At 51.9% G+C, this 69,909-nt stretch overlaps 3 protein-coding genes across 3 annotated transcripts; 2 read left to right on the top strand and 1 right to left on the bottom strand.

Moving 5' to 3' along the window:
- Window positions 1–919: 919 nt before the first annotated feature.
- On the bottom strand, window positions 920–19,694 carry LOC105806311 (chromosome unknown open reading frame, human C1orf177). The gene is made up of 10 exons (XM_012639415.1): window positions 19,645–19,694; window positions 18,822–18,909; window positions 18,208–18,372; window positions 17,896–18,018; window positions 13,845–13,982; window positions 13,555–13,698; window positions 11,747–11,908; window positions 10,640–10,765; window positions 8,433–8,566; window positions 920–1,383 (listed from the first exon to the last, which is right to left on the bottom strand). The coding sequence occupies exons 1-10, from the start codon at window positions 19,692–19,694 to the stop codon at window positions 1,311–1,313; spliced, it is 1,203 nt and encodes a 400-aa protein (XP_012494869.1). The 3' UTR covers window positions 920–1,310.
- Window positions 19,695–23,078: 3,384 nt separating this feature from the next.
- On the top strand, window positions 23,079–42,794 carry TTC22 (tetratricopeptide repeat domain 22). Its single transcript, XM_012639505.1, has 7 exons — window positions 23,079–23,975; window positions 36,904–36,959; window positions 37,169–37,284; window positions 38,020–38,138; window positions 38,937–39,098; window positions 40,059–40,211; window positions 41,009–42,794. The coding sequence occupies exons 1-7, from the start codon at window positions 23,409–23,411 to the stop codon at window positions 41,561–41,563; spliced, it is 1,728 nt and encodes a 575-aa protein (XP_012494959.1). The 5' UTR covers window positions 23,079–23,408; the 3' UTR covers window positions 41,564–42,794.
- Window positions 42,795–59,280: 16,486 nt separating this feature from the next.
- PARS2 (prolyl-tRNA synthetase 2, mitochondrial (putative)) lies at window positions 59,281–61,430 on the top strand. Its single transcript, XM_012639406.1, has 2 exons — window positions 59,281–59,309; window positions 59,533–61,430. Exon 2 carries the CDS (start codon window positions 59,562–59,564, stop codon window positions 60,987–60,989), a length of 1,428 nt encoding a protein of 475 aa, XP_012494860.1. The 5' UTR covers window positions 59,281–59,309; window positions 59,533–59,561; the 3' UTR covers window positions 60,990–61,430.
- The last annotated feature ends 8,479 nt before the right edge of the window (window positions 61,431–69,909 follow it).

Below are 69,909 nucleotides of genomic sequence, written 5' to 3' on the forward strand. Positions count from 1 at the left end.
TGAATCCTCTGAACCATAAACATGGTATATCTCCCCCTGATTTATGTCTTCTTTAATGTCTCAGCAGTATTTTATTGCTTTCAATGTACAGATCTTGTACATCTTGAACTCCTGGGCTCAAGTGATCCTCCTGCCTTGGCCTCCCAAAGTGCTAGGATTACAGGCGTGAGCCACCACACCCAGCCAGATATTGTGCATCTTTAGTCAAATTTATACCCAAGTATTTCATATTTTTTTTTATTTCAGCATATTATGGGGGTACAGATGTTTAGGTTATGTATGTTGCCCATGCCCTCCCAGTATTTCATATTTTTGATGCTATTATAGATGGTATTTTAAATTTTCAATTTTTGATGATGTGTTGCTAGTATATGGAAATAGTTGGCTTTGCTTTTTTTAGCCTATTTCTTGAAACCTTGCTAAACTGACTTCTTAGAGCTAGTAGCTTTTTTGAAAATCCAGTAGGACTTTTTACATAGATGTCCATGTTGCCTGTGAATAAAGATGGTTTTACTTCTTCCAAAACAGTTGTTCTGACACGAGTGAGGAAGTAACTGCTTTCTGTAAGACACTCACACTCTAAAGAAAGTGAAGTATTTTTTATCATTATGTGAGTTTTGTGGTTGAGGCTGTGGTGTCCAGGTCTCCTCTTCTCTAGGGACAACCCACCCAATCTCTCACTGACATGAACAGTGAGGGAAGCAGCCCAGGATGTTGTGACCAGCCTCCACAGACCCACCTGCGGGCTGGATGAGGTAACCACAGGGCTGACTCCACGGGTGAAGCCAATGTTCCCAATGGCTGGACACGGCCTGGAGGTCAGCAGTCTCCTCAAAGCATGAGGTTCTGCTGAGCTTCCAGAAGTGTCCTGGAATGGAGACGGGATGTTCCTGAAAAGTCCTAGAATTGCCAAATACGCTACACTCTGCCACCCCTCTTTGGACTTTAATGCACAAGGAGCCAAGCACTCGCTTTAGAATAGAAAGGCTTCCAAGAGTGTCAACCACATTCCACCCCTTTAGTCCATCTCCTGTCTGACCTCCATGTTCGTGTCATTGGCTAATTCCAGTTCTCATGATATTTGATCTCTTGTAACAAAAGATATCTGGCCCCAGGTGTCCCAGCAGGCATTGTCACCTCCAGGTATACAGCTCCAGCGAAGGTGGTCCCAGCACATCTCTCTCTTCTCCCAGCCATTCCCACGTGTCCTTTCTCTAAGACGCCCCCGTTCCCACACCCATCCTCCCATCCCCAGATTGTCTTCAGGCCTTGGGCCTCCAGTCACTGCAGGCTGTCCTTCACGTGCGGCTTTAAGGAGTAGGATCTGAATTGTAATCCACAGTCGGACGGCATTTCCCCTTAGTAAAAGGTGTGATCCTTTCCCTTTAAAAAGGCAGAAAGAAAGAAAAAATGGAAGTAATCCCTCGGAAGGGAGCAGGCTCCCTGTCCCTGAGGGACACCCACGGGGATGAACAGGCACCTGCTGATTGTGCTTCACAGGGGATCCTACCTCGGGAGAGAGACCAAAATCAATGACCTCTAGACGTCTTCCAACAAAACAGCCTGGTTCTAAGGGGGAGAGCCCGCCAATCTGCACCTAGTTCAGCTCATTAGAGAACCCAAGTTGGTTTGCAAGAAATTCAAGTAAAAAAAATCATAGCGCCCGAAGAATTTTCTACCCCAACCCTGAGAAGGAGACAGAGGACCAGAGAGAGAGGTGGGAACTTACCTGAGGTCACCTGAAGGCCAGAATCGCACCCAGAGCTCCTGACCTCAGCCCTGCATCCCCTCATGCTCTGATTCTTTCCGAGGAGTGGAACCCGGAGGACCCTGGTTCCCATCCCAGAAACCACCGGAAGATGGCACTTCATTAGAGCCCCTTGCTGTGTGTGTCCAACAGCAGCCGCCAGCCCGTATGTTACACATTTTACATACTTGTGTATTGCCTGTCTTCCCCACCAGGTGTGCACTCCACGAAGGCAGGACCTGGATTTCTTTACTGGTACTTCCCCCATGTCTAGACCATTACCTGTGCTTAACAAATACCTGTCAAAGGAAGGAAGGTGAGAGGGAGGGCTGGCTCAGCAGGCAAAGGGGCCTCTACTGCCATGCAGTGGGTCTCAGTGTCTCTGTCTCCTCACTCATCCCGTGCGCTGCCCCTGGCCCGGCCCAGAGCGCATCTGTCATCAGGACTGTCAGGACAGCCTCCTTTCCTCTGCCCCCAGCCCACTCCCCCACCCCGCAATGCCACAGAGTAACTTCTTACAACACAAGAGTTACTTCCCATTAAAATCCTGCTGAGTAGGAGAAAATACTTGGAAGAGACATATCTGATAAAGGACTTATGCCTAGGATATCTAAAGAATTCTCGGAACTTAATATAAGAAAAAAAGCAGTTTTCAAAACGTGCAAAAGACTTGAAAACACGAACTTGCTGGAGCCTCAGACAGGCCTCGACAGGACTTTTCAAACGGGTTGAAGATTGCTGGAGCCCAGGAGTTCAAGACCAGCCTGAGCAACATAGCAACACAGCAAGGCCTCATCTCTACAAAAAGGTTTTTAAAAATTAGCCGGCTGTGGTAGCATGCACTTGTAGTCCCAGCTACTTGGGAGGCTGAGGCTGGGGGATCGCTTGAGCCCAGAAGTTTGAGGTTGCTGTGAGCTATGATGATGCCACTGCACTCTAGCCTGGGCAACACAGTGAGACCGTGTCTAAATAAATAAATAAATAAATACTCAGAAATCATAAAGGAGACATTACAATTGATGCCACAGAAATACAAAGGATCATTAGCGACTATTATGAACAAGTATATGCTAATAAATTGGAAAACCTAGAGGAAACGGACAAATTCCTGGATAAATAAAACCTGCCAAAATTGAACTATGAAGAAACAAAAAACCTGAACAGACCAATAATGAGTAATGAAATTGAATCAATAGTAAAAGTATCCCGACAAAGAAAAGCCCAGGACCGGATGGATTCACTGCCAAATCCTATCAAACTCATAAAGAAGAACACTCAAACTATTCTTCTCAAACTAATCCAAAAAATTGAACTAGAGGGAATTCTTCCTAACCCATTCTACGATTCCAGCATTACCCTGATATCAAAACAAGACAAGCACACAACAAAAAAGGAAACAGGCCAGTATCCCTGATGAACGCCGATGCAAAAATTCTCAACAAAATACTAGCAAGTGAATCTAACAACAGATCAAAAAGATAATATGACATGATTAAGTGGGATTTATCCCAGGGATTCAAGGATGGTTCAACACAAGGAAATCAGTAAATGTGATACATCACAGCAACAGAATGAAGGACAAAAATCATATGATCATTTCAATAAATGCAGAAAAAGCATTTGATAAAATACAACATTCCTTCATAATATAAGCCCTCAACAAATTAGGCATAGAAGGAGCATACCTCAACATAATAAAGGCTGTATAGGATAAAACCAAATCTAGCATCATACTGAATAGGAGAAAGCTGAAATCCTTTCCTCTAAGAATTAACACAAGACCAGGATATGCCCACTTCCACCACTCTTATTCAACATAGCACTGGAGGTCCTAGCCAGAGAAATCAGGCAAGAGAAAGAAACAAAAAGCAATTACATTGGAAAAAAGGAAATCAAATTGTCCCTCTTTGCAGATGACATGATCTTATATATAGAAAAACCTAAAGACTCCGAAAAACTCTTAGAACTGATAAACAAATTCAGTAAAGTTGCAGAATACAAAATCGACATACAAAAATCAATAGTGTTTTTATACACCAATAACTAGCTGGAAAAGAAATCAAGAAATCAATCCCATTTACAATAGCTGCCAAAAAATAATAATAAAATACCTGGGAATAAAGTTAACCAAGGAGGGGAAAGGCCTCTACAAGGAAAACTACAAAACACTGATGAAAGTAATTGAAGAGGACACAAACAAATGGAAAGACATCCCATGCTTCTGGACTGGAAGAATTAATATTGTTAAAATGACCATACTACCCAAAGCAAGCTATAGATTCAATGCAATCCCTATCAAAATGCCAATGACATTCTTCACAGAAACAGAAAAAACAACCCTAAAATTTGTATGGAATCACAAGAGACCTTTAATAGCCAAAGCAATGCTAAGAAGAAAAGCTGGAGGCATCATACTACATAACTTCAAAACATACTACAAAGCTGTAGTAACCAAAACAGCATGGTATTGGTAAAAAATAGACACACAGACCAATGGAACAGAATAGAGAGCCCAGAAATAAATCCACATATTTACAGCCAACCAATTTTTGACCAAAGTGCCAAGAACATACACTGGGGAAAAGACACCCTCTAATAAACGGTGCTGGACAAACTGGATATCCACATGCAGAAGAATGAAACTATACTATCTCTCACCATATACAAAAATCGATTCAAGATAGATTAAAGACTTAAATATTAAGACCTGAAACCTTAAAACTACTAGAAGAAAACATAAGGGAAATGCTTTAGAACATTGGTCTAGGCAAAGATTTTATGGCTATGACTTCAAACGCACAGGCAACAAAAACAAAAAATAGACAAATGGGACTAAATATCAGACTAAAGCTTCTGTTCAACAAAAGAAACAAGCAACAGAACAAAGAGACAACCTGTAGAATGGGAGAAAATATTTGTAAACTATTCATAAGATAAGGGACTAATATTCAGAATATTCAAGGTACTCAACAGTAAAAAAATCACAACCCCATGAAAAAGTAGGCAAAGAACATAAACAGACATTTCTTAGAAGACATACAAATGGTCAACAGGTATATGAAAAAATGCTCAACATCACTAATTATCAAGGAAACGTAAATCAAAACCACAATGAGATATCATCTCTCCCCAGTTAGAATGGCTATTATCAAAAAAACAAAAAAATAATGTCGGCAAGGATGCAGAGAAAAGGGAACTCTTACACACTGTTGGTGACAATGTAAATTAGTGCAGCCATTATGGAAGACAGTATGGAGGTTTCTTTAAAAACTAAAAATAGAACTACCATATGATTCAGCAATCTCACTTCTGGGTATATATATCCAAAGGAAATGAAATCAGTATGTCAAAGAGATGTCTGCCGTCTCAGGTTTATTACAGCACTATTCACAATAGCCAAGCTAGGAATCAACCTAAGTGTCCAGCAATGGATGAATGGATAGAGAAAATATGGTATATAAACACAATGGAATATTATTTGGCCATAAAGAGAATGAAATCCTGTCATTTGCAGCAACAGGGATAGAAACGGAGGTCATTATTTTAAGTGAAATAAGCCAGACCAAGAAAGACAAATACTGCATGTTCTTACTCACCTGTGGAAGCTAAGAAAGTTGATCTCCTGGAGGTAGAATAGAGCGATGGTTACCAGAGGCTGGGAAGGGTGAGGAGGATGAGGAGAGCTTGGTTAGGCGGTACAAACATACAGTTAGAAGGAAAAAGTTCTAGTGCTCAGTAGCACAGTAGGGAGACTACAGTTAACAATAATTTATCGTATATTTCGAAATAGGTAGAAGGGAAGATTTGAAATGTTACCAACACAAAGAAATGATAAATGGTGATGGCTGATTTGATCATTACACACTGTGTGTGTCAAAATATCACATGTACCCCATGTGACGTACAGTTATTATGTGTCAACAGAAAAATAGACAAAGAAAGGGAGAGGAAGTATCGGGACAAGGGATGTTACATGTTTTGGGGAAACGGACAGTGCAGGGAGGCATTAGCAGGCTGAAGAGCAGGCTGCGTGCAGTAGGGGAAGCCATGAGAACCTCCTGTCACCAAACCTCAGAAAGGCCCAGGAAGTGGAGGCACCAAGAAACAAGGCGCAAGACCAAGCTGCAAACAAGAGGGAAAGCTAGACACAGCCCCACCGACTGCTCGCCCCCCCAGCAGGAGACTGGAGGTTTAGTTTGTGAAGAAGTCCCAGATGGGAGGGGGTAAGTTGGGGAGGAGGCCGGCACAGTGGATGGAGGCAGACGGGCCCCACGGTGAGAAGGGAAAGAGTAGGAGGAAGTCCACACACCTAAGGAGAAGAACAGAGACCACCAGCCTCCTTTCCTAAACACCAGCAGCCACACCTACTCCCAGCCAGGATGGAGGATTCTCTTCTAGAAAAGCTGAATGATCCCTGAGAAAACACCCAGAAACACCGGCATTTGAGGCTCTGCCAACAGGAAGACCAGATCCCCAGCCAATGGCTCCCAGTGAAGCCACTGATTGACAGTCCCACACAGACTCACGGCATTTTTTAGTGCTTTCCTCTTAAATATGAACAAACCAGTGAAAGAAAAAAAGGAAATTGGAAGAATTGGAGACAATGCAGGGGACAAAAGAACTTAAGGGAGACTGTAACTCATATCCTTAGATAAAAGAACATACTGTGTACATGACACAGAACTGGGTGCTATTAAAAGGGAAAAAAGAGAAGCTATCCACAATAAAAAACAGCTCTTGGAAATTAAAAAATATGATAGCCAAAATTTTAAAAGGCAATAGCAGGGTAGATAAGGACAAGGAAATTTTACCAGAAAATACAAGAGGAAAGGCAGAGATGGAAAATAAGAAAAAGGGGGGAAAAAAAAAGTAAGCAAACTAGAGTACCAAACAAGGACATCGAACATTCACCTAAAAGATTCCTGAAAGGGAGAAGAGAGAACACAGAGAGGAATCACCAAAGACAAAAACTCACACAAAATTTTCCCAGAATAGAAGGAACCCAGTGAGTACTCAACACAATGAATGAAAATGGACTCACACTAAGACCCATCAGAATATGAGGGACAAAGAGAAAATCCTAAAAGCTTCCAGAAAGGAAAATACAGGTCACATACAAAGGACAGAAAACCAGAATGGCACCAGACTTCTCAACAACCACACTTGAAGCTAGGAGGCTATGGAGCTAAGTCTTCAAAATTCCAAGGGAAAATTATTTCCAATCTAGAATTTTATTTCCAGCCAAACTATTGATCATATATGCAGGGGAACAATAAGAAACATTTTCAGGCAGGGCGTGGTGGCTCACGTCTGTAATCCCAGCACCTTGGGAGGCCGAGGCAGGAGGATCACATGAGCCCAGGAGTTCAAGACCAGCCTGAGCAACACAGTGAGACCCCCCATCTCTACAGAAAATAGAAAAATTAGCCAGGTGTGGTGGCATGTGCCTGTAGTCCCTGACACTCAGGAGGCTCAGGCAGGAGGATTGCATGAGCTCAGGAGTTTAAGGTTGCAGTGAGCTATGCTGATGCCACTGCACTGTAGCCCAGGCAAAAGAGCAAGATCCCATCCAAAAAAAAACAAAGAAACATTTTCAGGCATGCAGTCTATCAAATATATTACCTCCCATCACCTTTTCTCAGGAATCCCCCAAAACAAGGGAGTAAATCCAGGAGGAAGAAAATACAGGACTACTTTGATAAAAAATAAAACATTTGGGGCCAGGCCAGGTGGTTCACACCTGTAATCCCAGCACTTTAGGAGGCTGAGGCAGGAGGATTGCTTGAGGCCAGGAGTTCAAGATTAGCCTGGGCAACACAGCAAGACCTCATCTCTACAAAAAATTTAAAAATTAGCCAGGCATGGTGGCACGTGCCTGTAGTCTCTCTTGAGCCCAGGAATTTGAGGCTTCAGTGAGCTATGATCGCACCACTGCGATCCAGCCTGAGCACAGAGCAAGACGCTGTCTCAAAAAAAAAATTTTTTTTTAATTACATTTAAAAGCTGGTTTTTCCTGAGCAATCTGGTCCCCAGAAGCTGGTCCTCATGTCCTCACCACAATTTCCAAAAACCAAAATGTTCAATTCTAAAGGGCATGTTTATTCACATTTTAACATTCTGAAATCGAGATTATATTGCAACTGATGGTCTCCTAGATAAATAAAATATGGCGGCAGCTAGCACTTGCAAGCTGTTTTACAGTTTGCCACAGTATTTCATGCACCTTTCCTTTCTTGGGCTTCATGACAACATCCTGAAATGAGTTCACCAACCCCAATATGAACACCAAGAAATGAGTAGCTTCCATGTGGTGAAGCCACTCGGGGCAGAGCCCAGACCATGTGTGCTGTGGATGGAGGCTTTAGCATTGATTGAGTACCTTTTCCTTACCGAGAGTTTTCAACAGATCATTTCATTTGCATCTTCTCAGACATCTGCTCTTTTGACAGCTGAAGGAAATGAGGCTCAGAGAGGTTAAGCAACACACCCCACCTCACACAGCCAGCAGGTGCCAGAGCCAGGATCTGAACTTGGGCATCTCTCCACTGCCTCCACTGTTTGGCTGGCATTAGGGGCAGCAGCTGTGTTCCCATGGGAACCAAGCACGGGGGGGAACCCCCAGCCCACCCCAGAGTAAGCCCTTCCCTGCCCTCGCCCCCTCTCCTGGAGCGTCAGTTGCACTCACTGCATGATCATGTCCCGAGCCAGGTCTGAGAGGTAGCGTTTGGATCCATCCAGGGACAGGGACCGGTAGCGCTGCCGTCTGTCCTTTGTCTCCATCAGCCAGGTGTTCAGGTAGCGGCCCACACCTACCGGGTTCTGTACCAGGGAGAGGACGGCAGGACATCAGCAAACCTGGCCTGGGGATTTGACTTTGGCCTTCTCCCCTCCCCCTAGACTCTTCTCCATCTGTTATGAATTGAACTGTATCCCCCAAAAAGATATATTGAAGTCCTAACCCCATTACCTAGGAATGTGATCTTATTTGGAAATAGGGTTGTTGCAAATGTAATTAGTTAAGATGAGGTCATACTGGAGTAAGATGAGTCCTTAATCCAATATGACTGGTGTCCTTCGAAGAGACGCACAGAAGGAACATGGCCATCTGAGGGAGGCAGAGGCCGCAGCGATGCATCTACAGGCCAAGGGATGCCAAGGATGCCGCCACCACCAGAAGCTACAAAGAGGCAAGGAAGGATCCTTCCCCACAGGTTTCGGAGTGAGCATGGACCTGTGGACACCTAGATTTGGGACTTCTAGCCTCCAGAACTGTAAAAGAATACATTTCTGTTGTTTTAAGCCACCTAGTTTGTGGTCCTCTGTTATGGCCGCCCTACGAAAGGAATACACCCTCCCACCCAGATATCTGGGCTGTAGATGATACAAGAGGCACCAACAGAGAGGTTCAGAAAGAAGATGTCACTAGCTCAAGGTGACACAGCAAGGGCAGAAGAAAGGCAGGACACGAACCCAGCTATCTGCGGAAATAGTGCCAAGCGGTGGGCTGGGAGACGTCAGGACTCAGAGACTAGTCCCAGGTAAGGCAGAATGTGCCTCCCACATGGGAGAGGCCTGGTCCACGAGGGAGCAGACTCCAGGCTGGAGCGTGTACGCAGAGGGGCTTCCTGCCCGCTGGGAACCCTGGCTGCACATCAGCCCTTCCCACTTCAGAGCGGCCGGGGCTGTGGTATGGTCACTGGCTCTAGTCTAAACATTTTACTTGGGGTCCCCGAGTGAAGACAATCTGCCCTGCAGGAGGTGCAGGCTGGAATGAAGAAAGGAAGGATTGGTCCTCACCAGGATGGGCCAGTCGGGGCTGGGCACGCTGAGGACCCTGCCATCACTTGGGGAGCTAAGGAGGTGGGGTGGCTGGCATCCTCCCCTGAGAGGAGGAAGAGCTCAGAGGTGGGGCTGCGGGGTGGGCAGTGGGAAGGAGCAGGACAGGAAGACAGGGGCATTACAAGCAAGCCATTCCCAGGGAAAGCACGAGAGACTTTGAAAGCAGAAAGCTGTTCAAAACCAGGCAAAACTAACCTGTGCTACCAGGAGTCAGGCCAGGGGCTACCTGGTAGGGGATGGGGCCGTGCAGGGGCTCCTGAGTGCTGGAAACAAGAGCTCTTGAATGCACGAGGAGGTGGTTACACAGGTGAGGTCATTTTATGACAATTTATGGAGGTGTGCGCTTAGAATTCACGTACCTTTCTATATGATTATTGGACCCTAATAAAAGGTGTGCTTATAAACTGAAGGGTGGAGTAAGAGAAATAGAGTGAAGTCAATGCCCAAGGCCACTGTCAATTCAGGAGGCAAGCACGCACCCCCAGGAGCTTAGCTGCTTTACAAAACACTAACACACAGAACGGTGTCAGGGGATGGCTGCTTCTGGGGAAGGGGACAAGAGCAGGAGAGGGAGGGGCCAGAGGGGGCCTTGCTCAGTGGGGATGAGCTATGGGCCAACTTCACCAGCTGTGAGGCCCCAACACAAACACAAAGAGAGAATGGGCTCTCTGGGAAGATAAGAGAATGGGATGGCTGCAGAGCGGTGTATCTTAGCTCACTGGTTCTCAAAGTGTGGTCCTGGGAACTTATTAGAAATGTGAATTCCCAGGTCCCACCCCAGGACTGCTATATCAGAAGCTCTGGCACCAGCCCAGCGACCTGTGCTTTAACAAGCCCCGCAGGTGATGCTAATACCTGCTCACCCAAGTTTGAGAACCAATGCCTTTGAAAAATAAGACAGTAGGAGTGGCTGTCAGGTCTTTTGGGGAAAAAGAGGGGTAGCATCGGCTTGGTCAGAGCATCAGCTCCCAGGGGACAAGGAGGGTTCGGGGCTGCCTGTAGAGGCAGGAGAGTGTTCCCTGCCCATGTATCCCCCACTCCAGACCCACTCACCCAGCTCCCCAGAACATTCTGGCTGGCCTTTGTGCCGAACCGCTTGGAGGCCAGCAGGAACGGCGGCTGGTTGGCGTGTTTGGGTTCCTCCTCTGGTGGAAGCCAGAAGCCAGGGCCAGATGTGGCCTAGGGGTGAGGAATGAAGGCTGGAAGCTGGAGAGGCCCTGGCACTGGTTAGCCTGGGGCCAGGGCAGGGGAGGGCTCCTGGCAGCTGACCGCACCTGCCCAGCAGCCCTGGGCCTTGAGCCAAGGACGGTGGGAGGTGCCCAGCTGCCTCCCAGCAAAGGGGCCATGCCTTGCCCTTGTGGCCCACGGCCCCTGCCCCACTCCAACCGCCACCCAGAAGCCTGACACCTTGTTCCAGGTTCCCAAGGGCCCTCAGTCTGGTAGGGTCCAAAGAGATGTGCCAGATCCCAGTCTGGGGAGTGGAAGCCGCACAGGCCTTGCAGCCAGAGGAGCTGGGTTTAGATCCCAGCCCCTTCTCCCCCTTTCTAGGGGCGCCGGGGCAAATCCCTCCCAGATCTGGACTTCGGTTTCCTTTTGTGAAATGCAGATGATAATCTCTGGGTGGGGAGGGGAGCAGGAGAGCACCTAGCAGGCACTCAGGAACCGCTGGTACCGTTTTTCCTTTCTGGACTCTGCTCCTTCCCATGCGCTTAGGGGCAGACCCTGCTCGGAGGCCTGACTGAAGCCCAGGGCCTTCTCGGACCACTGGCTGTTCCCCCCCACACCCTCCTCTCCCACTTGCCCTGACACCAAGGCAGAGCCCACTGCTCCCTTGGATGGTGCATCCTCTGCCCTGCTCCAGTGTCCCCTCGTCCTTTCCCCGGCGCCCTGAGGGCCAGGGTGGAGACGGACACTGGCCGGGCCCTCCCTGGGGGAGGCTCTAAGTACACAACCTCATCTAATTCTCACACCCACCTCACTGCTCTCACAGCACATGGTGCACACCGAGGCCCAGGGGGTGACAGGGTCTCACCCAAGTGACTGGTATGTGCAAGGCCAGGACTGGAAACCAGGTTGGTCTGATCCCCCTCAGAACAGCCACCCCACCCACCCCAGTCCCCGAGGGCCAGAGCGGAAGGGCGGCCACGGGGGCACACTGACCAGTGTTCGGGGGCACTGGCTAAGGGTGGCCCAGTAAATCCTCTCCGAAGGGGTTTTCAGGTTGCGGGGAGCTTTGGAAAAAAACCCACGCTTCTTATTGTGACGTGAGTTAAGCTCGTCTATGAAGCTCTTGAAATTCATCAGCTCCCTGGGCTTTTTTTTCTAAGAGTCAGAGAGAAAGAGATCTGTTATGCCAGCAGAATCATGAGCCCCCTGTCAACCCTCACCCACAACCAGCGAGGAGCAAGTGCCACCAGCAGCGAGGTATCACTCGCCACCCCGCCGTGCGCGCATCCCAGCCAGGCCGCACCGGGGCGAGGCCAGCCGCAAGGCCCACCTGACCCGCGGCCGGGAGCAGACAGCGCCCCAGCGGCAGGTGGAGACGGCGTCAGGCTCTCGCACCCGCCACATGCCACACCCGACACCCGGGTCATCCTCGTCCATTCCCTCTTTCTTCCAGTGACTTGTGACATTTATCGAGTCAGGCACTGTTCCAAGCAGGAACGATACTTCAAATATTTAAAAAGCAGCAAGCGTGACTGGAGGAGCAGAGAGGATTTGGGCGGCAGGGAAACGACTCTGTGTGTGTGCATGTCACGCGCTCGTCCAAACCCACAGAATGCACGCCACCCGGTGACCCTAAGGTAAACTGTGGACTCTGAGTGATCCTGGCGTGTAGGTTCATCGACCGGAACGAATGTGCCCGTCTGGCGGGGGACGTCGAGAGAGGGCAGGCTGTGTGTCATGGGGGGAGGTCAGGGGTGTACGCGAACTCTCTGTATTTTCCACTCAGTTTTGCTGTGAACCTGAAACTGCTCTTTGAAAAGCCTATGAAAACAAACAGACAAAACCAGCGTGGCCTGGGCCCTGGCCGCAGTGCCTGTGGAGGGTCCGAGGCCCTGCCGTGCTGGGCAGGACACGGGAGGTCTGGGAGGTCCTGGGTAGCAACGGGGCAGGGGGTGGGCGGGGAGGGCTCAGTTCAGTGGCTGATCTGCCGACTGGTCCCAAAGTCCTCCCACATTAACCACCAGCCCTCCTATCCCTCCCGAGGCCCTCGCCACAGCGCTCATCACCTGCTAACACTCGCCTGGAACTTTTTTTACTCACTGGTGATTGTGTTTCTTTTCCCACTAGAATGTAAGTTCCACAGGGCTGATTGCCCTGCACCTAGACTCCTACCTGGCCTAACTGTACACGCCGAGTGAACGCACAGCGGAGACAAAATAAACAGGTAATTAGACTAATACTCACTCAATCCCAGTGGCTATAATCACGAAACAAAGCACAGCGTGCTGTGAAAGCACATAACAGAAACTTGAGGTGGGCAGGAAAGGAGGCGTCAAGCTAAAATTCTACCTCGGTTTCCCCTCCTGGCCCTCATTAGCGGAGCGCTGGCACTAAGCCAGCCAGCTGAGACGGGCCTGTGATGCCTGTGCAATGTTTCCCAAACGGCAGGGCACCCAGCCCTGTGCCGTTGCGTCCCCGCAGGCCTCGTGGCCAGTCTCGCACCCAGCCCTGGCACCGTGGGCCACCCGCACCTGCTGCGCAGTTCATGCCCCTGCAGAGCAGAGGGACTGTGAAGCCAGACAGACGTGCTGGGGGTCAAAGCCTGGCTCTGGCCCCTACCAACTGTGTGGCCAGCCTCAGCTTCCTCACAGGCCCCACCTGCCCTGGCAGCAAGGGTGAAGTGAGTGGGCTGTGGGAAGGGCCCCGTGCAGCACCTGGCACGTGGGGTGGTGTCCCTGGTGTTAACTAGCGAGGCCTGTCATCCCGCTGGGGAACGGCCCCCACGCCTCCCAGGTACGCACCTGCACAGAGTAATGTCCGTAAGGCAGGGGCTTGCTTCGGTCACCAGAGAAAGTGTCATAGGGGCCGCGGGTGCCCACGGATCGCTCCAGGTATGTCTCGATGCCACTTTTTAAGAAGTAGGTGCCGGGTCCCAGACCACTCCCCTAGAGCACAGCAGAGGCGATGAGCCCTGCAGGAGAGCTGCCGAGGCAGGCCCATCGCCCTGTCGGGTCTCGGTTTCCCCGTCTGCCCCGGGAGTCTCCCTGCAGCACGGGAAGGCAGCCACGGCCTGGCCGGGTGAGGGGGATACCTGATGAGCCAAGGGGGAGGGCTTGTTGGTCATCCTGCACATGAGGCCCTCGGAATGGGACCGGTTCCAGGCGTTCTCCTCCAGCTTCGCGTAGGGGTTGCCCTTCTCCCCGTAATTCCCGGGGCCTGGATTGTAGTTCTGTGGGGCAGTGGAGGGAGCATGAGGACGGTCAGTCCCACTCCTCGTGCTGAGGCACCTGGGGGAAAGACCCGTGGGACCACCATCCCCGAGAGGGGAACGGGATTTGCAGGGTGCCCACGTGCCACCCACCCCCAGCACACAGCACTGCGGCTCGCACCTTCACCCCCAAGTTCAGCCTCCTCCCCAGGGCCGTGTCGGCCCGTCCAAGTTATGACTTGTTGCTTCCTCACCACACCCCACTTTTCGGCCAACGTGAGCTCCTTGCTGCTCCCCAAGCGTGTGCCACTCTGCCCAACCTCCTGCCCTCACCTGTGCGTGCTGTAACCCCCACCCGAATGCCCCTCCTGCCCTCTTCGCCTTGGAAAATTCTACGAATCCCGCAAAGCCGGCTCAGACGTCCTCTCTCCTGAGAATGAAGCCTCCCTTGCCCTGTCACCTCAGACAGGTACAGGCTTCAGCCACCTCGACAGTTCTATCCTTTCTGCCCTGCACTGAGGCCCTACGTGACACGAACGGCTTTCTCACCACGCCGTGAACAGCGCTGTGACATGAAGGGCCTGCAGTCCTGGGTTCAGATCTCGCCTCTGCTACGTCCTAGCTGAGTGGCTTTGGGCCTTCTGGGCTTCGTGGTCCATACTGGTGACATGGGATAGTAATACTGTCCGCCAGGGTAAGGATGATGAAGTTAGATAATGTCTGTAAAGTCCCCTGCATGGTGCCCAGCACATAGTGGGCACCAACACATGATAAGTCAGGGTGGGGCGGCTGACTGTCTTGGGGAGTAGGAGGAGAGGTTAAAACTGTAGCTGAAATGACCATCTGGGACCAGACTGCCAGGGCAGGAGTGTGGTCTTCACAGGTGCAGTGAGGAGAGCCACCCACAGAGTAGGTGGGTGGGTGGGTCGAGATTCTCGGGCAGACACCTGGCAGGATGCTTGCCGCTACTCTGCACCTTGCAGCCACACGGGGTCGCTGCTGCTCCACAGATGACTCAGCTGTGCCCACCTCTGGGCCCTGAAAGCTGGCCCTGGGGAAGCACGGCGCGAAGGGGCCAAGGACCTCTGCTGGGGGGAGTCAGGCCACTGCGGGCATCAGATTTGTTCACCCCCGAGGAATGCCACCACACGTCACCTCCTTCCAGGGTTCCCAGGTGTGTTCTGGAGAAAACCACCAAGGGTGGCTGGCCCCTGCATTGTGTGTGAGGACCCCCACTAGCCTTAACACCTTGGTCCTGGGGGTGACCTGATGAGATCAAGTCAGCACCATCCAAAATTATCAGATGGGGAAACTGAGTTTCGAAGAGGCAAACCGTGTGTCTGAGGTCCCACCTCCGGAAAGGGGCAGCACGAGTTCCAACTCCAAAATCTATGATCTTTCTGAGCCCCTACTGTGTGCCAGGCATTGCGGAAGGCACTGGGGTGGGTGGGCAGTGGGCAGCCCAGGTCCTGTGAAACTTGAGAAATGAGGGTCAAGACAAGGGGTGAGAGTGGCCCTGCTCCGGGAGCCCACAAACCACGTCTGGCACAATGACGGGCGCTTGGCATAATCTCATTTCTTTCTTAAAACCTTCAAGTTCAGAGGTTTAGTACCACGCTCAGGCTGATGTGAAAGCGTATGATTTTAACTAGAATGTTATGTTGTCAGAGCCTTTGGGACACAAGAAGGAATGATTGATTTGGCAGGGGAGTAGGGTGGGAATGGAGGAAGCGTCATTTGTAAGACCTTTTTTTAAGCTGGGCCTTGAAGAATGAGAAGGACCCCCAAAGATGGGCATGGGGGACAGTGGGAGGGTCGCCCGGGCAGGAGCAAAGGCAGGAGGAAGAGGGACCGTGTCAGACTTGTCCCCCCAACAGCCCTGCCATCGTCTGGGCTGAGCTCTGACATTCGGACCCTGTATTCCACAGAGTCAAGGAACAAAATCCAAGAGCTAAGGGAGCCAAGCCTGTGGGTGAAGTGCAGTGGTCGTATGTTGGACCCCTCGGATTCATATCCTGCTCCTGCCCCTCCGCCGCTCTGTGACGCTGGGCAATGGGTTATTTAACCTCTCTGTATTCCAGTTTTCTCATCTGTGGAGTGGACATAGTGATAGTACCTACTTCACAGGGTTGTAGTGAAGAGTAATTAGTAAGTGGTAAGTGCTATGCTAAGTGTCTGCTATTATTACTTTAGATTTGCAGGTAATGACTCATGTTTAGATGCCTCCAGGCCTCCTCTCTCCCTAAGCTACAGCTACAGCTTCTGCACCCAGAGATGCTTCTGCTTGTCCCTTGAACGTGGCAAGGAGTAATTTCCAGCCTTTGAAGAGGGTTTCACAGTGGTGAGGTGTGGGAGCAAGGCCCTGGCTTTGGGGTTGGACATCGCCACGTTTGGATCCCAGTTTGCCCGCTCGCCAGCTGTGCAGCCTGGCACAAGTTGCACATCCTCTCTGAGCCTCCAGGGCATCATCTGGAGTGGTTGCAAAGAATTAGAATGTTTTGGCACACCTAGCACTCAGTAGGCACGCATGCACTTATTCAGTACACAAATACTCATTGTGTTCCTACCATGTGCCAGGCACTGTTGGACCTCAGAATGCCTCAGTGAATGAACCAGGCAGACCTGGTCCACCCTCAGGTGCTGCTGTCCAGTGGGGGAGAAACACTAAACACATAATCACATTAGGGACTCCTAGGAAGGGAGGTGTCCCCTCGTGGGGCTCAGGAAGGCTTCTGGAAGCTGGGAGCTGCAGGATGAGTAGCCGTGCCTCAGGCAAACTGGCTGCTGGGGCAGGAAGGGCATTCCCAGCAGAGGCAACAGCAGGCGCAAAGCCCTGGCTGGGAGAGCATGGCACATCTGAGGAGCTGGGAGGAGGACAACGGTGTCCAGTGCAGAGAGTTCAAGGCCAAGGCAGAGGAGGGGCACCCAACAAACAGCACTGGCTCCTTTGGCAGGGGGGTGACTGCTGCCTTCTCCCTCATGACCTCTCTGAGCGTGAGCCTCACTCAATGTCCTCCCCGCATGGGATGATCACCCCACAGTGCTGTCACCCCCACCTCTCGCCACCATCTCCTCCTACCAGGATGCCCCAACCCTGGCCCTCATGAGCAAGGTGTGTCCCTAAAGATGTAAATCAGGTCCTGCCCCTGTCAAACCCTCCACTGTCCTCTGACAACACTTGGAATAACACTCGAAGGCCCCACTTTGGCTGCACAGCCCTCCCAACCCAGCCATTCACTCCTCTGCCCTCTCACCTCCTCTTGCCTTCACCCACTCCCCCCGGTCACCCCAGCCTCCTGCCTGCTGGTCTGATTTGACGAGCATGTTCCCACTGCCTGGAATGCTCTACCACAGATATGAGTCTCCATTGCTCACAACCTGTAGGTTTGCTCAAATGTCACCTCTTCCTAGAGGCCTTCCCTGACTACTCTATATATTGCACCCCATCACTGTCTATCTCTTCCCTGTCTCATCTGTCCTCACAGCCCTAACTATACATGTATTTCCTTCTTTCTACTGTTGTAGAAAGCCATTAGGATGTCTGCTTCATGAGGACAGGGACCTTGTCTTCAACACTGCTGGATCCTCAAGGCCTAGGACAGTGCATGGCACTTAGTAGGTGCACTGCTTCCTGGCTGGCTGGCTGGCTGGATATATGGATGGATGAATTTGTTGAGGACCTAATGTATGCTGGGCTCTCTGCTGAGGACCAGAGATGAACCAGACCCATCCCTGCCAGAATATATGACAGCCAGCGGGCCCACGGCTGTGGCACTGGAAAGCTGAGGGGCTGTGGGGACCCAGGGAGAGCCTGGCTGGGCTTGGGGAGGAGACAGGTACAAGGAAGGGCGTTTCCAGCACTACCCAGGCTGCATGCTCTGCAGACAGAGGGGGAGGGCAGAAGGGACCCTGCTCCACGTGTGAGAATACCTACCCCAATGAGTCCCCGGAAGCGAATCTCCCCAGAGCTGAGCAGCCCCCGGGTGCTACATGGTTTCTGCTTCAGTTGTTCTAGGAAGTCTTTGAAGTTGTAGTAGCCGGGCCCCAGCTTTTGCTCCTGCCCCAAGAGAAGAGAGCAGAAGGTGAAAACTTTAAACCTGGGAATGTCCAGGCAGGGAGAAGCCCAGGAGATGATGGTGTTCCTTAAAGGATGAGCTTGAGCTCCTCCGCCTGGCCCTGGGAGCACACTGAAGGCCGCACTGGAGCAGCTGCAATGCACAGGAAGACCTGGCCCCAGAGGCCTCACCTGCTGCCGCTTCTCTCTCATGATGGCCTGGTACTGGAAGTGGGGCAGCCGGCTCAGCCGGGTGGCTTCCTGGGCCTTGGCCCAGCCTGTGCCCATCTCCTTCTTTAGCTTCTTCTTGCTGAAGCAGGTCTCCTGGGAGCCGTAGGTTCCAGGTCCTATGTGGGACTGAGTCAGAGCATGGTCAGAGCTGTGCCAGCTGCACCCACCTGGTCCACCCACAGAGCAGGTCCTCCCCAGGCCACCACCCTTAGCTGGGGGCAGGAGCAATCCCCCTCTGTGGGCCCCACTCCCAGCACCAAGCCTGGCACTGGAGAGCTTGGCACTCAAGGTACAATCATGACATTCTCCATCACTGGCTGCCCTTACACTTTCAGGAGTATAACAGCTCGTTCCAGAACCCACAGCTAGTCAGTGCAAGAGCTAGAAATGGCACGGTCCTGCATTTGTCACACACATCAGAAACCCCACCGGCCAAGCTCTGTGCCAGGGGCTGCAGGCATGGGGAGGTAGAAGGCAGGCCCCTTACACAGCTCAGCTCGTCCACCACGGTGGGTGACTCCAAGGGCCAGTGGCCAGACCCCATGGGAGGAGTCAAGGAAGCTGTGCAAACTCACCAGTTCCACAGAATAATGAGTGGAGTATGGCGCCTCTGTGAAGGTGCTGAGCTTCTTCCGGTTGGGATAAACAGCAGAGACATCGAACCTAGGGAGGGACGGAGGCCCAGTGAGAGCCCAATGCCCGGCACCTGGCCCTGGCTTGGGCAGCTCTAGGGCATGAGGGAGTTGGCTTCCCAGGGGAGATGACCTTGGAGCTGGCCCATGGCGGATAAGCAGCAGGGAAGCAGAGCTCCCCACCCCCACCCCGCCCCAGCCCATCCACCTCCTCCTCCCAGACGCATTTTTTTCCACAGTCCTTATCTTATCACTACCCGACATTTTATACATATACATATTTTTATTATCCACCCCCTCTGCCCTCCCCCACAAGAGTGCAAACTCCGTGAGTGCAGGGTTTTGCTGCTTTTTCACTGCTGCAGCCCCAGATCCTAGAACTGTGCCTGGCACATAGTAGGTGACATATAGATACATGGATCTATGTAGATACGGGTACCTATCTCTCTATCTATCTAGAGAGGAAGAAAGACACCAGGGCTGAAATCCCATCCATGACTTTTTAGCTGAGGGACCTACTCTCTAAACCTGGCCCATAGTAGGTACTCTTGGAATGGTTTTAAGGAACTTAGTAAAGATGGTAAAAGAGCTCTGGGCAGGGAAGGGCAGCAGGTGTGAGCAGAGAAAAGCCCAGGCCCCTCCCCGAGTTCCCTCCTCCCCGGCTCCCCCTACAACCTTCCTCCCCAACCCCCCCACCCGCCTGTGCAGGTGGGCGTTCTTTCCTCCAGGCAGGCCGAGGGTGGCTGGAGGCGCAGACGGGCCCCACCTGTGGCTCTGCACCCCGAAGGGCGCCCCGCTGAACCACTTGGTGGCCATGGCGCCAGCCGGCCCGCAGCGAGTTCCCCGGCAATCTGGTCGCCCCAGGGGCGCAGCCGCTGCCACGGCAACCCGGGCCTTGTGATTCGCCGGCGAGACCCGCCCCGCGGCCCCGCAGGCGCCCCCTGGCTTTTTCGCTCATCCATGCACATTTTCAGAGCTTCCTCGCCAGAGAGCCTTCCCTGGCCCCTGCAGATTTAATGGCCCCTCTTGGTGTTCAATATGGACGCCATTTGGTCGGGTTTTAGAGTCATTTATTGAGAAACTGTTTCTGATTTCTCTCGTTATCCGAGCGCCCTGCACGGGGTCTGGGAGAGCTGATGGGAAACCGAGGCCCACAGAGAGGGCACGACTTGGACAAAGGCCATCCCAGCTCCTTCTCCACTTTGGGGAGGGAAGGAAGGAAGGAGTGCGGGAAGGAGGGCCGCAGCGCAGGGTGGAGGGGAGGGCTAAAGAGAGGAACAAGGGGTTGCAGGGACAGTCAGGACTCAGCCCGGCCCCAGACACCCTGATACCCACTCTGGGCGGGCACTGTGCATAGTGCCTGGGACCCAGATTTGGTCTCTGCCCTGACAGTAGTGGGGGAAACAATGACCACACAGTGTGGTCCGGCTATGAGAGAGGGAGGCCTCTGACCCAGGCTGTCTGGGTAGGTCAGGGAAGCCTTCCTGGGGCAGAATTCCAAAGTCAACGTTGAAGCCTGTGTAGGACTTGCCAGGGGAAGAAAGGAATTGAGGGTGTGTGCCCCCAAAAGGGCATGCCCTCTCTTCCCTCCTTTCTTACCCCCACCAGTGCCCCAGATCATGCAATAAGACTGAGATTGTCTGTCTTCCATGACCACCTTTGATCCTCCCAAGGGCCTTAGGCAAAGGCAGGGCTGAAATCTATACCCCATTCCATGGTGACAAGATTGAAGCCAGAGAGAGGTAGGACTTGCCCAGGGTCCCGCGTTCAGTCTGTGCCAAAGCTGGAGACATAGTGGTTCTCCTTCCAGGCCCCATTCAATACCCTTCTGACTCCCCCAAGGTGGTATTTAAATAAAAAGTGTGGCCCCCAGCACAGCTGAGACCTGGACTCCTGGGCTCTAGGCCGTGCCCATGGCTGGCAGAGCGTCCACACTGTATCCCTGAACTAATTGTCAGAGGCAGGAATACACATAGACCAGACAGGTTGGGTCATCTAAGGACAGATTCTGCCCTTTCCCAGCCGTGGGACCTTAAGCAAGTCACTTCCTTCTTTGAATCTCAGCAGTCTTAGCTGTAAAATGAAGCTAGTAATCTCTGTCTCCCCAGACTGCTGTGAGGATTGAATGACCTCATTTAGGTAACACTCCTGGCACACAGCAGGAGCTCAATAAAAGGTCATTCCCAGCCCTTGGGAAGGGAACTTACTGAGGCCCAGGACAGACACTGTGTCTCATTCGCTCTTGGTGCAGTATCTGGCACACAGAAAATGCTCAGGAAATATTTGCTGAATGACAAGTGAATGAATACATGAATCTAGTCCAATTTACCAGTGACATACAAATCCTCAAAGAAACATCCTAATCCTGGTTCTGCTGCTTCCTAGCTGGTGGCCTTGGGCAAGTTACCCTGGCCAAGCTTCAATTTCCCCATCTGTGACATGGACATAGGACTGTAGCTTCCTGGAGGAGCTGTTTCGAGGTGTCAGGGAGGGGCAGATGTGTACACTCTCGAGTCCTGTGCATGGGGAGGCCCTTCGGCCAGCTCAGGTATTCTGAGGGTGGCCAGATCTGCCTGCAGTGGCATTCTTCTCTTCTGGCCTGAGCCGCTTGGCTCCAGGACTCTTGGAGGAGTGACCAGAGGAACTAAGCCAAGGCACTGGGCCGGGAGTCCTGGCTGCAAGGCAGGCCGGAGCAGGCCAGGTGAGCCAGCTCTGCAGCAGGGCAGCCTGCCCTGGTCAGCCCGAAGGTTCCCCGGCACGGCAGCGTCCTGCTCATAGCAACTCACTCATCCCTTCTTGTAGGTGCCACTGCAGCCCTGCTTCCACTCCCATGGTATACAAGAAGAAAATAAGGTTCAGACAATGAAAATAACTTGCCCTGGTCACATCTAGTGAGGCATAGGGTCATACGGCAGATATGGGACCTGTAATGACATTTTGAGAGCTCGCTGGCTGTAAGAGTGTCTAACCCATCCAGACTCTGGAGCCATCTGTTATGTCAGTGGAGTCCAGTCACGCTTCTCAGCCAGGATTCAGGCTCTGTGATAGGGCCACGGCCGCTACCTTCAGTCCTCATCTCCTGCCTTCTCTGCCCTACGCTCCGTGAGCTCCAGCCGCATGGGGCTGCTCTCTCCCTAGGACACACCCTGCGCTGGTGAACCTCTGGCCTTTTCATACCTTTCCTGCTGCTGATATACCCCCCACACCTACTTTCCCACCCAACTCCTACTCATCTTCTCAGAGTCAGAGCAAAAGCCAAACCCACACGATAGGATGGTTATTATAAAAAAAAAAAAACCCCCAAAAAAACCAGAATAACACACATTGGTGAGGATATGGAAAAATTAGAACCTTCATGCATTGCTGGTGGGAAAGTCAAATGGTCCAGCTTCTATGGAAAACAGCATGGCAGCTTCTCAAAGAATGTTGTTTTAATTTACCTTTTTATTGCTAAAGTCAAATAATTTCCAAAGTTTATTAATTGGCTCTATTTCTTCTTTTGAAAATGCTGGTCTATTTTTCAAGAGGAAGCAACGGAGGTGGCAGGAGCCCAGGCCAAGGTGGACAAGGAGCGAGAGAGACTCCAAAATGCAGACCTGCTCCGCGGCCCAGGCATGGGAGGACCAGCAGCGCCCACAGCAGGAAGTGCAGCGGCCCAGCAGCCGGGCTAGAGGCTGGGGGACCACGCCAGTCTGGGAGGAACACCAGCCAGAGCAAGAACAGGGAGCACGGGCGGAGTGCAGGATGGGAACCAAGGGGGAAGAGTGGGACTGGCACTTACTCAGAGCTGCCGCCTGTCAGGTTTACCTGTGATACCTTCCTGCCCCTGGGGGAAGGATTGTCATCCTCATGTCACAGATGACAGATCATACATTACTAGGATTGGAGAAGTGGGATAAGAGCCAGCACATGGAGCCCATAGTCCTTCCACAGAGGGAGATGGCGGGCTCCACTCAGAGGAAGAACCCTGAAGAACTGCGGCCAGGACAGGACAGCAGTGAGGATGGGACAGCGGCAGGAGCCAGGGTGGTTTCTGCAGCTGGGAGGGCCAGTTCTGACTCAGAGAGCTCTGCCAGGGAGGGCGGAGCACCGCCCATGGAGAAACGCCCAGGCTTCAGCAAACTGGGGTTCCAGGCCTACTTGGGCACGCCCGGGTTCTGTGACCTGGGCAAGTCCTTTTCCTCCTCTGAGCCTGTTTCCTTGTCAGCTGAGCAGAGAGTAAAAACAAGTCTTTTGCCTTGCACCGGGGTTTGCGCGCCCTGAATTTGGCAATGCACCTGTTTTTCTGGCACACCTGGTTGTGCAATGTCAGCGTCTAAAAGCCGCTGAGCAGCGAAAGCGGAAACACCCACAGGGCGCTCCCCGGCCCACCCACCGGAGGGAGCCGGGGGGACTGGGAGGCGGCCGCGCCCTGGGTCTCCGCGCGCTGCACCTCGCCTCCCGCGCCGGGCTCGCTCGGGGGGCGCCCCCATCCACTCCCCTCCGCAGCCTCGGGGACAAGGGCGAGGCCAGGGGAGCAGCGGGGCAGCCATGGCGGAGCTGGAGGCCGCGGCCGACGACCTGGATGCCCTCATCGACGACCTGGACTACCTCCCGGGCCACTTCCACCTGGAGATGCAGCTGAACTTCGAGCCGCGCTCGCCCGCCCCGCTGCGCGCCCGGGACCTGAAGCTGCAGCAGGAGGGCCTTCGGCAGGAGCTCAAGCTGGCGGCTGCCCCGCAGCGCCCCGCAGTGCGTCACCTCCTGGGCGCCTTCGCCTTCTACCTGGAGGAGCTGGACGAAGCCCGCGAGCGCTTCCTCGAGGTGGCCCGCGAGGACCCCGGCAACCTCAACGCCTGGGCCAATCTGGCGCACGTCTACGGGCGGCTGGGCCAGGAGGAAGAGGAGGAAGCCTGCGCCGCGCGACTGGCGGACCTCATGGGTCTGGCGGCGGAGCCCGAGGCCGCCGGGGACCCCCAGCTCCGCGCCGCGCGCTGCCTGGCGGAGCAGGGCTACGCGCACGGCTTCGACGTGGGCTGCGCCGGCCCGGAGGAGCGCGCGCGGGTGCTGGCGGCTGGCATCGCGCTGTACGACAAGGCGCTGGGCTACGGGCAGCAGGTGGGTGACCCCGCCCCTCTCCCCACGCTGGGAGCGCTGTGATCGTGGTCCCTTCCGTCTGCAGAGAACTCCGCACCCCTGACTCTCCCTCAGTCCTGGTCCTCTGAAGTACCTTCCCTGTGTGCACCCCCTCCCGTCCCAGACCCGACCTGCAGCTTTTCTCTCCTCAGCTAGGCGGTGGACCCGCTTCCTAGCCGGATGCCTGCCTATTTCTCTCTTTTGACAATATCGAAAACCCAAGCTGGTGAATTCGCCCCTCTTACCTTGCTCCTGCCAGCAAGTGCCTGTGCCTGTGCCTGTGCCCACCCACCTAAGTAAAAGGCGCAGTCAGGCATCCCGCCAGAAGCTTGGGCAGCATTCCTACTCCTCTCTTCCCCTCACTTCGTCCCCATCCGTTCGGATCCCAAATCTTGTCCACTCCACTTCCTCCTCTCTGTCAGGTCCGTCCACTCTTCTCCAGCCTCCCTCTGCCAGCCCAGCCTCCGTAATTCCTACCTGCACCAGCGTGGCTGCCGTCAACCTCCCTGGGGCCCTATCCCCCAGCTTGACCCGGCTGCCTCATCCTCCACTCTGCTGCCAGTGCTGTGGTGCTCCATCTGGCTGGCTGCCCCAGATGCTTACAACCCCCCAGTGACCCCCCAACTGCCTGGCAGATAAATCCTAGGCTCTTTGGTGGGCACACCTCTCTGCCCTTCCTCTGCTACGTTCCCCCTTCCAAGCCAGGCTTTTGCCACAATCTACTTCCCCTTATTCCCCAGCAGGCCAGGTCTCCTTCAGCTCACCTGTCCCTTTCTCAGCCTCTGCCTGGGATGTCCTCTGCTCCGCCTTTGCCTGGAAGGTTCCCTTCAGTCTCAGGTTTGCCTCAGACATCCTCTCCTCTAGGAAGCCTCCACTAACTTCCCTAGGCTGGGTCAGATGCCTCCTCTGGGGTCCCGTAGCACTGCTCACACTGTCCATTTACAGGTCTGTCTCTCCAGCTCAACTTGACATCTTTGAGAGTAGGAACAATGCCTATCTGGTTTACTACTGTAAACCCAATACCCGGCACAGTGCCTAGAACACAGTGGCACTCAATAAGTGTATCTCGAATGGATATATGTGCAGCATAGGGCCTGGCACTAAATAGACAAATACTAGATGTATTAGTTATCTATTGCTGCATAACAGATACCCCCAGAATTTGGCTGTTTAAAACAATAAGCACAGTTTTTGTGGGTCAGGAATCTGAGCATGGTTTAGCTCAGTGCCTCTGGGCTGTGGTCTCATCTGAAGGCATGCCTGACTGGGGGAGGATCTGCTTCCAAGCTCATTCCCATGGCTGTTGCAGGATTCGGTTCCTCACTGGCTGCCGGCCAGAGGCCCCCCTCTTTTCCTTGCCACATGGACATCCCACCACTTTTGCTATATATTCTGTTCACTAGAAGCAAGTCACTAGGTCCAGCCCACACTCAAAGAAAGGGGATTACACAAGGACACAAATACCTGGAGTGGGGCACTCTGGGGCCATGTCAGAGGCTGCCTGCCACACTGGGCAGTGAATGACAGACAAATGAGGTGGAGGGCATTACCCTTTTTTACAGAAGAGGAGACCACAGTTCAGAGGGGTACCATGACTTTTCCATGAAGGCACAGTACAGGCAAGGTTGAGCCGATAATAATGATGATGTTTCATAGTGTTTTAGATTTGTGGTATTTAAATAAAACAAGCCTTCACACATGGGTAACACAGCTCCAGCCCCAAAGCCTCTGCATACCCCGCAGTACCTTTTCCACCAAAGCTTATGGCTTCTGTAAGAAGTGGGGCAAGATCTCAGAAGCACAGGGTGGAGGGCATGGACTTGACTTATGGACAGCATGCAGAAGAGGTTAAGAGAGTACACTCTGGGTCAGGTGGTCCAGGTCCAAATCCCACCCACCCCCATGCTCTCTTACCTCAAATCAGTGCTTGGCATATCTAAGCGTCCTTTACCTCTCTGTAAAATGGGGCTAAGAATGCTATGTGTGTCACAGCCTTCTTCACCTGTAAATGGATACATCCCCCATTTGGTTGACATCATAATTAAGAGTTAATATTCGTAATGCACCTAGAAAGAGCCTGCGTGGGGATGAGCAATGTCACAGATGACACCTCTCTCTCCCCAGCTGGGAGAGCCTCCTCTGCCCCCAAGCTGGGCATAGATGGGACTATTGATTGCATGGAGCTAACAGTGACCCAGGTGTCCTGTTTTAAATACCTAGCCTGTGGCCCCGAATTGCAGGCTACACTCATAGAAGGCATAGCCAGCATGTATGTGTCCAGTGTGGTCACAGCAGCAGGTCACGACAGCAGAGTGGGGCCTGAAAAGCCCTGGGCTAGGACCCAGGAAGCCTAGGTTCTTGTCTCAGTAGCAACACTGCCCACAATGAGGCCTTCTCCTCCCTGGGCTGCAGTTTCCCCATCTGTGAAACGAGCATAGGAAGCGGGGACTGAATGGTCTCTGAGGTCCTTTCCTGCTCTCAAGGGGGCATTCACTGGGGAAGGCTTCCTGGAGGAGGTGAGCAGTTGAGCAGGGAGGCACAGATTATGGGTAACTGTCAGAGGCTGGCTCCTCCCTCCCTGCCACCAGTCAACACGGCCACAGCGGGCACTGCCCAGTGAGTGAACATCCAGATGAGAGAGTATTAAGCAGGGTGCCCAGTGCCCCAGGGAGGGAGCTGATTGCTTCAGGGGGACATGGCTGCCAAGCTCTGGCTGTGTCCTGGGGCCTGGCCCAGCAGCTACTCCTCAGTTCTGCACAGGGCAGCTGTGGTCAGCCCCACACACAAACGCCAGGAGAGAGTGGAGGATCTGCAGTCCCCACTTACCATCTAGATGAAACCACGCCTATAAAGTACCTGGCACAGAGTAGGTGCTCAATAAATAGTTGCAGTCAGGATGGCAACATTGATGATTTAATTGTAGTCAGGAGGCTAGGGTTTGAGCATCCAGCTCTGTTATCATTTTGCTGTGTGGCTTTGGGCAAGTCATTTGTCATCTCTGGCCTGAGTGTCTGCTTCATAAACATTTGTCAGTAGTGATCTCTGCCTCAGGCTTACTGTGATTATCCAACTGAATTATGGGGTAAAAGTGCCCATAAACTGCTAAATTCTGGGCATGTCTGAGAGGCATTTACTGACCATCTTAACATTTATGGAGCACCTACTATATGCCAAGCCCTGTCTTTAAGAAATCCTTATCTTAAACAACGGAAGAAGCAAACATTTGTTCCCTCACTAACTAGTCTTACCGGAGTCCCTCCTCTGGGAGTGGGAGACAGAGGGACAAATCAGAGATGTGTCTACAACTGGCTGAGGTCACAGGCATTCATCACAGGCCTGCCTGTGTCATGTGATAGTCATCTCTAAGTACTGTACACCCAGAAATCACACTTTCTGAACCAAAATCAGGGCCCCAGAGGCTGACAAGAGAGCGTACTTTTGGGACATGGGCACTAAATGTTGGTGTCAGCAGTGACCTGGAAAGTCCTGGTCCTATGACAGAGTGGCAGTGACTGAGTCAGAAAGGGGCAACTCCCCTTCAGCAGGAGAGACTGGGGGAGGCTGTGGGAGAGGCAGGAGTGCACTGGAAGGAATGAGGTGAGGGCACGCCCAGAGGGTGTGGTGTGTGCAAAGGCCCTGTGGTGGAACCTACAGAGCACGGGGCTTTAGTGACAGCTGAAGTGGAGCAGGGGTGAGGCCTGGAAGGAGCGAAGCCCAAAGCTAATGGGAAAGAGCACATGATGGCCCTAAAGAGTTGCTCATATGATCTCTGAAATCGCTTCCTGCCTTCCTCTTGCAAACATTTCCTCTTACTTGTCTTGAGCCTCACACCCCAGCCACTCTAAACTACTCGCCGTTCTCCAGACGTGCTGTGCTGATTCACGCCTCCCTAGGTAGGTGCTGTTCCCTCTGCCTAGAAAGCAAACTCCACCCACCCAAACCGGCTGCAACATCACCTCCTTCTCAAATCCTTCCTGCACACAACTGCACACGGTAATGTCAAAGACTGCCTGCCCTAGGCACCCTCCAGACTTTATCTTAGTCCTCACAAGACAAGAACCCTTCGATGCCAATTTACAGATGTGGGAACTGAGGCAGAGCAAGGCTAAGTAATTTGACCCAGGTGGCAAAGCTAGTAAGTGGCAGCTGAATGCACTCCACTTTGCCTGACTGCAAAGCCATTGCTCTTTCTGGACAGGTCAGAGAAGCAGCGGCTGGTAAGTGCCGTGCAGATGGCTGGTGGGGTGGTGAGGAGAGACCCTTGCAGGCAGCCTTCTGGAAATCTAAGGTGGTGTCCAGCGAAAGGGGGTGGGTGGGTCGCCGTGTGTCAGGAGGTGGGGGAGGATGAAGGCAGAAGGCGAAGTCAGATCAGGCTGGGGAAGCAGGAGCTACGACCCCCAGTTGAGAGGGTCACCACCCATGGGAGCACAGCTGCGGGTGGGCAGCACTGGTCTGAGCCAGCCTGTGCCACAACAAGAGATTTGCCATCCTGCTGGGGCGGGGACTGTCCCAGGTGGGGAAGAGCCCCTGGAGCTGGAAGGATAAAGAGCTGCTGAGGAACCACAAACAGCTGCTCGGCTAACCTAAATTGCAAAAGAAAACATCGTAAAAGTTAATAATTCAGCCCATGATCTAAAAATCGGCAGAGTGTGCATGTGAGTATACGAGCCTCTGTGACTTCCTTTCTTTGCTCTTCATTCCCGCCCATTTCTCTTCCTCAAATTACAAAAAATATGAAAAGGCAGATTGCTCTTACCGTTGCTGCCCTCCCGCCATCACCCCTACATACATGTGTATGGGTTCGTGGCGGCAAATCTCAAGGTTTGGCGGGTACTAAGAGCATGAGCTTTGGCAATAGACCAGGTTAAAATCCTGCCTCCATCACCAGGGGGCCGCAGGCAGGTCACTTGACTCCACTGAGCCTCAGCTTCCTCATCTGTAAAATGGGATTCTAACATCGATCTCACAGGGTTGCTGTGAGGACTGAGAGAACATGAACAGTGCCAGGCTGCTTGTGTGTTAGTTCGTGCCCAGGCCTGCTCCCTGCCCACCCTGGTCCAGCTTATCTCCCAGCGATTTCTGTCTTGCCCCCTAGAGGATGAGCCCTCTGTCCTGGGCCTCTCTCTGTCTCCTCCCACCACCCACCCCCAGGATCTGCCATAGGGCTGAACACCAAAGACGACTTTGAGACAGTTGTTCAAATTTAATTTAGTTGAATAATTGAATTTTAAGTCTTAAAATTCCTATTGTCTTTTAAAATAAGGCAACTTGAACTTATATTTCTCTAAAAAAAAAAAAAAACCCAGTCCCAAGCCAACTCAGTTATTTAATTTTCTTCTCCTTATTCCAAAATATTGACATCTTAACACACACATGTACATGCACACACATGCACACATGCATGTCTCTCACCCCTGCTCATGGCCCAGGCCAGGCCCCGGGTGACGACAAGAACCACCCCTGCAATGGTGTCTGGGGACCGGGCACACCCGCATTAGTGCATCTGGCTTTTATTCGAGCCTCACAGACGTGCTGCCTGGTGGAATTCAAGTCCTCCTTGCACACAAGGCATAACAGGCTCAGGGAGGAGCAGGGACTTGCCCAGGTTGACCCAGGGCACATGGGGCTGTCTGGATATCACTGGCCAGCTGGGGCGGGCGGGGAGGGAGGCGGTGCTGGCAGCCCAGCCTCACAAACAAAGGTGTGGGCATTCCAGTCAGTCCCTGCACCCAGCAGAGTGGGGACCTGGCAGGAAGAGCCACGAGGGTGCTGTCTGTCAGCAACCCCAGGGTCCCTGGCATGCACATGTGCATGCGCACGTGCACACACACACACACACACACACACACACACACACACACACTCTGCAGTTCTCAGTGGTTTGATTTGGTTCAGCTAGAAGAGGAGGTGGATGGAGCTGGATGATGAGCCAGGCACTGTGCATATGTGTGCTTTTCACAAATTATCTCATTTGATCCTCATAGAAATGCTGGGAAATCCGAACTGTTATTAATCCCATTCGAGAGATGAGCAAACTGAGGCTCAGAGACGTGTAGTGACTTGCCCAAGGGCACACAGCTGTGAGTGGCTGGCAGGAGCTGAACTCAGGTCTGTGGGACATCAAAGCCCAGGCTGGGGGACAGCTTTCCTGAGGCTCTGGCTCCAGCCTTCTGTGGCCTCGGGCCACTCACCTTTGCATGTCAGTACCTTCTGGGTCTGCTGCTGGCTTCTCTCCCCACTTACCTGGTAAGTTTGAGAGTTGGGTCTCCCCCTCCTCATAGACACAGAACCACAAAGCCAAAGCTGCTTTTAGCATTGTCTGGCCCAACCACCTCTTCCAGGAGAAAAGATGATTACATTAAGGGTGCAGCAAGCACAGACCGGGGAGGAGCTGAGAAAGTGCAGGCATCACTGGTATTACTACAGAGGGCAAGAGACTTCTGCTGACGCACACAGCTGCCAATGCAGAGGACGGCTTGTCATCCTGGGCACAGTCCAAACTGCAAGCAAATATTTTCCTTATGAACCAACAAGGTCTCTGTATAGCCTATTCAGATGCATATAGATTTGCAAGCCATTGGTATCCATTGGTATAGTAAAAGATCCTCTGTTGAAATCCCTAGACCACTGCTAGACCAGACCAGACAGGGGGTGGCCCTTTCACTGGGGACAATGAATAAAGAAGTGGCTCAGTGCAGTCCACCAAGTCTGGGAGCCAGTGCAGGGCAGAATCAACTCGCAGGGCTGGCGTTTGTACAGCAGCCCCGGGACCAGAAAGGAGGTGGCAGGCAATAGGGAGCTGCAGTTGATCTGCTCAAAGCTTAAAATTCGGGGAACCCAAGACAGAGCCAAATATTTACTTCCTTGGCATAGCACCCAACCCCCAAATTCCCTCCGCGTGGTCACATTTACCACCCTGGCCAACATGCTTGTGATGCAGGCTGGACCAGTGGCCTCTCTGGACCCCTGGGGGAGTGAGTGGCAGGGGGGTGGAACCCCAATCCTGTGCCTCTGTTTACTCCCCACACCAGACAAGGCAGGAGCATGGGAGCATCGCCCCCCACAGCTGGGCGTGGGGAGAAGAAACCTCCTCCCCTGTCTGTCTCGTCATGGCCCCACAGGCGGCCCCCAGAGCCGGGGGGCAGGGCAGGGCTCCGTGTGCCGGAGCAGAGAGGCCGTCTGTCCATCCCAGAGGACTTTCCAGTTGTGCAGGAAGGACGTAGTCCTGAGGCCTGCCACCTTGTGATTTGCTTTCTGCAGTGTCAGCCGTCACAGGGCTGGCGTGATGAGGTGGGAAGAACAGGGCTATTGGAGGGAGGCAGATCTGAACTTGAATCCTGGCACTTCCACCCAGGGCTGTGGGGCTGGGCCGGTGGCTTTTTGCTTAGTCTCTGTTTCCTTGTCTGTAAAAGGGAGAGGACGTGTTATACCTTCCAAGGCTGCCGTGAGCAGCCTGTGCCTTGATGCATTGAGTGACACTAGAGAAAAGTTCACTCTCTTTCCTGTCATTCCTCCTTTCCCGAAAGAGAATTACTCACCTCTCAGGAACTAACTCTGCAATGCAGAGGACGGCTTGTCATCCTGGGCAAAGTCCAAACTGCAAGCAAATATTTTCCTTATGAACCAACAAGGTCTCTGTATAGCCTATTCAGATGCATATAGATTGGCAAGCCATTGGTATCCATTGGTATAGTAAAAGATCCTCTGTTGAAATCCCTAAAAGAGCCAAGCTCCCCAACATTTCCTTCTTCTGGGATGCCTTTTGAAGTAAATGGACTGCTTAAGATCCATCCTTGTACCCACCCAAGTTAACACCTATCCGCTCCTGCGGCGGCTCATCCGAACTCTATTTCCTGCAGGTTCTGCCAGGTCACCAACCTTTGTTGCTTACGCGCCCGGCTGTAGGAGCTTGGATCTTCAAGCTGCTCTGAGGATCCCAACTTCTGATCCTTTTACTCACTAGAAAAGAGATACATCTGCTGGCCAGTTTTTATCCACTCTCTGCAGGCTGGCACAGCGATAGTCTAGTGCGGTGGCTCTCCAACTTCAGCAGCTTCAGAGGGCTGTCAAAACACAGGTTGCTGGGCCCACACACCCAGAGCTTTAGACTTAGTGGGTCAAGAATTTGCATGTCTATCCAATTCCCAGGTGCTGCTGACGCTGCTGGCCTGGGGGCCACACTTTGAGGACCACTGGTCTAGGGTCGTTGGATGCAGGGACTCTGGATGTAAGCTGCTGGTTCCCAGCCCTCCTGCCTTCTATCTGTGCCACTCCGGGCATAGTACCTAACCACTCTGTGCCACGGTTGTCTCACCTATAGCCAGGAGAATAATAGTCCCTACCTTGTAGGTAACCCTGGAGAGAGTCGAATGGGTTAATACATACAAACAAAGGGCCTGGTGCCTAGTAAGTGCTCAATAAAAGTTGCTATTATTAGTATGGCAAAAAGAGCACCACCTCTGGGTTTCCGTCCAGGCTTTCACACTGGCCTTGTGACTTTAAGGACGTCTCTTGCCTCCGTTTTCCCATCTGTGTGAAGCAGGTAATGATGCCCCCTTCACATTCCACGTAGGATGTTCTGAGGATCAGATGGAATCTGTGTGGAAGTACTTTGTAAATGATACACATTGTACAAACACTAGCCCCTTGCAGCCAGATGTTATGGGAAAACGAGAACCTGAAGTCAGAAAGACCTGGCCTGAAATATGACATTAAGCAGGCGAGTCTCTGCATCTTTCAGCCTCAGTTTCCCCACCTCTAAAATGAGAGAAATAGGAGCTGGGGCCTCAGAGAGCTGGGAAATGTTCTGAGAAGCCCTCTCCTGAGGTCTGTCCCTCCATCTCCCTTTCAGCCAGGGCCAGGGCCTGTGGGTTTTACCTCGGGGCCAGCCCAGTTCCCTCCCATGAACCTGCCACAGAACAGCAGCCTAGCGTAAGCCCCTCCAGCTCAAAGCCTGGGCTCACATGCCGACCAGCCCCTCTCATAGGCCACAGAATTCCCAGCTCATGAGACTGTGCTGAGGATTAAAGAAGAGAAGGAGCGGATGCCCTGCTCAGAGCCCACCCCAGGCAGGTCCTCGGTAAATACTCCTCTTCTGGCAGAAGTCCTTTCAACCTCCTCCCATGCTGCCTCCAAACAACCGGCCTCTGGGAGTCATAAACTCTGTAACTGAATTTCTCTCAGCGTAAGAGGTTTCACAGCAACTTTATTCTCCAGGAGAGACGTGGAACAGCCCCCCTTCTCCAGGAGGGGAGGGGACAGTCAGAGGCCTGTTTAATTTAATTTAACGCTCTGTGGCTTGCCAGGTTGCCCCTGGTAACAGCTCCGGCTGCTGCTTCAGTTACAACCAGAAGGATTTTTAAAGAGACAGCCCATTTTAGGGCCAGAATTGCACAGCAGAGTGAGCAGCCAACGCCGCTTCGTCACAGGGATAGAGGACAGCCCAGCACAATGAGGCCTCGGACTAGATCTATGTCTCATTAGCTCCATTCCCTATCCACTGACCCTGTCTGCAACCCCACAGTCCCTCCTGAAAATGTCACTCTCAAGTGGGATCTGAAGAAGGACTAGGTTTGGGATTTGTCACACAGATGTCACTCAGCTAGCTACTTTTTTGAAAATCAATTTTAGTCTTCAAAGTTGAGGAGAGAGTTATCACTTAGGAGTTGCCCCTGCAATTCAGGCATACTGCCACCAGGTGGTGGTATTGCTCGCTTAGTGAAAATCATAACTAGGCTCTTGAATTACTCAAGAATATTGAACAATGTGCAGAGTGGTGGCGAAACCACTGGGTTTTAAGCCCTGATGCTAAGTAGTGTGGAGCCCTAAGTCATTTCACCTCTCTGGTCTCAGTGTCTTCAGGTACATAATAAGAAGGTTGATTAAGATAACTAAGTGTCATAAACTAGGCTTGGGGCTAGGACCATGAAGGCATGACAATACAGCTCTGCCATGTACTAACTGTGTGGTTTGAACACATAATTTAATTTCTTGCAGCTTGAACTCCAAACATGAGAGTCGCTATGAACTAGGGCAAGCCCCGAGGACAACACATTACTCTCTAACACTGGGGACCTGTGGAGGGAAGAACAGTGCCTGGGACCCCACAGGGGACCTGAGGTCCTGGGAGCATGGCAGGGAGTGGAGAGCAGGTGCAGCAGGATGACCCTCAACTACAGGGCCACTGAAACAGGCCACAGTGGACAAAGCAGCCTCCTAGACAATCCTACCCACCCTCAGCTCTAACCCAATCCAGGAGAAAGGGAGCGTTTACTCTAGGCTGGGCACTGCCCTCACAGCTCCTGAAAGGCCCAGATCATTTTCCTTCTTCGCAGATAAGGACATAGCCTCCAAGGGGTAACTCATCCCCCAGGGCCACCCACCTCGTATAGTCAGGTCTGTTGGACGCCTGAGCCCATGCTCCTTACACTACAACCCTGAGACCACTACCCCTGCTCTCGCTTGTGGCTACACCCCCGTTCAGGAGCACGGACGGGAGAGCAGGTTCTCTCTCTCCCCATCATGACTCAGTATAGCCAGCCACAAAGCAGGCATGGGGCCAGAGGCCATGGGGTCACACATCCAAGAGCCAGGGAGCCTGAGGTACCACATGCCTTTGGTCCTTCCCACGGTCAGGCTCTGACATTATGTCCAAGTCTCTAGCCAGCTTGGGTCACAGTAGGTTAATCTGAGTCCCCTTCTTCCTTCCCACGTTCTGTGTAAGTAAAGCAGGTAAAGGTCTCCAGCATCCTATCCCCACCTTTTGCTTTAGGAAATGTTCCCCACTTCTCAGGGATGCCCTTTAACCCTTGGGGCCTGCCCTTCTCCTCTCCAGACAGCCTTATTCCCAGCTAGAGCCCCAATATACACATTCCCACCTAAGTAACAGGATTTCCCTTCAAGGTGATGTGAGTGTAAAAACATACATACGTTGGACCTTGGCACTCCCCAGCTCTCACCCCTTCTGTGGCCCCCTACTGCCCTGCAGGCGAGCTCTAAATCCTGAGTCTGGCCTCAGAGGCCCCTCCTGGTGTGCCCCTGGGGCTCCTCCCCACCCCTTTCCAGCAGGCTCCAGCCCTCAGCGCTGCATGCAGACGCCGACACCCCTGCTGCTCATCTCTGAGCGTGTGCGTGTGTCCTGCCCTCCCAGAATGCCTTTCTCACTGGATCCACCGGGTGGGTCCTACGTGTCCTGGAGGACCCTGCTCCAGCTCCTCCTCCTCCTCCTCTGGGAAGCCTGAGGGATGCTCCTGGGTTGTGCAGGATGCCGCCTCTGGGCTCCCATGGCCCCAGTGTTCCTTCTACTCTGTGTCTTTGGGGCCGGCTTTCCCGCCAAACGGGGAGCCCCTACAGGCGGGACCTGTTCCCCCTCCCGTCTTCATTGCCCAGCCTAGGGCCACACAGAGAAGATGCTCAGGGAATACTGACTGAGAAATGCAATTAGTGGGGCCTCCTCTGGGTGATCTTGCTGGGAAGACCCTGTCCCCATGGGCAGTCACACCACTCTGTGGGATCTGGCTCACAAAGTCTGCCCCTCCCTTCCTCCCTCCCAGTTCATTCAAGGCCGCCTCAGAGCAGCCGCAGCCTAACTTGCCAGTGTGCTCCCCCCACACGCGTCGCCCCGGGCCCACCAGCTGCCCATTCCCACACGCCTCTGGGATCCCGCCCTCTGAAATGCCGCTGCTGATTCAAGACCCTCCTTAAATCCACATCCTCTGGCTGCGAGCAGGCTGTCCCTCTGCTGCACTGGGTCAGCGTCACTCTCATGGCCTCCATCAGACTGGGCCTCGTACCATCGTCACTGGCAACCTGGCACGGCGAAGGCAGCACGGGCTCTGGAGCCTAACAAAAGGGGACCAATCCCAGCTCTGACACTCACAAGCTGTGTGACCCTGGGCAAGTCACTTTACCTCTCTGAGCTTCCATATGTTCCTCTGTAGAACGAGGACAACACCTACCTCACAGGCTCGTTGTGAGAGGGAGAAGATGGGTGTCAGGATCCCGGCAGATGGTAGGCACTCAGCCAAGTCCCATTACTCATGCCTGGGTCTGTCTCCCCGGCCAGGCTGTGAGCCTCTTGGGTTAAGGTGCAGGTCCCAATCAGTGCCACATCCCCATGGCACCCAACACAGGGCCACACACCATAGGTGCTTAGAAACTCATTCACCCCAGCGGCTGGGGGTGGGCTGGAGGGATGATGGGGTCCAGAGCTGAGGCTCCCAGGTGGGGGCGGGAGCTGCAAAAGGAGCCTCCCATCAGCCCAGCAGGAGGTGAGCGCAGGGGGAGGGGCTGCAGCCTGAGGCAGAGCCACTGACATGCACTGGGGGTTTTATTGGTTTTCATTAAAATTCCTTCCCGAGGCTGGAGCAACTACTCCCATAAATAATGGCATCAATATTTTATCTGGTGCCCAAGTCAGTCCAAATGCACAGCAAGGGTGGCAAGAATAATAATGGGATGAGAGTTCAGGGGGTCCTCGGCGTCAGCTGGGCTGGACTCACCTAATAAGCCCAAAGGGCTTCCTCAGGAAGGGGGACGCTGAGGGAAGGCGCCCAGGGGAGAAGTGGGTGGGCAGTGGAGGAGAGAGGGGGCGGTGGAGTGTGGGGCCGGGGGCCCTGCAGAGGGCAGGGGAGGACATGCGCCCCACACCTGCCCTGTGACAGGCACCTCACTGGCGGCATTCACACAGCTCATCTCCTCAAAGCCTCTGTGGTCAGAGAAGTGAAGTGACTTGCCCAAGGCCACCCAGCCAGTGACTGGCAGAGCCGGGACTATAATCAAGGGTGTTTAAGGCCAAAGCCCTTCCCACCATGCTTGCTGCCTCTGGGGGTTCAGGGAAAGTGTGGGAACATACGAACAGTGGCCCGAGTGCCTCGATGACAGCAGCATGGGCCATCCTCTGCTTCCCTAGGTCCCAGTGGAGGAGAAGAGGGGCTGGTACTTCACCATGGCAACGCTCTTCATCAGGTCAGGCGAGGGGATTGGGGTGCGGGATCGTGGGGGGAAAGGTGTGGCCTGGCACCCAGGCAGGAGGGTGAGGGAAGAGGCGGTTGAGCCCATCTCGTGGCAAGGGCTTCCCAAGGACCCCTCCCTGCCATGGGCCTGCGCAGGGCTCGCAGCACACTGGGGACAGCTGGGAGGGGTGCCAACCAGCCACATCCCCTTCTTGGCCGCAGGCTAGATGGCATCTTCCTGGAGTTGGGCAGCGAGGAGCAGAAGAGGCTGCCCGCGTTCAACCGCACACTGGCCCTGCTCCGGCAAGTGCTCAAGTCCTCGGACCCTCAGCACCGAGGTAGGGACCAAAGGATGGATGGGGCGGTGGCCTCTGCCCACTCTCCCTGCAGCCCCCAGCCCCACCTGCCTCTGGCATTGTCCCCACCTCTAGCACTTTCCCCCTTGCCCTGTCTCATATACTCATTTTTTCACCTCAAGAAGCCCACACTTGTATTCTCGATGACATAAAATAAAGAGAAAGAGAATATTAAAAATAATAATAATAATAAAAAGAAAAAAAAAAAGAAGCCCACAAACCTTGCCCATGTGAACACACCATTTACAAATCACTACGGTGGCGTGTTTCCAGGTCTGTAGCTCATGACCTGGGGGGTGAGAGAGAGACAGTTTCCCCCTATTTCCACCTAGTGCCCCCATTCTACGGTTGGGAGGATGAAGGGTCTGTGGAGAGGAGTTTTTTTCTCAGAGCCAGCCAGCAAGGACAGGGGCTAAACCACCAGAGCTGGCGAAGTGTTGGCATCAGGAGAGCTATGAGCCTGAGATGAGGCCCGAAGTGACATGTCGAACGCATAGACTAAGCACCAAAATGTGTTCACTCACCCTTCACACGTCCCCTCTCTCCATCTTTGTTTCTCCCTGTCCCTGGGTTACCCTCAGTGATTGCACACCACTGTCCCTTCCTCTGTCTTCATGGGGCTGACACCTTGAGTGGGGCTGCCCCTCCCTCCTGGTGGCTCCCCTTTCTCTCCTCGCTGCTGCTTCCTAGACACTCTCTCCCACCCGTCACCCCCAGCGCTGGCCTGGTGCTACCTCGGGATGCTGCTGGAGAGGAAGGACACCTTCTCCACCACCCCCATGGGTGTCCATGACTGCGGGTACTCAGGGACCGACCCTCTGGACTGCTTTGGCAAGGTACGTGCCCTCACCCACACCCGCTCTCCAAGCTGGGAAGGAGCCCAGTCCCCCAGCCTCTCCTCCCAAAACCCACCATCTCTGGGCACCGTCCCCCACTGTATCCCCCCACCCACCCCAGGAATTACACTTGCTCCAGACATTTCTCTCTATCCTCTCTTCACTCAAAACAAAAGTGCTCCCTGGTCACTGTTCCCTTTTGCCAAAGGCTAAGACCTGCCCCACACCCAGCCTGGCCCAAGCCCACTTCTCCAGTCTTGAAATAGACCTTGAGACTTTTCCCTGTGAGGCCTTTGTTCACAGCATTCCCTCTGCGGGGAGTTCCCTCCCTCCCTACCCAATGGCACAGTGGAAAGAAGATGGCTTTCACTGTGCCCACAGGCCCTGTGACCCTAAAGCAAGTCACTCAGAACAGGCTGCAGTCAGTAACAACAGAGGGCTTAAGTGCTGTGGCCAGGTAGAAACCCTGTACCTTGTAAGGATGGGGGAGGCGGAGGCTAACTCTGGCCCTTCCTCTCACCTGCCCCAGGAAGAGAGGGAGCACACACTGGGAAGGAGGGGTTTGCCTAGGCGATGGAAGGGTTTGCCAGACATGACCGGGGACCATGGCTCTCAGGAGTTGAGTGCCAGTGGGCTGTGCCCCAAAGCATTGGGTTCCGTGGTATGACTGAACCTGCAGATGGATGCGGGTAGCTATGGGGAGTAAGAGTGCTGTATGTCACCAGAGATAGGCTTTTGTGGGTCTGCTAACAAACAGAGAGTGAGAGTGGTTTGCTCTTACCCTCCTCCCTTACCTAGGCCATCGAGATTGCCAAGGATCAACCTCCCATCCTGAATCGCCTGGCCAAAATCTTCCACTTCCTGGGAAAGCAGGATATGGCCATTGGAACCTGTAACATGGCCCTGGATGTCCTACGAGATCCAGAGCTCAACTGGCAGGCGTACTGCACAAGGGCCAAGGTGGGTCTTGACGAATAATTGTTGAATGAATGAAGAATGAATGAACTAAGCACCTACCACATGCTAGGTTCTGGCGAGAATGTGTTCTCTCAATCATCATGGTAACTTCCCAAGGAAAATATTAGTGTACTAATTTTTCAAATGTAGAAAATGACGTTCACAGAGGTTGTGCAACCTCCTCCAGGTCACGTGGCTAACAGCGGGGAGGAATGAAATTCAAACCCTAGCCCAACTGACTCCAAAGCCAGAGATTCGCCTCCCCCTGCCCCACCATGACGCTATCTGATCACTAGAGCCCTGCTCATGGCCATAAACACTAATACCTCCAACAACGACCCCCTTCCCTTACTTCTTCCTGAACCTCTAGAATTTCTCCATGCTACAAGTGTGGGGAAAGCAAGGGTCTGGAATCATCTGTAATTTGATGCTTGTCAGTTGGGGCTACCTGCCAGTTTTCCGAAACTGCTTGTTGACACAGACACTCACAAAATCGGTGCTGCCATCCTGTTTAAAATAACCCTCCCCAATCACTTCTGTCCTGTCACCCTGTTTATTTTGTCACAGCACTTATCACGGGACATGGTCCTGTTTACGTGATGTTTGTGATCATCTCCCCTACTAGAATGTAGGGCAGGGACCTCATGTATCTTGTCATCACGGCAGCTCCTGGGCACTCAGTACATATTTGTTGAATGAATGAGTGAATGAATGAGGGGCTCTTACTTCATCCAACCCCCTCACGGCACAGAGAGGGGAACTAAAGCCCAGAAAGAGGAATGGCTAGCCCAGGTTGGTACAGGACTAGGACCAAGGACCCCAAAGTCCCAGCTTCAGGGGCTTTCTGCTGCACCACAGAGCCTCCCTGGTAGGTGTTGAGAAAGACTGACTTTATTTAGGGCAGAAAGGAGGACAGAGGTCCTTGCTTGGATCATCTTCCCTGCACTGACTCTGTGTTGGCAGATCCACATCAGAGCCTACCTGCATGACCTGGAGCGGGCCAAGATGGGACTCGGGGGCATGCCTGACAGGAACCACCTAGCCTGCGCCAAGGCTGACCTTGAGGAAGTGGTCAGGGTGTGCCCAGGCCTCAAGACCTACCTGGACATCGGCCAGGTAAGGCAGCCTCTTGGCTCAGTTAGTCAATGGCTTACCAGAAACCTCTTTACTCCCTGCCAGTCTGGGCCTGGGCCCTGGGGACACAGAGAGGAATAAGGGACATTCCTCCTCCTCCCAATAATGGTAGCCATCTCCAGTCATGGTGAGGATTAAATGAGATAATGTGTGTACAGTGTTTAGAACAGGGCCTGGCTCTTTCTAGGCACTCAGGAAGTATGAACCATCATTCTTTATCTTAGAAGGTATCTATTTTCTATCTGTGCTCAGGGAATGATTACCAACAGATGACAATACCATCATTTTGCATGAGAAAACTGAGGCTCAGAGATTGATTCGCTCAAGGTTATATATCTAAGCTGGAACTGGAATCCAAGCACTCTCTTTTTCTAAGGGGGCAGGGATAAAAATGTGATTAATAATTGTCAACGGAGGGAGGGTGGGAATGAATGGAATTTTTTATTTATTTATTTAGAGACAGAGTCTCTCTGTGTTGCCCAGGCTAGAGTGCGGTGGCGTCAGCCTAGCTCACAGCAACCTCAAACTCCTGGGCTCAAGCAATCCTCCTGCCTCAGCCTGCCGAGTAGCTGGGACTACAGGCACGCGCTACCAGGCAGGCCCGGCTAATTTTTTCTATATATTTTTAGTTGTCCAGCTAATTTCTTTCTATTTTTTGTAGAGGGGGGGGCTCGCTCTTGCTCAGGCTGTGAATGGAATTTTTTAAAGCAAGCGTGGGGAGGGAATGACCGGGAGCAGCGGCTGCAGGGAAGCAGCTCACCCCGCCTCCCCGACCCCAGGTCTACTACTATATGGGCGTGGACGCGGTGCAGGAGCTGCTGGCGGTGGACGAGGCGGCGCTGAACCAGGCCCTGGTGTTTCTGGCCAAGGCGGGCGAGTCGGAGCTGGGCGCCACGCTGCCCGAGCTGCAGCTGCTGCGCGGCAAGTGCCTGCGCATCAAGGGCGAGGAGGCCAACGCGGCGGCCTGCTTCAAGCGCGCCGTGGAGCTGGACGACGCGGGCTCCAGCCACACCGAGGGCTTCGGTTGCCTGCTCGAGGCGCTGCTGGCGCAGTGGAGCCAGGCGCAGCTGAGCGACGGCGAGCTGGGCCGCGAGGTGGACGCCTGGCTGCGCCGCGCACAGGACAAGTACCCGGCGGCGCGCCTGCGCCAGGAGCTGCAGCGCGTGTGGCGCGGCCACACGGACGAGGTGCTGGGGCTGGCCAGGGCCTTGGTGGCCCAGGGCCGGCCGGCGTTGGTTCGCCTGCTCTTCGAGACCATGGAACGCGAGGGCGAGGGCGAGGGCGAGGGCGCGAGCGCGAGCGCACTGCGGAGTCGCCGGGCACTCTCCCTCTGAAGCGCGGCGAGGGCTCCCGCGACCGCGCCGAGATCCCGCCCCGCCCACAGCTGATTGGACCAGGTCTGCACGCTTGCGACGGGCCCGCCCTGCCATAGGCTGGCGGGAGAGCGGAGCCAATCAGATCCTCTGTGGGGAATTGTGAATTCCAGGAACGTTGAGACTCCAGGGCCGTCGGAAGTGCCCGCAGGGGCACAAGGGCCTGATTCCGGAGAGCCGTGGAGGCTGGGAGCGGAGGGGAGAGGTCCCTGGGAAACTGCCAATTAAGGGGCAGAATTTTGAAAACAGGCAGAAAATATGTCTGCGAGTCTCCTGAGAGAAACAGAAGAGAGTAGCCTCCGTCGGGGCGGTGTTCTGGTCCCCTGCTCAGTCCCTGAGGCCTGAGTGCCTGTCTTTGCAGTCCCATGAGCAACACTCTATCCTTATAATAAAGCCCCCTTTCCAAAGCTGACTGGAGTGGGTCTCGGGTCCTGGCTAGAGCAGAGAGCCAGGCCACAAGCGAGTGAGTTACTGGCAGGGCCCTAGCCTAAGCCTGGGAGCTCAGGGCTCTTCCTGCCTCTCCGCCTGCCTTCCACGAGGCCTCATCCTTGGTGCAAGAGGCCTCCTAAACTCCCTGGAAACAGAGCCCATCAATAGAAGCTTTACTTGACTTCCCTGTTCTTAGGGGAACCTAGGGGCCCTACCTATTAGGAAGTGCCACCCGCTGCCAATCTTGAACAAGAGAATGAAGAAAATCTTGGAATTTTACACTCTTGGAATTGGTCAAAGACTTAGACTCTGATTGCCACCAGATCTTGAAATGGCTGGGCACACAAGAGCTAATTTAACCCAAAATTCCAGATTAAGTTCTTGCCAAACTCCAGGAATGCTGGTTATACATAATTGCAACAGTAAGTTCTCCATCATGGTTTGTAATACCTTTTGCATATTTTCCTTTCTTTGAAGAGTTATACTCACTGATTTTCTCGTATCCCTGGTCCTCAGACATTACCAGGGACAGGCCAGCACCCTTGCGTTGCATCTTGCCTATCCACTGATGGGTGGAGAACAGACTGAAATGCAGGGCCTTAGAGACCACACTCCGGCCCCCTCATTGTGCAGATGGGAAAATTGGGAGCCATACAAGGGAAGTGGCTCACCAAAAGCCACCCTTGGTTTCCTCCCCGTTCTGTACCTCAAACACTGTCACCATTTTTCATGTTTGGAAAAATACTAATAAACTGATCACCACTAAAGTATGAAGTGTTTATGTGTTAAAGGTTTGTATGTCACTTGTTACATGGGGCACTCTGATTTCCACTGGCACAGTGCTTTAACACTAATGGTGGCACTCCAGGTACTGGGAAATCTGGGCAGCGAGGCCACCCTGAGGCCCCTGAGTTCCACCTCATGGCTCTTCCTGGCCACCACTTTGGGAGGTGACATTCTCTCCCTCCCTCCTTCTCCTCTCACCTCCATTGCAACAGACACCAGGAGGTGACTCAACGGCATCCTGTACACACAGCCCTGTCCACTTCTCCCCACCTACTGTTGTAGTATGGAGGGCACAAACAGACCACAGGAGAATTCAATGAAGCCAAATTGAGAGTCTTTATTAGCTGGCCAGCGACCACCTCCGCCCGCATAAAAGCAGTACGAGAGGATGGCACCATCTCAAGTTTCTACGAGGGTTTTATACTATTTTTGAGGGAGGCTACGTGGCACAGTGCAGGTGTTCAGGGAACAAAAGTGGGGAGTGAAGTCTGGGTTGTAAGATACAAGGTCACAGGGCATAGTTGCCCTCACAGATCTCTGGCGCCCGAAGGCAGATTACAATCCTCAAAGCAAGCTGCAAGCAGGGTTACAGAAGCAGATGGCAGTTATTAGACAAAAGACTATTCTTTCAGTGTATCACTTCAACTATGTAGCTATAATTTAGCTAGCCCCTGGTTTTCTGCTTAGTTCATTTATTAACCCCTTATTGTAAAGCTCTCAGCTCACCACACTACCCCACCCCTTCTCCACCCAAGACTGTGACCTATGACCTTCCCTAGGATGGGAACCCCTCTCTTTCTTCTTCTCTAAAGAGACAAACTGAACATAAGGCAGTTTGCTGGCAAAACTTAGAAGCTGGGGAAGTTCGTCTTTTTCCCCAGGTTCCTCGGTTGGTTTGTTTCCTTCCTTACCTTTCCTGTCCCCAAAGTCATGCATTTTGCCCTCCATTACTTCCCCCTCCTATCATAACTTTTTCAATAAACTCTCTTTCCAATAATGTCATTCACACTATCATGTAAATGGTTAGCAAACACCCACTGTACCTTCTCTCAGGGGTATTGGCATATTAACAAAAAGCCAAAAAGAGACAGGAAAGCCCATTTCCCAGAATGCCTACTATGTGCTAGGCACTGCTCAGCCGTCCTGAAGCCTGGGTGCTATTAGTAGAATCCTCATTTCACAGATGAAGAAAGTGAGACACAGAACGAGGTTGCAGAGATGTGAAGGGTCAGGGTTTGAGCCAGGCTGGCTGGTTCTTGCTGCCTCCTGGAACACAGTCCTTAGGAGCGGTGTCGTCTTCGGTCTGGAGTTGGGCCTCCCTGGAGCCCTGTGAACACCAACTTTACCCCCATATCTGCTCCCAAACTGCCTTCCCTCTGTGCCTTTGGGCATCCTGTTCCTCCGCTGGCCTTTTTCCTGTCATTTCTACCCAAGTACTCAGCTCAAGGCGCCTCCTCCAGGAAGTCTTGCCAGATCCTCCCACCGCTCATCAATCACTCCCATTTATGCATGGAGAGCTCTCAGGGCTTTTTGTCTCACTGCGTCACATTTACTTCCTTCTCTTGGATCACAGCTGTGTCTGCATTCTGTTGGCCCCACTCAACTCTGGGTTCTTCATAGCAGGAACCACATCTGACTCTGCCCCATGGCCCTGCGGTGAGCTTGGCACACACGACAGGCTTAGTTTTGGTTGTTAAACTGAGTGAACACATAGCAGTGATGTGGCACCTCAGTCCCAAACAGGTGACTGACTCCATTACCAGGTCCCAAGGACCCTTGAGGTCTGGAGCTCAGCCACAAAACATGGTCTGTCTTTCTACTTCCTATCCAGACTTACGCCAATTCCCCAATTCTGCAATTGGGAAACTGTAGCCCAAAGAGCAGGGATTTGTCCAAGGTCAAGCTCATACTTCCAGTCTCAAGGTCCAGTGCTCTCTGCCCTTTCAGGGATATCTGCTTGTCAAGTTCACTTCTGTCAAATCTAGGAGGACCACAGGCCTTCCATTCATTCACTCAGCAAGTATTTACCAAGTACCAGCCAAGTGCCAAGCATAGAGCCAAGCTCTGGGGCTACAGTGGGGAACAAAATAGACCCTGTCCTTGCCTTCAGGGAGCTCACAGTCTAGACCATGCAGAGCATGTTATGCCAGACCCTATGGGCCGCAGTGGGGACTTTGGAAGACCTATAGGAAGCTACTGAAGGTTTTAGCTGGCAGAGCTGACTATCTCTGTCCCTCTACACCAACCATACTCATCCTGGGTTCGTGGCCTTTACACAACCCAATGGAGAAGAGAGCATGGCTGTCTCTGGGCTTTGGAACCTGGTTCTTGGCTGTCCCTCTTCCGCAAGCCATTGCTAAGGCTAAGCCGGGCAGTCCCCTGGGACTGTGGCTCCAGCTGGTAGGGGGAGACAAATGGAGGGGTGATCTTTAATTACAGCTTTGAGCCCTGTGGGACACCCCTGCCCACCGGGCAGCTGGGAGGACAACTGCCATGCAGCAGAAGCAGCAGGAGTTCCTCGAGGGAGCACTGCAGAGTGAAAGCCGTAATGACCCCATAATCAGAGTAATGAAGATGAACCACACCTTGTGCTGCCTGCCCAGTTCTTCCTCTCTGTCTACCCGTCACCACCAGGCAGCCGGAAACTCCTGTTTAGATAGCATGAACAAGGCATGTTAAAGATCATGAAAATGGGTTAGATTTCTCAGTTATAGGTTTCGAGAATCTCAGAGTTGGAAAGAACTTTAGTCATCGCCTCTTCCAGCCTCCCCATCCAGAGCAGAACTCCTCTCTATAGTAAGTACTCTGAAAGGAAGGCCTAAACACTTGTATGCCTCTGGCAGACAGATAGCTCACTACCTCATGAAGGAATCAATCCATTTTTCAACAGGTCTAAGTCTTCTGAGTTTGTCCCATTGAGTTGAAATCTTCTTTTCTGTAATTTCTTTTCTTGATTCAAGTTTACCTTCTGGGGCCATACGGGACAGACCCTAGTAAGCAGAGTGACCTTGAACGAGTTACTTTCCTCCGGCCCTTTATGTTATGGCACCCACGACAGTGTTTGAGCCGATCAGAGGGTGGCCGGCTACTCTGCCAGCAGCCAGGCTGAGCTCTGACATGGCCACCCAGCCTGGAGCCCACACAGAGTGGGTGCTAGCAGCTGCAAGCAGAACAGAACAGGGCTTCTTCCCATTCCTAATCAGACCCCAAGGGAGCACCCTGTGTGGATGATGGTGGCTGGATGCCAAATGAAGTGAAATATCTCCTTTTCTCAGGCTGTTAACTTTTTTTCTTGTTTAAGGAAGGGGAGGATAATGCCATTTAGCACTTTACAACTCAGCAGTAAAATGAGCAGATGGAAACAGATCCCTGGCTTTGCGGGCATGCTTCCAGCAAGAAACGCTCCCCAGCTTCCCCAGCTCCTGGGGCTGAAGTCCCTGCCTGGGCTTGCTGATGGGGTTGGAAACACAGCGGCTCCCTTCTCCCCTCAGCTCCAGGCTGCACCTCGGCTGTACACCTGCCCTCACTTCCCACCTCCTCGCCTCTGTTCACCCTGATCCACCTACCTGGAGCACCTTTCCTGCCTCCCAGGTCTGGTTGCAATGCAACCTCCCTATTTTTAGATGAGGAGAAAAGGAGGGGGATGTTCTTGGTAAGACGGTGGCCCCAGAAGGACAGTTTGACTGAACAGGGAAGGCTCCCACAGGGAGGTCATGGAAAAGTCAATGTCATCATCATCACCATCAAAGCTATTTACCGAGAATTGCCATGGCCAGTTGCTGGGCCTGTGTTTCACACACCTTACCCCATTTAATCCTCACAAGCCCATGAGTTTATGCATCAGCATCATTCCCACTTTTCAGATGAGGAAACTGAGTCTCGGACAGATTAAGTAACTTTTCTGAGGTCCCTTCACATTGTATTGAATGGCAGGCAGGCCTTTAGTACTACTGAATGACTAATTAACTATTTGGGATTTAGATTACTTTCTCTTCTATTGCATCTGTTGCTCTATAAACTGAACACATAAAATTTGGATGGAATTTTCATGTTTATGTTTCCAAACCAGTCCATAGCTCTGTAGTGAGACTCGTTCTATTTTTGCATGTAAATTGTTTCATTAAACTGCAGCTCCTCTGTGAATTTTATTTGTCACCCACAAAATAAAACAAACAAAAGAACTCCTACTGTGGTGGAGATCTATTGTTTCATCTGCCCAGTGTCCCTCCCTGCTGGGAATAGTAGTCCCTGCTTGGTGGGCTACTCATTATTCCTCCCCCATGAGTGGCAGTGGAGGTTGCCAATCATGATACCCTGCCCCTGACCTCCAAGAGCACCCATGTGACCCAAGTTGGGCCAATCAGAGTCCTTCCCAGAGAGTTTTCCAACTAGGCACAAGGGAATGAAAATTCTTGCTGCCTCTCTGCTGGCACAGCTATTAGTCACTATCCCAGTTAGGATTAGGCTTAGCCATGAGCATCAAAGACCTGACAAACAATGTCTTAAACAGGATGGAGGTTTATCCTGCAAGGCCAGCCCATATCCCCTCTGCCCTCACTCACCAGATACGTTCCCTTCATCCTGCCACAAGCATCTGCCACTTCCAACCTGAGGGCTCCCTCTCAGCCCAAACACATGGCAGACTAGGTAGACAACGGTCCTGGGAGCAGCTTTCAGCCAACAGTGAATAGATACTGGAGGATAAATGCCGCAGACCCGTAAGCCCTGGGAGTAGGACAATTCTGAAGCAGTTGTGTACTGTCTCCCAGAGGTCTCCAGAGGGCTTGAGGCTCAGTTACCCACAGCAGAAACCTGCTCATTATCACACCCTGTGTTCATTTCTCTCCCTTCCTTGTCTTACTTTCCCAGTCCCAGACCAGTGCTTCCTGGGATCACTACTAAATGCACTGCTTGCCCTTGAATCCTTCACTCAGGGTCTGCTTCTGGGGGAAGCAGCTTTACTGCACACTGTGATGTTAATAGTTAATTTCATGTGTCAACATAGCTGGACCACTGCTATGGTTTGAATGTATATAGGGTCCCTCCAAAATTCACATGGTAGAACTTAAACCCCAAGGTGATGGGTATTAAGAGGCGGGGCCTTTTGAGAAGTAATTAGGTCATGAGGGCTCTGCCCTGATGAATGGATTAGTGCTCTGATAAAAGAGGCTTCAGAGAGGTGCCTGGCCCTTTTTGCCCTTCCATCTCTTCTGCCATGTGAGGACAGACACAGTGTTCATCCCTTTTGGTCTCCTTCCACCATGGGAGGATGCAGCAAGAAGGTTCCACCTTGGAAGCAAAGGGCAGCCCTCACCAGACACCAAATGCTGGTGACTTGATCTTGGACTTCCCAGCCTCTGGAACTGTAAGAAATAAATTTCAGTTTTTTATAAATTACCCAGTCTCAGGTATTTTGTTATAGCAGCACAGACTAAGACAGCCACAGTGCCCAGATATTTGGTCAAACATTATTCTGGATGTTTCTGTCACTTAAGATGAGTAAAACAGATTGCCCTCCCTAATGTGGGTGGGTGGGCCTCATCCAATCAGTTGAAGGCCTGGATAGAATAAAGACTGACCTCCCTTGAGCAAGAGGGAATTTGGACATGAACTGCAACATTGGCTCTTCCCCGGGTCTCCAGACTGCTGGCCCACCCTGCAAATTTGGGGCTTGCCAGCCTCCGTAATCAAATGAGCTGATTGCTTAAAATAAATCTTTCTCTCTATATATACGCACACATCCTATTGGTTCTGTTTCTCCAGGGAACTGTAATACAGACATACTTGAAGTCCTCCCTCATCCCAAGAGGAAGAATCCACCACCTCAATACTCCGACAGCACTTTCCTTATACCTCTAATCAATACATCACAGCCTATCTTGTCATATTTATTAAGTGTATAATAGGAAGGAATCTGTGTTTATTGAGTATAGCTGTGTACCAGGCACTGTACCAGGTGTCTTGTGCTCATTCATTCGTTTATTCATAATTAATTCATTCAATAAATATTTGTTGAATGTTTACAATGTGCCAGGCAATGATCTAGGCCAGGGGTTGGCAAACTATGGCCCACAGGCCACATTCCAGCCACTGCCCGTTTTTTTTCAATAAAGTTCTATTGGAACACAGCCATGCTTATCTGTTCACATATTTCTATGGGTGCTTTCATGCTACAGTGACGGAGTTAAGTACTTAGGGCAGAGACTACATGGCCTGCAAAGCCTAAAATATTTACCGTCTGGCCTTTTATAGAAAAAGTTTGGTGACCCCAGTCTAGACACTGGGATGCTACAGTTAACAAAACAAACAAAAATCCCTACCCTCATGGAGCTTACATTCTACTGAGGCTGGGGGTGGGATAGGGAATGGAATGGAATGAACCAAAAAGAGGAGAGATATTTACTATGTTAAAGGGTGATAAATGCTATGGAGAAAAATAAAGCAAGAGGGAGTATCAGGAGTGCTAGGGGTAGGGGTGGGTTGCAGCGAAAAACAGGGCATTAGGCCGAGTGCGGTGGCTCATGCTTGATCATCACATTTCGAGGAGGTTACTGACCCTATTGTGGAGTAGCCAAAGACCAAAAGGTCTAGTCAGTTGCCGTAGATGCTGAAGCCAGAAAGCAAGCCCAAGTGTGTCTGGAGCTGGACGAGTGCTCCTCTCTGAGCCACTAGCTTTGAAGGCATGGACTCCACCTCGTTCAACTGTCTTTCATCACCCCACTCGCACCTAACCCAAACCCTGCCTCAAAGAGGAAAGGTGAGGCTTTGTTGAAAGGAACTCCCATCATCCTTCCAGCTCAGAGAGACCAGGTAAACTGCTGGAATCACACCCAGACCATAGACATGCGATTTTCGTGTTTGTCCTGGGCACCCACACTGTGCCCCAGACTTCTGGCTGTGCCCCCTGCCGTGCGGAGCTAACCCAAAGAAGTGCTCGAAAAGATGTTGTTGGTTGACAGATGAACTATAGCTGTTTTTGCTTTCTTGCATTTTAAGCAGGGCATTCTTATGAATTAATGGAATTATTTACAAATACATTAATTCAGCAAATACGTATTGATATTCACTGTGTCCAAAACACATCCCGCAGGGCCAGAGGTAAACAGGACATGGGCCCTCCCCTCTGGGAGCTTGCAGCCTAGTGGGGATGAAGAGAAGAACTTCTCGTATGTGCTACATAACCCACTGTGTGCCAGCCAGGGGCACTGTCATTAACATTAATAATAATAGCGACAGCAAACATTACAGAACCCTGACTACGCACCAGGGGCTGTGCTAGTAGTCTAACTCATTTCATCTTCGTCACAACTCCATGACAGAGATGTCGCTTCTGTTTCAGGGATAAGGCAAGTGAGGCCCAGGGAGGTTAAGAGCATGTGGCAAGTGGCTAATAAGGTACGAATTTGCACTCAGGTCTGTTTGCCCCATCACATGTACATGCACAACTGTGACACACTTCAGAGAGTGAGTAGGTCAGATGAGAGACTCAAATGAAATTCTAAGGGGTGTCAGGAGAGGGAGAGTCCCTGTCAGTAGGGGCTTCAAGGAAGGGCTCCTGAAGGGGGTGCCATTGAGCTGAACAGCGGGCCTCCGGGCAGAGGGACGGAGCCAAGGGCGGCTGTTCACACAACTCGGGCTGTGGGTCAAGACGTGCTTGCTGCAGACAAGCTGTGAGTGCAGGCGTCAGGCTGTGCACCCGACAGACCCGGGTAGGACCCCTTTCTTCCCTTTTACTAGTCGCGTTGACCGCGGGCAAGCTAACCAACCGTTCCAAACCTTCGTTGCCTCATCCGTGAAATGAACGCAACAGTGATATTTCTACCTCACGGAGTTGTGGTAGGGATTTAATCAGACAGGGGTAAAGTGTTTAATATTGTCCCTGGCACACAGCAAGGGCTCTACAGATGTTAATGATGATGATATTGGTGGCCACATTCTTTAATTCTGAGGAATGGTGATAAAAACAGGGTCACACCTTCCCAGCCCCCTTCTGGTCTCCAATCGTCTAGACTCAGGCACCACACAAATGAACAAGGGGTGTTCTCTGGGTCCAAGGAGAAGGGCCCTGAAGACTAGCGGGGATTCACGTCCCACACGGAGCGTGGGGAGCCCCTCAGAACCAGAGGCAGCAGCAGTCGAGTGATGGTTCTCTCCTTATGTCGGGCGAGGGGAGCCATGGGGTCCCCAGAATCAGCCTGGGGGAGAAAGAAAGTGAACACGGGTTCAAGGATGGGTGGATGCCTTCAAGAACATCTCTCATTGACCTCCATAACACCCCCACGTGTGCTGTTAGGATTGCTGGCTCACTGATGACGAGACAGTAAGGAACTTGCCCAGGCCATGCAGCTGGGCAGATGCCGAGTTAAGCCCTCCCCGACCACAAAGCCAGCCTCTCTGCTCTAGTCCAGTCTGTGCTGGCCACGCTGGGCTAGGGTACAGGGGTGGGCTCAGGAGTACATCATGTGGACTATCTCTGGACAGGTGTCTCTGGAATCTGTCCCCTCCTCTCCCACCTACCACCCCACCCTGGGCTGCGATAGGAGACTCCCTTCTGGCCTCTCTCCCCATTCTCCTCCTCTGATCTGAGCGCACATCTCAGGTGAAGAAACACAGTTGACAACGACGCCTCCTGGTGTGAAACCCTCCATTGCCCATAGGCCTGCTTCTCACACTGGGCAGTGTCAGCCTAGGGCAGCAGTCCCGGCCCCAACCTTTTTGGCACCAGGGACCATTTTCATGGGAGACAATTTTTCCATGCACCAGGGAGAGGGGGGATGGTTTGGGGATGATTCAAGTGCATTACATTTATTGTGCACTCTATTTCTATTATTATTATATCGTCATATATAATGGAATAATTATACAACTCACCGTAGGTTGGGGATCCCTGGCCTAGGGGACCCCATCTTCCTGGCATGCTGATGATGCTCGTTTCCAGAGTATGACGAATGCATGCTGTGGAGCAGAATGCAAAGTGCCCAGGGATTTTGCCCAGGGGAGGAGTTTGTGTGTGTTTTAGGGGGCAGACAGGAGGATCATTTTTCACAAGAAAAGTTTCAGTGGCCTGGAAGATGAAGATGAATTTACAGCCTGGGCCAGCAGCCCCTGCCACATCTGGCTCCCGATGCCTCTCCAGTTGTGTGTCCATGATGCCTGGGTGTGCTCCATGCTCCAGCCAGAATGAACTTTTAACTTTCTTTCTTACAATCAGTAGTAATTTATTGACCCCCTGATAAGAATGTCTTTCCACCTTTGCTTCCCCTTGGGAAGATCCTTCTTCTTCTTTAAGGCCCAATTCCAAGTCCTCCTCCTCCAAGAAGCCCTCCCGGAACCCACCTCCTGGCTGGATTTCATCCCCTCCCCTTTGCAATGCTGTTCCCTCAGCACCTTGCTCTTCCCTCTTCACAGCTTCTTGCCACAGGGTTCTCTGCTCACCGCTTTGAGAGGCAGCCTCTCCAGTAGGCTATGAGCTTGTGAGGTCAAGGAATTCATCATTAACTCTGCCTTCATTTGTTCATTCAACACACACTCTGAGTCCCTCTTGGTGCCAAGCACTGGGCTCTGGATGCAGGGATGACTCAAAGCGTCCTCAGAGGACCTCACGATCTGAGGGGGAGACAAGCCATCCATTCGTTGATTGATTGGCATATGAAAACAACAGTGGCTGAAGCAGGAGGATAGCTCCATACCAACAGTTTGAGACCAGCTTGGGAAACATAGTGAAACCCCATCTCTACAGAAACAAATATTAAAAAATTAGCTGGGTGTGGTGGTGCATGGTGGTGTGCCCTTGTAGTTCTAGCCACTTGGCAGGCTGAGGTGGAAGGATCACTTGAGCCCAAGAGTTTAAGGCTTCAGTAAGGTATGATCATGCCACTCCAGCCTGGGTGACAGAGCAAGACCCTGTCTCTAAAAAATTAAATTAAATTAAATTTTAAATTAGAAAACAACAACAAAAAAAGCAAAACCCTTTGCTGAGCCCCAACACTGGGCCAGGCCCTCAGTTCAGGGCTAAGGATACACAAAAGAGCAAGACCCGTGCCTGCCCTCAAGGGGATCCTAGCCTGGCCGGTGGCCAGTGGCAACTACTAAGTGCATGGTGTGTCCCCAGGGCTGTGGGGCACCAAGGAAAATGTAAAGTCCTTTTCTTTCTTTTTTTTTCTTTTTAATAACAAACTAATAAATAAGTGAATCAATGAATTTTTTCTATGTGGGTTTTTTTTGGGGGGGGTCATGGGGCTTTACCATGAATGAGCTCTGTACGTCAAATGATCCAATAAATCACTGATCAATTGATTGACATGTCACACAGGAAGTTGCTAGCAGTGACAGGCTTAGATCCTAGGTCTCCCCTACCCTGGGGTCTCAGCACCCTGGGCTTCCTCAGTGTGGAACAAATCTACTCTGCCTGCGGCCGTCTTGACCAAGCTTTGCAGCAGCTCCCGGCTGCAGAGCCTCCTGCAAACTCACAGTAAAATGCAGCATTCTTGGCTTGCCTCCCAAGGGGGTCGTGAGCATTAATTAGTTACCATTGGTAAAGTGCTCTGAAGATGTGGGGGTGTATAAACACAGCAAGTCATTAGGCCTCTCCACACCACTATGCTGTACAGCCTGGGGACTGCTAATTGAGAAATAATTAACACCTCAGGGTGCAGAGGACAGCTGCCTGGCTTTCCCAGGATTGGATGGGATGTAATAACATGCACAGGGAATAGGGAGAAATAAAAGACTACTTGGGATATGTGGATCCTGAGAAATTCTGAAGATTATTTTCTCCTTGCCCCCAAAGAGGGGGAGTGGGGAATATCACCCCAGTAAAACCTCTGGGACTGCACTCCTTGGGGACCTCTCCTACCATAGTGCTGGGCTGTAGAGGCCAAACGAGGCTCTTGAAACAATAGAGCTCAGGTCCACCCCAGCCTTCCAGCTTGGGGTAGTGGGGGAGATGCAGTTGTGTGCTCCACCTGAGCTGTGTTTTCCTCAACTGTAAGACCCGGACAATAACATGCATCTAACCCTCCCACTCCCCTAGAGGAGAGTCTAGTGCCTTTCCTCCCGGCCAGCAGATCCAACCCAGACTGCACATTAGGATCTTCTGGGGAACTATAAAATACTGGTGCCTGGGCGCACCCCACATTGGCAACCAGCATCTGGGGGCAGGGAATGGGGGTGGTGCATACAGTGTTTCCACTGCACTCCAGGTTGGGAAGCACTGCTGTGGCCCGTGTGGCAAGCACTGTGTTAGGAGCTGTGAGAAGTAAAGATGTAAACCCTACCACACCCCACCCTTCCCTCACACTGGCTCATGCTTTCCTGATCTTTGAGTGTCCTGGTCCCTCTACCTGGATGTTCCACTCCACTCCCACTGCCATTCTTATCCTGGTAAACCTCACTCATCCTTCAGGCCCAGATCAAAGGTCAGCTCCTTGATGAAGCCCTCCTCCACGCTCCCCACAGGGCTTTGCTCAGCTCCCATCACACCACTGAGCCCACGGTGGTGTTCCTGGAAGATCCTGGCGGGCTGAGAGTTTCTTGGGGCCAGTATCAGAATCACTAGTGTCTCGCATTGGGTCTGGCACATTTTAGGCACTCAACAGATTGTGGCTGTTATTAGGTAGAGTTATATGACACAGAGTTCCCACCTCAGGACACTGGCACTTTTGTTCCCTGTGTCTGGGATGTTCTTCCCCCAGATATCTGCAAAGCTCTCTCTTACCCCCTCAGATATTTGCCAGAATGTCACCTTCTCAGTGAAGCTTTCCCTGATCACCTTATTTCAAATTGCAAACACTTGACTCCCCTCATTCTCCTTCCCTAGTTAATTTTTTCTCTATAGCATTTAACATCATCTGATTGATGGATCCTGTCTTTATTTAAAATTTTGATGTTTTCTTCAACATGGATTTTTGCATTAATTTTGTTTTTTTAAAATTAATTGCATTAAAATACCATTTATCTTGATTACTGAGTTCTTTCTCCCCACCACCCCACTTAAATTTCACTCTATTGGTTTTATTGACTGTTTCCTCTTTTTAGAATGTAAGCTACACTGAATGCAGGGAATTTTGTCCGTTTCGTTCACTATTCCCAGTGTCTATGTAACAGTGACTCGTACATAGTAGCTGCTCAAAAATTTTGTGAATGTAAGTTTGAATTCCTGTCTTTACGACTACCTTGGGCATTGTAATGAAGGTGCCCTTCTCCAACTATTTCACAAATTTTAAAGTTATTTACATTGAAAGCCTGTAAAATCATAGGGTGGAGTAGAAACTACATTGCCTAGTGTGTTGTCATGGTTACACGGTCGTCAGCGGTCCTCCTATTCGGGCGAGCGGGCGGGGCCTGGCAGTGGGCGGGAACACTAGGCTCAAATCCTCGGAGGTCGGCTTTGATCATAGAGTGACACCTCCCTAATTCCTAGAGAGCACTTCCGGAATGGTGATTTACTCATTGCTGCCCAGGCCAACCTATCATCTTGAGGAAAGCCAGGTTGTCGCTCTTGGGCTAAACTTCCGGAAAACCTCTCCGTCTCGCCTAGAGTGGGGCGGGGCCAGAGCGCCCGCCCCGCCCCCGCGAGCGCGGCTTTGCGATTGGCGAGAAGGACGGGAGGCGGGGCTTGGCGCAGGCGCGCTGGCCCAGCGCGGCGATCTTGGGGTGGTGCTGGCTGGGACTGCAGTTGGTGAGCGTGACAGCGAGGCCTAAGGGACGGGCGGGGGCGGCGCAGTGAAGCGACGACCGGGTTCTGGGCGCGGAGACCTAGGACTCTGGTGTCCGTTTACTCACGTGCGTCCTGTCCTTGAATTGGGGCGGGCTCACGGTCACAAACTATTGGATAGTGCCCGTCTCCTAGTCTCAGTTTGTGCTGATGTAAAATGAGGGCGGAACTTCCTAGTCCACTTTAGGTCGGCGTGAGGCACGTGTTCCTAGAAGTGCCAGCCCTAGAAAGGCCCTCGGGATGACCTGGTGGCCGAGCCAGCCTTCCCTTTTTACGTACGGGGAAACGGAGGCCTCGAGAGCTGAGTGATTGGACCAGGGCCACCCAGCGAGTGAGGCCGAGCCAGTTCTCAGAACTAGGTCTGGGGCTCCATTGCTGTTTTATACAGCACGGTCGTGGTGGAAACTAAGTGGGATTTGGAGGCGGGGACCCTGCCTTCCAGGTGTGACCCTGCGCTCATTTGCTGGGTCACTTAACACAAGTGACTTCACATCTCAGAGCCTCCCTCTTCTATGAGTTGGGCATAATAATAATGACATACACTTAATGGCACTTGCTGTGTACCAGATACTGTCGTAAACGCTTTGTGTACGGTTTTCCTGATTTGATTTGAGGGCAATTGTGAGTCAAATAATCTTCAAAAAGGTCTGGGCTGGAAGGGCTGACAGTGTCCCCACAGAGTGGGTACTCAAAACGTCTGTTGAGCGAGTGAATGACTCAGAGGCTCTTTGCCGGAGTCTGAAATGCCGCACATGTTAGTTACTATATTGCTTTCAAGCTATTGTCTATGGATAACTTTGAAAATTGGAGATAATTGTAATTACTATTCTACTTTTGTAAGCTGAGGGGTCTGAGGACAGAGGCACGCATTGGTGGGGAGGGCTTAAAGCTCTTATTTTAATTATCCAGATAATTATACCATTGCACCCATTTACTTTGCTCTTTATTAATGTATTTTATCAACAAACATTATTGATAATAGTCTAAATATTGGGCATTGTGCTAGACCTTGAAATCTAAAAATGTAGAAAACCTCATGAACTCAGTTTAATGGAGGAATAGGACATGAAACATCATTCACTCCCAATGTCTGGCACACAACAGTTTATGAAAAACATTTTTGGAAATCATTCCAGTACAGTGTACTATAAAGAGATGTGTGCAGTGGAGCACAGAGAAGAAGGTGACTTTCTCTCTTAGGGGTTGGAGAAAACTTGGAATAAGTGAACCTTGAATGATGAGTTAGAGTTGCTGGGGTTGGGAGAGGTTAGTTAGCCTGTTCGAGGAATGATGCGCAGTTTGGGGCATGTTAGGGCATGTGGTAGGATAAGAAGCTGCAAAAGGTGTGTTGAGGTCAAAATATGAAGAGCTTTGGTGCCATTCTGAGAAAATTATGGGGAGCCAGCTGTTAATGGATTGTAAGCAGGGGAGTGATTGGGTCAGCTACCATTTTAGCTGTAATATGGAGACTGGACTGCCAGGAGTCAAGAATCATTCAGTTCATTCACTGATAGAACATATATTGGGTGTCCACTGTGTCCAGGCACTGCACTGATGCAGACACAACTCGGAACAAAGTAGGCGTAGCTATTGCCCTCATGGTGTTCAGGAGCTAAGTCAGCGCAGCTGCATAGCTAGGCTTCTGGCTTCTGCAGGGGTTTTCCCTGTGTGGTCCCTGGACCAGCAGCATCACTGTCACCTGGGAACTTGTTAGAAATACTAGTTCTCTGCCCACACCCCAGACTTACTGATTCTGAAACTTACTGATTACTGAAACTCTGGGGCTGGAGCCCTGCAATCAGAGTTTTAACAAGGCCCCCAGTGATTCTGATGCTCTGTTAAATTTCAGAACCACTGGGCTACTGTAATGTAGCAAGTGGTATTGAAGGGCTAACCCAAAATTGAGGTAGTAAGGGCCAGAAAGTTATGGGTGGAGTTGAGAGAAATCTTGGAGACAGACTCCTTTCCTTCAGGAGGAGTCAAGGATGAAGGAGTTTCTGGCTTGGGCTGCCGGTCTAAGGTCAAACCACAAGTAAGTGACGCACCCCTGGCCTCCATGAAGCCACACTAGGGCTCTGTGGCAGTGCCTCCCAACCTTTCAGTATTTGAACAGTGCACAGGGGAAATGGATGAGGCTGCTCGAGGTTGGAGGGGACCAGATGGAGTAGGAGGTTACCTGCTGGGGGATCCCAGCTACCCAGAGCTGAAAGAAATCAGTAACCCACTCTCAGCATACTGCCGGGAGCTCCCGCTCTATAGGCTGTGCTGAAAAGTAGAGGTGCTCTCTGAAATTGGCAATATAAGTCAAGAACCTTAAAAGAGTTTATATCCTTTGACTCAATAATTCCATTTCTGAAAATCTCTCCCAAATATATACCAAAAAAAAAAAAAGGATTCTGTTAATCGTAGATCATGTATAAGAGAAAAAACTGACAATGCTGGTGGTAGGAGAATCATTTTTTATGTAGTCAAAACAATGGGATGTTGTACTTACATTAGAAATGTGTGAATATTTTGTAAAGTCATAGAGAAACGTACTTGCCTATTGGCAGTGTCTAGTGAGCCCCTGCCATGTGTGAGGATATGGTGGTGAGCAAGCTAAGGGCTGAGTGGCGGAAGACGGGCACCAAATGAGCAGTAACCCCAGAGGGACTGGTGTTTGATAGGGGATGAGTGGGCTGTGCAGGAGAAGCCAGTCTTTTGGGGTTTGGGGACTGGGACAAGGAAGGCTTCCTAGGGGACAGGATAGTAACCCTGAGGCTCAAAGGATGGGCAGATGTTTGTATGCAAAGGGGAGAGAGGTGTTCTATGCAGAGGGGTCAGTGTTTTTAAGAGCAAGTGTGGCACAGCTGGATCCAGGAGAGGGTGGTGGTGAGACAGGCCTGAGGGGGCCAGCTGTGCACGCCCTGAAGGTCAGGAACTTAGACCTTACTCTAAGGGTAGCAGGAGGCTGTTTTAAGCAAGAAAAGCTCTTACCGTCTGTGCATTGGAAGGCTTCCCTGTGGCTGCAGCATGGAGAATGTATTGATGGAGGGCAGGAATGGAAGTGGGAGACCAGTGAGGAGGCTGTTGCAAAGCCCAGATGAGAGAGGATGGTGGCCTGGACCTGGGCGGAGGCTGTGGAGAGAACAGGGACAGATTGCACAGCAAGTGAAGAGGTGGGAATGACAGGGCCAAGAGGGCCAGTGACTGTGGGGCATAGCGAGGGCGAAGTAGATGAACCCAGGTTTCTGGTTTGGGCAACGGGCAGCTTGTGGTCCATGCAGAGTGGCAGGCAGTGCTGGTGGGGGGAGTGGGTGTGGGGGAAGATGCTGAGTTCAGTCTGCAGCGTGGAGTTGAAGTACCTGTATAGTGTGCTCTCCTGGAGGCTACTGGGTGTGTAGGTGTGACGCTCAGGAGACAAGACGCATATGGAGTAGAGGTGTTGACTCAAGGTCCTCAGCGTTGGCATGCAAAGGACAGAGCTTGCAAAAGAGACAGGGGATGGAAACATAATGTCAGCAGCATTTGGGCCAAGTGATTATAGTTGATTTTCTTTCTGAGCTCACAGTATGTGCCAGCTACTGCTCTAAGAACTTTACTCTTCTAAATTCCCAAATAAACCTACATGGTACGTCCTGTTATTACCATTTTATGATGAAGAAACTGAGCACTGAGGGGTTAAAGCCCATGTCCCAGGCTACACAGGGTGCAGCCAGTCGGAAGCCCCACTGGAATCCAGGCTGCCTGAGTCCAGAGCCTGTGCGATCCCTACACGGTGGTGTAGTGATCTCCATGGTATGTTGTTATGCTTTTATAATCAGGAAAATATTGATTTCTTTATAAACAGAAGTAAGAGGTGAAAGAAGTAGTGCTTTGATCTGCTAGGATATTACAAATGGAAAGATTTGTATCTGCAAAATCAGTGACTGTCTTAGAAGTTCGTTGGAGACTGAGCTGGCTACTTCGTGGTGTCAGCACACAGTTCACGCTCATTGCCGCGCAACCCTTTTTTCTCCAGGTGCAAGTGCTTCCCTGTGCCAGGGTATCATGGAAGGGCTGCTGACAAGATGCAGAGCGTTGCCCACCCTGGCCACTTGCAGCTGCCAACTCTCTGGGTATGTCCCTCGCAGGCTTCACCACTGTGCCCCAGGGAGAAGGCAGCGCTTGGTGCTGTCCCGTGTGTTCCATCCACAGAACCTTCGGGAAGACCAGGTGCTCTCCCTGGAGGGCAAAGCTAGTGACCTGACCTGTAAGAGCCAGCGGCTAATGCTGCAGGTGGGCCTGATCCACCCGGCAAGCCCTGGCTGTTACCATCTCCTGCCTTACACCGTCCGTGCCATGGAGAAGCTCGTGCGGGTAATAGACCAGGAGATGCAGGCCATTGGGGGGCAGAAAGTCAACATGCCCAGCCTCAGCCCGGCAGAGCTCTGGCGAGCCACCAACCGCTGGGACTTGATGGGCAAAGAGCTGCTAAGACTTAGAGACAGACATGGCAAGGAATACTGCTTAGGACCAACTCATGAGGAAGTTATTACAGCCCTGGTTGCCTCCCAGAAGAACCTCTCCTACAAGCAGCTTCCGTTCCTGCTGTACCAAGTGACGAGGAAGTTTCGGGATGAGCCCAGACCCCGCTTTGGTCTTCTCCGTGGCCGAGAGTTTTACATGAAGGATATGTACACCTTTGACTCCTCCCCAGAGGCCGCCCAGCAGACCTACGGCCTGGTGTGTGACACCTACTGCAACCTGTTTGACAGGCTGGGGCTTCCATTTATCAAGGTCCAGGCAGGCGTGGGCAGCATCGGGGGCACGATGTCTCACGAGTTCCAGCTCCCAGTGGATGTTGGAGAGGACCGGCTTGCCATCTGTCCCAGCTGCAGCTTCTCGGCCAACATAGAGACACTAGATTTGTCACAAAGAAACTGCCCTGCTTGCCAGGGACCACTGACTGAAACCAAAGGCATTGAGGTGGGGCACACATTTTACCTGGGTACCAAGTACTCTTCCATTTTCAATGCCCAGTTCACCAACATCCAGGGCAAACCATCCCTGGCTGAAATGGGGTGCTATGGCTTGGGTGTGACACGGATCTTGGCTGCTGCCATTGAAGTCCTCTCTACAGAAGACTGCATCCGCTGGCCCCGCCTCTTGGCCCCTTACCAAGTCTGCCTCATCCCCCCGAAGAAGGGCAGTAAGGAGGAGGCAGCTGCTGAGCTCACAGGGCACCTGTATGACCACATCACAGAAGTGGTGCCTCAGCTTTGTGGGGAGGCGCTGCTGGACGACAGGACCCACCTGACCATTGGAAACAGACTGAAAGACGCCAACAAGTTGGGCTACCCCTTTGTGATCATCACTGGCAAGAGGGCCCTGGAGGACCCTGCACATTTTGAGGTTTGGTGTCAGAACACTGGTGAGGTGGTCTTCCTCACAAAAGACGGAGTTGTGGAGTTACTGACCCAAGTGCAGACTGTCTAAATGCCCCCCAGGCCACTCGCGCCCCGTCTCACAGCCTTGCTGTCGTTCTAACATGCACTCTCCTCCACTCCTTTCCTGGGCTGCTCTCTCCAGAAACAGGGCAGCTCATGGGAGCTGAGACCATGCTGGAGAAACCAACTCTTACCCAGTCATTTGTTCAAATGATTTGTATTTAAAGTCATTAACTTGATCCCTTTCCCTGGATGATCATGCCACCATATACCATTCCTTCTGTATTCCTTTGTGGAAGCTTCTATTAGGAGGCTGAGAGATAAGAAAGAGTGCTGAGTTCTGGTCTTGGCCCTTGGGTGATCGCTTGCCTTCTCTCAGCTGAGTCTCCCACGTGTAGGCTGGGAAAGTCCCGACAGTCTGACCGTGGGCCCCTTGCTGCATTTGGTCCAGAGAACAAGCCCACCAGCCCTGCTCCACTGAGCAGGTGGGCCGAGAGTGTGGGGAAAAGAATCAGGAGATCCAACTGCCACCAACTCACTGGTGACTTGGACACTTCCCTTCCCCTGATGTGACCTCAGTTTCCCCATCTGTCATATGAGAAAATGGAACTAGGTCTGTAAAGCCCGTGTGGGTGACACTGCATGGTTCCATGAGAGGTTCATGACAGGCAGATCTGGTTCCTCTGATCCTCCAGAGTCTAAGTTTCCCGGAAAGTCGATGTAATTAGCTGATGGCCCAAAACTACCTCCAGAGACCTGGCCCTATTGAGGTAGCTTAAGCACTGAGATCATGTTCTATTGATTGAATAAAGTTTAACTTTTGGAATGAGCCTCACGTGTTCATTTGAAACAATGACAACATCTGCTATTTTAACAGTACGATGGCTTCTTCTTTTTTTTTTTTTTTTTTGAGACAGAATCTCACTCTTTTGCCCGGGCTAGAGTGCCGTGGCGTCAGCCTAGCTCACAGCAACCTCACACTCCTGGGTCAAGCAATCCTTCTGCCTCAGCCTCCTGAGTAGCTAGGACTACAGGCATGCGCCACCATGCCCGGCTAATTTTTTCTATATATTTTTAGTTGTCCAATTAATTTCTTTCTATTTTTAGTAGAGACGGGGTCTCGCTCTTGCTCAGGCTGGTTTCGAACTCCTGAGCTCAAACAATCCGCCCGCCTCGGCCTCCCAGAGTGCTAGGATTACAGGCGCGAGCCACCGCGCCCGGCCTATGATGGCTTCTTATACCTTTTCTTTCTACTGATTCCATACTCGAAAAATGGTTGAAAAAATGTGGTTTAAACCATTTCTTCCTACTGTACCAAGAACAGCAGCCTTCAACCACCATGATGACCTTGTCCTAGGGCAGAGTTGGATCCTAGAGCCACAGCAGGGGGTGACTATTAAGAGCTGATCTCTGCCTGAATTCTGTGGAAAACTGGAAGCCGACTTGAGCGACCACAGCAGCGCCACCTACTTTCATTGCTCCTGCGCTCTACGTTAGGAACATAACCAGGTTTTCCATCCTTGCCCCCTACGGTCTGTACATGTCCAAGTCTGACAAAAATCTGTCAAGGCCAAGTTCAAAGCTACTACCTCCTGAAAACCTGCCTGACAGCTCCTAGACATGATTTTTCTTCTACCTCCCACAGCACTGATTGAGTCCTTACTGTCCTGTGCATACCCAGCTCATTGTACGGTGGTCCAGCCTCTGCCAGGGGCCTGAGCTGATTTCTAGTGCACTGCAGTTCTTGTCTTGGCCACTGGTTCTGCCTGCTAAACAGCCTCCTGGCAACTTGTTACTGCGACTGCTGTTAGGCCAGAGTAACCCCAGCCCCAAGCACACGTCATCTGGTTTCCTAATGAAGGTATATGCTGAGCTCTAATGCCCGCCCTACCGTTGCCGCTCTGGGCCCAGGATTCCTCTGGAATACTTTATGTTTCCAGGCTGGGAGATGAGAATTCTGAGAGCAAACCTAGAAAGGCTAGATTACAAGGCAGGGGATCTTCCCTTTCCTGCACACTGGAATCACCAGGGCCCCACCCAGAGGGTCTGGTTACACTGGGCTGTGGCCTGGGCAGTGGGAAGTTTAAAATTCCCCAGCTGGTTCTAATGTGCAGTCAGACTCGACTGAGAGCCCATGGTGTAAGGGCCACCTCCTCTGGGCCCACTTTGTAGTTGGGCGTTATCAGAGTGATGCAGTCACTCTGCTTTTAAGGGTCTGGTCATTGATTTGTTGAGGGCCTGCCACGTGCCACTGTGCTGGGAGGTACTTTTATATACTGTTTCCGGGCCTTACAATTGTGCAGGGCAGGTGCTGTTCTTCTCATTTTACAGACGAGGAAACCTGAGGCTCTGTTTAAGCGACTTACTGAGGGATGCATGGCTATTAATGATCACACCTAGAATCCGACACTGGCCCAAAACTATGCCCTTCCCACTACACTGCTTGCCTCTGCCTAGACAAAGTGATTTCAATAAATAAAACTATTATTGTTTATATCTATCTAATCAAGTTAGCCTAAAGTATGTTAGAAATTAGAATTCATGCCAATTATGCTTTACATAATTTTTAAACTTTAAATTTGTGCTCCATAAGCTTGCTTATTTATGGAAGCCTAGCCTAACATAAACACTTTTAAAAACCAGATTCCAGAGATAGCCAATTAATTTTAAACTCTTCATACATGTAAGAGTCCTAGAATGATTTGAGGATGATGTAGAATCCTGGAACTTTAGAACGAAGGAGAACTTGGAACTAGCCTTTCCAGCCCTTGGTTCACAGACAAGAAGCAGGTCTGGAGCAGGAATGAACCTGCCACGTGTCATCTGACTAGCAAAACGCCTGAGGACAGGCCAGGCGCCCCATCCCCTCTGGTCGATCCTGTTGAAGAGAAGACTGGCTAGGTCCACCTATGAGCCGCAAAGCCTCCTGGGTTTGCTGAAACAGGGACCTGTCCTCTTTGTTTTACGGTAGGAAGACAAGCACGGGAAACAGCCAGTCCAAGGTCAGGCTGAATGAAACCCAGTGTCCTGATCACTATCCTCCAGTAGCCTGGGGCAATGTGATTTAGTGGAAAGATCGGAGCCTTGAAAGAGACATAATCCTAGATTCCCTGATAGTGCGGATGTGACCTCAGACAAACTACTTGCCCTTTGTAGGTCTTAGATCTTCGTTGGTAAGACACTCATTGGCCAATGGTATACACCTTGTAGGGTGGTCTGAGGGGTTGATGGAGCTCACTTGTATGAAATGCTTAATCCTTAGCCTGCACTCGAGAAACATTTCCCTTACACCAAGCGACTTAAGAAATCTCTCCACTGGGAGCTCAGGTTCTGCTGTTAACTTTGTTATCTCAAGACCTGCATCTTGTTTGCTTGATATGTTGGTTTACAACTTTCAAGTTGTTGGGGAATGCCGTGAGCAGGAATTAGGTAACGCCTGCAGAATGGTTTCATCTCCTTAGAGGAAAGACAAGTATTCAAACTGTTTACCTTATTCTCTCATTTCTGAACTGCCAATTTTACTTCTTGCCATAAATTGACGAAATGGGGATGCTGGCAAAATAGCAGGTACAGGCTGTATTATCATTGCTTATTCCTTGGGGAGATCTAGAAGCAACTGGCTGGGAAATATTTAGCAGAATTAATACTTGGGGACAAAGGCTGGTGCATAACAAAACCGTTGTGCAAATCAAGCTTAGAATGTAAATCAAGGGCTCCATTAATATTCTGTGTTTTAATGGAAGAAACACCTGCTGGGCTATCAATAAAGGAGCTTTGCAGAAAGCTGTTGAAAGTGTCATTTCCTTAACTACTTGAGTGCCAGGTCCCTTCAGAGTTCCCACAATGCATTTCTTTACCAAGATGCCAGGAATGCTTTTTAGAATGGATTGTTTTGCATCCAAGGGCACGTGAGGCTTTGTTCTAGAGTTAGGAAAAGGGCAGAGCACGGTGGCTCCCGCCTGTAATCCTAGCGCTTTGGGAGGCCGAGGCAGGAGGATTGCTTGGGCTCAGGAGTTCCAGTTCAGCCTGAGCAAAAGCAGACCCTGTCCCTACAAAAAATAGAAAAATTATCCAGGTGTGGGAGGCTAAGGCAGGAGGATCGCCTGAGCCCAGGAGTTGGATGTTGCAGTGAGTTGTGCAACATCTGTGCAACTACTGCACTCTAGCCTGGGCAACAGAGCGAGATTGTCTCAAAATATATACAGAGAGAGAGTTAGGAAAAGGTTTTTTTAAGTTTTCTTATAATGTGGAAAATGGGAAAATATTTTTATGATGTTATTGTAAACATAAGTAGCGTTTGAAAAAATCAAGGTATTTCACTGAATTTAAAGAAATGACTTACACCATAGTGACTCAGACTAGAGACTCTGGCGTCAGACTGCCTGGGACACTTACTAGCTGTGCGACCCTGTGCAAGACACTTCCTCAGAGTCTCTGTACTTCAGCTTCCTTATCTGTAAAATGGGGACAACAGTGCCTGGCTTATAGCAGGTGCTTGGTGAGTGGCAGCTGCCCTTACATTAAGCGATACTTTGCACAAGGTAGGAGGGTGGGTGGTGCACTATGGGCCAGCAGAATGGGGTGGCACCCGTAGGCTTCCCACGTTCATTTCAGGCACCATGCTGGTGCAGGGATGGTGTCCGTTCCTGTCAAGCCAGCAACTCTCAAGGCTGCTAATGAGCTCCCGTGGTTACAGCTTAATTACACTTAGCTAATTAAAACTGTGTAAGGCCAGGAGAGTGAGAAGCCACTTGCCAGTTCATGGTAACTGAGGACACGCTTGCCAGGGCAGAACTTGCTGCCGAGGCCCCCCGAGAAAGCACGTATGTTGACAGGAGCCCCATTGGCGGGGTGTTGAGTGCTGTGGGGATTTGGCTGTGGGCTCTGGCAGGAGTCTCTGCAGACAGTGGATTCCGCTACCCAGGAGGACAGGTTGGGAACATCGCATGACACAGTGAGTGCTAAGACTTTACTATTAGCTTGGTGTGAGCAAGGCAAGGGCAGCTGGGTCTATTGCAACCCCCCTGAAGGCAGGGCCCGGTCTTGTTAATATTGGCATCTTCTGAAGGGCTCAGAAGAGTCCTGAATTCAAGTTCTGGCTCCACTCTTCACTAACTAGCCGACATTGAGCAAGTTACTTGACCTCTCCGTGCCACTTCCTATAAGTAAAATGATGCTATAAAACACCTGCCTCCTAGAGGTGCTGGGAGGAGTGAGCCCAGCCACATAAAGCACCTAGAATGCTGCCTGGCATAGCCTAAGTGCTCAGGCGGCTATTGTGGCTGTTGTGACTGAGCCGGGCCAGCATTCCATACGCACTACCCCTGGAATGTGCCCTTTGAAGGCTCCTTGCCTTGGCTCGAAGGCTCTCCCACTCTACCCAGCCCCAATTCCTTCTTCAGCTGCACAGCTCAAGTCCATCATGTGTGGTGGCTTCCACCCCTGATCTGTTCAGAATTAATCACTCCTCCCTCTATGCCATCAGCCAGTAGTAATTTGCTGTGCACCTACTATGTGCTGAGTGGGTACAGTTCGAGGCCCTGGCAGTAAAAAAGTGCAGGGTTCCCGGCCCCTGACTCAGTTTACAAAGAAGTAGGGGAACCATCAAATAAACAGACAATTACAATGCAGTGTGGTGAGAGCAGTGATGGCACAGGGGCCATGTGGGACATGTGGGAGAAGAAGCCAGGGAGGGCTTCCTGGAGGAGGCAGTGGGACCTGATTGAAGGCTAGGTGTTACTAATGAAGGAAAGAACAGTGGGAGTGAAGGGGAGGAGCAAGTGGGAGGAAGAGTAGTACAGGCAGAGGAGATAGATGTGCAAAGGCCCAAAGCTACGAGAGCATGACAAGGTTGGGGGATGGAAAATAACAGTGTCACAGACTGAACACTTACCATGGGGCAAGCTCTATTCCGTGTGCGTCACATAGATCAACTCCTTTAATCCTCACAGCACCTGCGTGAGGTAGGTGCTGTTACCTGTTTGTGTTGCAGATGAGGAAACTGAGGCACAGAGAGCCTAAGCAAAGTGCCCAGCGCCTCCAGCCAGTGAGCTGTGGGGCCGGGATTGAAGTGCAGACAGCCTGGCTCTAGAGCCGATCCTCTCGGCCACTGCACGCTCCTGCTGAACCGTTCCGGCGCCGTCAGGCTAAGGAGGTCCAAGAACACTGATGAGGGAAGGGGGAGCCACTGAGGGCTCAAAGCAGGGACAAGGCCGGACTTGCTTGTGTGGCTGTATTTCTCTTCATCGGAGCCGTTCCCAGCCAGGGTTAGGCTTACCACATACATTCGATGTGACCTTGAAGGCAGAGGCTGCCTGATGCCCTGCAGCCTCGATGCCCTGCCTGTGGTAGGCGCCACATAAATGTTTGTAAAGCACATGGAGTAGGGCACACAGAGGAGGAAGGTGGGCTCTGGGGCAAGGTGTGTGACTTCACATCCTGGCTCCGACACTCGCTGGTGGTGTGACTGTGTGCTTCTGGGATCACAGACCTGAGTGGGTGGCTGTCAGGATTACAGTTAGCTCAGTGCCAGAATTCGGTGCTGACAGTGGCTTCAATCACTGCCTCTCCTGGCCTGCCCTTGTGCCCCTGCCCGCAGGGTGTTTCAGGGGGCTTTGTCCCCCTACCCAGTTCTTCAGCTGCCACCCCAAATCCATAGAGGTAACCAGATAGAAGTCGGGTGGTGCCACCTCCATCACTGCCCCCTGGCCCTAGGAAGAAAGGGCAGCATGGGGTCCTATGGGGAGGAGGGCTCCCAGGGGTGGCAGGCAGGAGAGGCTCTGCCCACAGTCAGGGATGCCTATGCGAGTGCAGGTGCCTCGGCCTTGCCTTCATCCCTCCTCCTCCTCTCTGGGCCTCCATTTCCCCGTCTCTAAAATGAGGCAGGGGAGGTCTGAGTTCTTGTGGGAGTTCTGCTGGCATCCCAGGCATGGGCACGGTGGCCAGGGAGGCACCCGCAAGGTCAGGTCCACGTCCCCACAGGAAGTGTCGATCTTTCGGGCCGCCTGCCCCGGCTCTGGAGGAAGGGTGCACCCAGGGCCCTTCACCCGGCTCAGCCCGGCTGCCGGCTCCTCGGAAGCCGTTGTGGGGCCGTTGTGGGGCCAGGGCTCGGGGCCTGCCGGTCGGGCCAAGCGCTCTCACAGTAAGCATGCTGCACCCCTGCCCTGCACAGTGCAGGGATCTGGCGGCTGCCAGGGTCCCCCAGCCAAGTTCTAGTCCTTCCCTCAGCGGGCGCAGGACCAGAGAGGCCCCGTGCTTTGTGAGCGCAGGAACCCGACTGCCACGTGCAGCCGCACCGCCTTGACTGCCCTCGGCCACTCTCTGGCCACTGGGGCTCCCAAGCTGGTGCCCGTTCCACTATCCTGGCCACCAAAAAGGATGAACATTAGAGGCCAGAGGAGGCAGAGTCCATGGGCTGGGGAGGCCAAGAACCTTCCTGGAGGCGACGTGAGGTGGAACTGTTGGGCTCGAGGTTGGGAATGCTGTTGCTGATGCTTGCGTGTGCCAGTCGGGGCCTGGGAACAGGACGCTGGTTCATTTTGTTCTTTCATTCATGTTAGTCCCTTTGTCCTCCCAGTGCACTCATCAGCACTTACACTCACAGAGCTTGTGTGTCAGGCGCTGGGCACTCAGGTGAATTCCCATCTGGCCCCTTACCCGCTGGAAGGGGAGGCAGACACCTGAACACCCAGGTGCCGTGCAGTATCACAGGGGCTAGCACAGATGTCTGGAGGGTGGGGGTGTGTGCGCACCAATCAGGGAGGGGCCAGCTCTACTAGCAGGCCAGGGAAACTCCCCAGTGAAGGTACCCTTTGAACTTCTCCTAAAATAGGTAGTTTTTTGGCAGGTGGACCAGGCAGGGGAAGGACATTCCAAGTAGAGGGAACTGAAACAAAAGCATGGAAATATGAAGCAATCTGGTATGTCGGGGGAACTGAGACCAGATTGGTGTGGGCAGTGGGAAAGAGGAAGCCGGGGGAGGCCAGGGGTTGGGCAGAGCCAGGGTGTGTGGGTGGCTGCATCAGGCGGCAGAGAGCCCCTCACCCCACTGGTTGAGGATTCAGCTCTGGGCCTTGCTCTGGGCCCTTAATGCAGCAGGAGTTGGCTTGGATGTACAGAGATTGCCGGTGGCAGGTACCATGTCCATGGACAGGGAGCCTACAGACCTCATCAAGACCCCACATCTGGTCTTCCTCGCCACCTCTGGGGCATGCAGATCTGGGTGACATTTATTTCAGGTGTGTCTCAGGGAAGGGACTTGTCCCACCCATGACTTTGGCTGGGTTCCTAGGGTTGCTGAGCACCTATTTACCGTATGCCAAGTATCAGGCTCAGGCACTGAACATACTGCAATTCGTGGAAGCATCACAGCACTCCCCAATTTCCCCTCTCTGGTAATATTTTTGCCCAAATTTATAGATGATCAAATTGGGGCTCAAAGTGGTTAAGTGACTTGCACGCAGCCTTTATGTAGCAGAGCCAGAATTCAAACTAGTATCTGTTTGATATCAAGAATGATGCTGTCTGTAGGCTAGAGCACTACCTCTCTGGTAGGGCTTATGCTATATGCTGTTTTAAAAGAATGATAAGCTCTTATAAGGATGCAGTACTTTCTAGTATATTGTTCCCATTTTTTAGATGGAAAAACTGAGGCCCGGGGAGGGAAGGGACTAGCTAGGATCAGGTAGTTCCTGGGCAGTGGCCTTAACAGCAGGTCCTGGACCTCCTGCTTTCTATCCAGGACTCTCTCTAAAACAGGCAGGGCTTTTCTCAGTCTGGCTATACCTCTGGGACCCAGGATTTTGGGAAATGACTCCTGAGGGCTGAGTCTACTCATGGAGAGGCCCACCATGCATGGGGTCATACAGCCATGGCAGTTCTTCATCTGGGGACAAGTTGAGGGAGAATCATCCTAGGCCAAGAGTTGTCCCATAGAATGCCCATAACGACTAACGTTTACTGAGCACCTA

Source organism: Propithecus coquereli, unplaced genomic scaffold (assembly GCF_000956105.1).
Source record: "Propithecus coquereli isolate 6110/MARCELLA unplaced genomic scaffold, Pcoq_1.0 Scaffold14, whole genome shotgun sequence".
Classification (NCBI taxonomy): domain Eukaryota; kingdom Metazoa; phylum Chordata; class Mammalia; order Primates; family Indriidae; genus Propithecus; species Propithecus coquereli.

What these genes read in the sequence shown, in the direction of transcription:
- LOC105806311 (XM_012639415.1), bottom strand. Translation starts at nt 19,694, where the DNA reads ATGGCCACCAAGTGGTTCAGCGGGGCGCCCTTCGGGGTGCAGAGCCAC. An exon ending in TTCGGGGTGCAGAGCCACAG is followed by an intron (nt 18,910 to 19,644) that starts GTGGGGCCCGTC and finishes GTCCCTCCCTAG; the next exon opens with GTTCGATGTCTCTGCTGTTT. An exon ending in TGAGAGAGAAGCGGCAGCAG is followed by an intron (nt 18,019 to 18,207) that starts GTGAGGCCTCTG and finishes CTCTTGGGGCAG; the next exon opens with GAGCAAAAGCTGGGGCCCGG.
- TTC22 (XM_012639505.1), top strand. Translation starts at nt 23,409, where the DNA reads ATGGCGGAGCTGGAGGCCGCGGCCGACGACCTGGATGCCCTCATCGAC. An exon ending in ATGGCAACGCTCTTCATCAG is followed by an intron (nt 36,960 to 37,168) that starts GTCAGGCGAGGG and finishes TCTTGGCCGCAG; the next exon opens with GCTAGATGGCATCTTCCTGG. An exon ending in CTCGGACCCTCAGCACCGAG is followed by an intron (nt 37,285 to 38,019) that starts GTAGGGACCAAA and finishes CGTCACCCCCAG; the next exon opens with CGCTGGCCTGGTGCTACCTC.
- PARS2 (XM_012639406.1), top strand. Translation starts at nt 59,562, where the DNA reads ATGGAAGGGCTGCTGACAAGATGCAGAGCGTTGCCCACCCTGGCCACT.